Genomic DNA, 70,894 nt, shown 5'->3' on the forward strand with positions numbered 1-70,894 from the left:
GAGGCAGAAAAGTCCAGGGCCTTAATAGCCCCTTCTCTCCTAAGTGCTAGACCTGAGTTAAGACTGATACTGGAGACTGACCCCTGGCTCGGACTCTCTGGGTGAGAACTGGTTTGGTGCCAGGCTGTAGAACGCCTATCTGAAGTCTGAAGAAAACTTAAAGGACAGTGAAGGCCACTGTGGTGTCCCGGCTGAGGCCTGAGTAGGAGAGCTGAAGGTGGAAGTTCTAATCTCACTCTAGACGGTTGTGGCTGACATCTTGGACTGTCTTCATGGCCTTGGCCTCCGTGGTGTGGCCTGTGAACTTGGAGGGAGGACCTCTTGAGACAAGAGGTCTTTGCCCCTCACCTGACAGGTTTCTGAGATAACACAAGTAGGGTAGGTTATGTTCCCTGTCTTTTGAGCCTTTCTGGGCTTTGGCACACCCGACAGAGAGCTTGGCCAATGCAAAGGCCCTGAGTCAGGAAGCTCAGAGTCTCGGCCTGTAACACTCCAAGGGCATCCAAAGGCCCTAGACCAGTGAGCTCAGGCCTCAGGCTGCAGCAGGGAGGAGGAGCAGTCCCGGCACAGCCATGCCCCAGCTTCCCAAGCAAGGCCTATCTTGGTGGGCAGGCCACAGCAGCCGTGCTCCATGTGTTTCCAATTTGTACATAAATCCCAACTCCCATAAAACCCCCTGAAGTGCCACCCAGCCACATATGTGGATGCCTCTGCCTGGCAGTGTGGTGACGGGCATGGCAGGGTGTCAGCCGCAGCCCAGGGCAGTGACAGCCATGGGGAGGGGTCCTCCACCCTCTGAGGGAACCAAGCTTTGACTCCTGAGGAAGAGTCAGCCAGACCAGCGCTGCCTTTCATTATGACGGTGTCTCCGGGGCCATTGCAAACCACAGTCCACTGCCCACTCAGTGGCTCCCAGCTCTGCTTCCTGGGTTCTACGACGACGAAGACGACGACGAAGAGGCCAGACCCACAAACAGAAACCCTACCTTTTCTCTTTCTTTTTATTCTTTTCCTTTCAGCCTCCAAAGAAGGGGGGGTGTAGCCACAGGATCTTCTAAGGGGCTGTGACGTCACAGGCCAGGTGACAGTGGCCTAGCCAATGGACCTAGGCTGGGAGCTGGCTTCTTGCACCCTGTGATGTGAGGTTGGGTTGACACTGGGAAGGCCTGGTCCCTCAACCACAGAACCACAAGGCCAGGCCCTCACCGCCTCCAGGGCCCTCCGAGGAGCTGGTTGGCTCCTGGCGTCCCCACCCCCTGGCCACCCTGGGCCCCCGCCACAGCCTGGGCTCTGTGGAGGGTGAGCCTCGTTCATTCATTCATTCATCCGGGCTGCTGAGTCTGGTCTCGCCGCCGCAGCCCTGGGCTCCTCCGCCCTGGCTGCTCCGAGCCCCTTCCCACCATTTAATGATACTCTGCACATAGCGCTGTTGAGAATTTGTGGCTAGACATTCCTGTGGGACTGGGAGGCCAAATTCTTGGGTACAAACCGAAACTTTCTTTCCTTGGAGATTTTCTTCTCTCTCGCCCACAGATAACTCTCGCGTTCTTTCCCCCATTTTTTTCTTTCTTTCTTTTTCCTCTTTTTTTTTTCTTTTTTGTAGCAGCAGGGGGAGGAAAAAAAAAAAGAAACCAAACTTTAAAAAAAAAAAAAAAGGCAACACCTCCCCTCCCTTTTTTTTTTTTTTTTTTTTTTTTTTTTATTTCTGAAAGCAACTTGAAAAAAATATATAACAAAACAGCAGCCAACCAAGCGGGTCCGAACCCGACCCCCTGAGGCCGACGAGTCCTTGCCTCTGTCAGCGTGGGATATGGCCTCCAACAGCATCTTCGATTCCTTCCCCAACTACACGCCAACCTTCATACGAGGTGAGTGTTGACGGTGGGCCTCTGCTTGGCTTTTCCTGGTGGGGAGCTGTAGTGTTCTCAGACTGTGACCCTCTAATCCACTAGCTCTGGCCGCCTCAGGGGCTAGCCTCTGAGAACTTAAGTAGGGAGAGGGATTGGTGGCCTCCGTGGTCTCCTGGTATGAGCATCGTGGTGTGACTTTGGCTCTTGGTCGAGTGTGACAGTGGCGGTGGCTACCTATAGACCTCAGAGGGTTCTGGGATGGGGAGAGCAAAAGGCAAGAGAGCCGCCCTCCGGTTCCAGTCTCCCCCACAGGGCACCAGGGAGAATCTACCCAGACCAGGGCTCAAACAGACAGAGATCAGAGGTATCGGGGAGGCCCAGGACTGCGTGCCCCCAGCATTCTCTGTGCACTCCAGGACAGTGGAGACAAAGGGTGGAGAAAGGACTCACAGGCCTCTATGGGAATCTGCTCAACGCCGGCAGATACTGGGGGAGACCCTGTCTCTGGAAAGTCTGATGTATTGGCCACAGAGGAAGGTGTTTGGGGGTGGCTTTTGTTTCTATTCATGGCACGGACGGACCCAGAACTCTGGGATGTATCCCCCTGTAAGGATAGGGACAAGATGTCTGATGTGGAGCCTCTGAACCCCAGAGAGACCTGCCCTGCCTTTGGCCTTTGAGGTACGCTGGCTTCTCATACCTCAGCCACTCTCCTGACCCTCAGCCAGAGCCCACGGGGCTGTCACCTAAGATTAGGGGACCCCAGTCTCCAAGTTTCAGCCACACAGCTGTGCCAGCCTCAACAAATGACCCAATACAGATCACTCACGTCTCTCCTTCCGACGCGTTCCCTCTAGCTGTGGTGTTCTGTTGTCTGGGCTGTGCAGACGGCATTGCTTTGAGTCGTTCAGAAGACTAGCTCCTCTGGAGAATAGTCTAGAATTCTAGCATTGGGAGACAGTGCCTTTTTTTGAGTGGAAGTGGCCAGAGACGATACAGAGGTGGCCTACTGTGACCATGGCAGTGTTCAGCACTTGATTCTCGAGGGTTTGGGACACTTTCGGGTGTGTGTGGCAAGAACTTGTCTAAAAATCAGGTGCGTCTCTTTCCTGATGACCTGGGAAGCCTGGGGCAGGTTGTACGGTTAGATTATGATTGAGCCGAGAGAGCTGGGATGCTCCCTCCAAACCTGGCTGTGGCTGGTGATGAATGGTTGCCCCGGGTCCGGTAACTGCCAGCCATTGCTGTTCTACTACGTACACCCCCCTTGTAGTCTTCGGTATTGGTTAAAGGCAATCGCTCTGCAAGAAAGTAAGAGTTTATTAAAAAACAAAACAAAACAAAACAAAACAAAACCACTTGCTCTCCGTGAGCAAGATGGAGAAGTTGGACTTAAAACAAAGGAACCTTAGAAGTCAGGGCTGGCGCCGGCTGCCTTAGATAGGGGTCCTGACACAAAGGCCTAGAGGTTGGAGGCAGGAGGACAAAGAAAGGACCATAGCAGCTCTTGTCCAAGAAGAAAGAGGTCACAGCAGGTGGAAGGTATCTAGGAAGCTGGGGTCACCCCGAAGCCTGGAGACCCCAAAGAGATCTCTGCCCTTGTCTCGTATCTCCCTCCTTGCTCAGCTCCCTAATTCACAACCCCCTCAGCTCCAGCCTCAGGATCCCCTGTAGTCACACACCATCCTGGACTCTCAGAAAACCCAGAACTCCCCAAACTGCACTCTTAAAGACAAAATGTATTCAAAAGGATTGTGGAGGGCCCCGGAGCTTGGGGAACAGTTTCCAACATATTAAGGCCAGTTTGTGAACTGTGACCTCAGGCCTCTCTGGAGACACCCCAGTGACAGCAGCCCTCCCTGGGGATCGAAAATTCAGTGTACCTGGAGGTGGGGGGAATGCTGACGATGGATATAAAGGGTCATCTGCCATGACCCTCCCGAGAACTAACACAACCTGTGGTTTCCGGCAGTGACACCATCATGGTGGAAAAAAGAGGCTGAACTTTGTTTCAATGTTGCTAACAGAGGGAAAATTGTCATTGTTTCCAGCCAGGGTCATGGACCCCTCATGGATTTCTGCTCAGGTCATGAACTCCAGCGCCATTGCGTTCACACACACTGGCTCTCGGGATCCTCCACCTTGGGAGTGTTGCAGTAGGGAGCCCCGTCTCTGCTCTCTCACAGCCTCTCCACTCCCCCTGTCCTGCCTCCTCCAAACGCTGCCAATCCTCCTCGCTCCCTCGGCAAGGCTCTCAGCCCCTCTCCTAGAGAGCTTGACAAAGCCATGTTCCAGCTTCCCGTCTCAGACTGTGGAATCAAGGTGTGTTGGGTTTGGGTCTAAATTCACCCAAGCTAACTTGGACGGTACTGGCAGAAGACCCAGTCCTCTGCCAGTCACCAATGCCCATGCGCTGTGTGACTCCAAGCAAGACTCTTAATGTCTCTGAGTACCATTCTTTCATTATAAAAGAGGACATGTGACTTAGAGTTGGTGCTCTGAGGACAGGCTGACCCCAAGCCCTGTGTGTCCCTGTCCCCACCCAGGGTGGGTCCCTCGCATTGTCAGGGAACCCTGAGTCCCCCAGACCAGAAGAGAATAACTTCATGTCTGTTTTCTCTGGTGTCTATCTATCTCTCCATGCCCTCCCTGCCTCTGGGTATCAATGCTCAACTGGCATGTGGAGCCTCTGGAAGCAACAAGGGACAGACAACTGGGCTGTCTCACAGTCAGACAGAGCTTGCGTGGAACCTTCCAGAAGCTACCCAGGCCCCCCCTTCAGGCTTTCTCAATCCTAGAATCAGGTCCTTCACTGGGCCTAGGATACCCTATGCTTTTCCTTGGAGGAAAAAAACCCACCCTGTGACAGAGGCCAAGGAGAGAATGGAGGATCCAAGAGACCATCCTAGGCTCTATCAGGGGCCGGCAACCCTAGGCCTTTCATGGCACTAAGGCACCTCCAAGCTGCAGGTACCTGACATTGCTCCTACACAGGCAGAGCATGTCTGCCAAACACACAGGCGACAAGACGTGCCTTTGGGGTGGGGGTTGGGATCTGAGGAAGTGGGTAGCTCTGTTTGCTGTAGGTTTGGGGGCTCCCTACACAGAGATGGCTTCGGCTTGCCAATTCGGCCGTTCCACAGAAGCTCAGACTCCGGAGCTGGACTTTCCCATTGAAGCCTACATGAGGCCTCTCCTAGCTCACACAGGGAGGTCCTCTCGCCACCCCGTGCCTCGGTTTCCCCTTCTGCAGGAGATGGTGGCATCACCTATCTTCTGGGGTTACGGACGAGACCAGATGAGCAGAGGGCCCCGCTCAGAGGCTGGGGTCTATGGGCAGCTCAGACCCTGACTCTTAGACATCAGGGAGAAATGGGAACTGGATGCGCAGGCATGGGCATATCCGGGTGCTGACAACATGGGTCGGGTGTTGACAAGTCTAGCCTAAATTGCCTGACTTGGATGGCACCAAATAGGAGAAAGCAGGAGAGGTCTGTGTCCTTTCCGAAGCTTTAGCCTATACCCAGCAACAGGAAGGTTTGGGGGATTTAGCCCCCAATATCTCAAAGCCCAAGGAATCCCCCAGTGACAGCCCGCCCTGGTGGTTGCTCATCCTAAGCATTTGACCCTGTGGCCTCCTCCTCCACTGAGCCTGGCGGGAGATGAGTGACCGCCAGTCTTTCTCCACCCACCATGGCGCCGTGTCTACCAGGCCTCTTTGATGGCGGCTCTTGAGGCCTCCCTAAAAACCAGCTCCTCAAACCACCCTGTCTGTCTCACCCCAACCCCAGGCTGGAGAGAAGTTCCTAGTAGCCCCTCACTGCCCACAGGGTCTGGGTGTGTATGAGCTGGCCCCACACAGTGGGACTGTGTGTCCAGGCCTCATCCGCACCCACTACGGCCAACCGGCGGCCCCTGGCGGCCCAGCAGGTCAGATACTGGGCCCATTGATGGCAGGGCCTTGAGGTGACCACATCAAAGCTGAGTCTTGCTTGGTTACCTGAAGGGGAGGGACCTGAAAACATGACCTTCCAGAAGACTCTGAGACAAGGAAAGAGTAATGACTAAGAAGAAAGTCTAGCATCTGGCGGACCTGGCCTTCTGAGAGATGGGGAGACAACCCTGGACTTGGGGTTCAGCACAACATACAGAGCTCTGCTACTTAGCCCCGGCTCCTAGGAACCTGCCTTTAGCAGGCTCTCTTTTTAAATTTTTTTAAAATGTAAAAGTTTTTAAATTCATTAGTTTTTTTTTAAATCGATGGATGCATATATTATATTTGGAGCATTTTCGTCCACGTCTCCCTCCCTCTCTCTGCTTGCCCCTCCCCGTCCACTTGCCCCCTGGGTAGTTTCGCTTCTACCTTCTTGTCATATCTACATACATGATTTTAGGTACCTATATAAAATCTAGGACCCACAAATGAGGGAAAACATACTACTCATATTTCTTATATTTAATTTGCTCAATGTGATTGTGACTGCTCCATTTTCCTGCAGACCATGGGCCCACATTCTTCTTTAAGAATGAAAATATAGTACTCACATGCATAAAATAAATAAGACCTTAAAAAAACAAACACAAAAAAGCAGACAAAAAAGAATGAAAATATATATATATATATATATATATATAGTGCACACACACACACACACACACACACAAGCACACACACACACAAGCACACGTGTGCACATACACTTTCCTTTGTCTTCTATTGTAGCTCTGGGATTCCTTTGAGTGACCGCCCAGGAGTAGTATAACTGGATCCGTGAAAATTCTGTCTGTAGGGTTGTTTGTTTGTTTGTTGTTTGAGATGGGGTCTCATTCAGCAGTCATGGCTGACCTGGGACTCCCTATGTAGATAAGGTTGGCTTCAAACTAAAGAAATCCACCCTCCTCTGCCTCCAAAATCCCGGGAGCGAAGGTGTGCACCACCACACCCAGCTGTTTCCAGTTTCTTGAAAACCTTCTAATGGACTTGCACTGAGGCAAGATTAGCTTAGCAATACAGACGGGCTCCCCTTTGCCTCCCCAGCACTTGCTGTTGCTGGTTTTCTTGATGCCCGCCATTCTGACTGGGGCAAAATGCACGCAGTGTGGTTTTGAGTGTCTTTCGCCGGGGAAGCTGGTTTTTCATAAATCTATTGTCCGTTTGCATTTCATCTTTGGAGAGCCATCTGCTCACTTTGTGTTTGTATGTTCTAGATACTAACTTGTCAGAACGAGCAACACGTTCTGCCGTTCTATAAGCTGTTGCTTGGACGTTTCACCCCCTTTGCTGTACGGAGTCTTTTCATCTCACGGGGTCCTATTAGTCAATTGGCCTTCATTGCCTGAACCAGAATTCCACTCAGAAAGGAGGCAACCTATATCTGGAAGTGTTTGCCTCGCTTTTTCTTCCAACAGAGTCAGAGTCAAAGGTCTGACATTAAGAGCTTTGACCCAAGGCTACAGAGATAGCTCAGAGGTTAGAAGCACTGGCTGCTCTTCCAGACAGCACAGGTTTGAGTCCCAGTGTGCACACAGCAGCTCACGACCATCTAAAATTCCAGTTCCAGAGTGACTAGCGTCCTCTTCTGACATCCACAGGCACTGCATGCATGAGGTGCACATACATGCATGCAGACAAACCCTCACACATAAGATAAAAGTAAATAAACCCTCAAAAAATTTCTTTGACCCATTTGGAGTTCTTCCTATGAAGGGTGGGGCTAAACACCTCTCTTTGTTCTCCATCCTGGGGGAAGCCAATCTTCCTAGCATTGTCTGTTGAAGATGCTACTGTTAACACAGTATTACAGTATGCATTTTTGACATCTTTGTCAAAACTCACAGGGCTATAGCTGCATGGGTCACACTTGTCCCTCTGCTCTAACCGCTTGATGTACATGTCTGGTTTTGTGGCATCTGAAGACCTGTGCTTAGTGAGTCGTGTGTGTGTGTGTGTGTGTGTGTGTGTGTGTGTGTGTGTGTGTTAAACCTAGAGACCTAGGCATTCTAGGTAAGTGTGCTATTTCTAAGCTACGTTCCCAGCCCAGCCTTCACCTCCATCACCTACTCGCCAGGAGTCTCTCCAAAATGATCTTCAACAGACCAGGGCCTTGGAGCTCTGAGCCTCAGTTCCCAGAGTCAGTGTCGGGATTTCTTGAGTCATTTCCAGAGGAGGGAAGGAGGGAGGGAAAGAGGGAGGAAAGGCTTCAGAACCTGGATGTCCTGTCTGGGCTCCAACACAGGCCTTGAAGCAGCAGCTCCTGGGGAAGGGCCCTGGGCACTACTCATGCTGGAGCGGAGGAACAGGGCAGGATGAACCATCCTGCCTTCAGAAGTCAGGACAAGAACTGAGACTGACACCTCAGTAACAAGTCATTGCGGCTGAAGAGACCATACCTCCTTATTCCTTAGATGAGGAAAAGAGCTCCAAGGAGAGACTTGGGTTTGTGAAAGGTTCGGTTCGGCTCCAGGGGAACCAGTGTGAGGGAGTTGCCGGCCCCCTTTGTACAGGACTCATGGCTTGAAGCTACTTAGCAACTAATGCCTGGGGCATGTTAATTTGTTGGCTTCCTCGAGCCTCAGTTTTACCCCTTGTATAGAGGGGGTTGGAGCTGGGAATATGACTCAATTGGTAGGATGCTTGCTTCCTGAGCATGGGGTCTGGGTTCCATTCTCAGCACTGCATCAAGCCAAGCGTGCCTGTGAGTCTTAGCACTCGGGACACGGAGAACGGAGGATCGGGCATTGAAGGTCATCCTTCCCCTCTGACGGCAAGTTCAAAGTCAGCCTGAGCTATTTAAGACTGTCTTAAAAAATGAGAGAGAGAGACAGACAGACAGACAGACAGACAGACAGACAGACAGACCGTGAAAGGAGGAAAGAGAAGGGGAGAGAGGGAGAACGACAGAGACAGAGTCAGATAAAGAGAAACAGACAAAGACAGACAGACTGGTGGAATCAGACAGAATGGAAGAGACAGGGAGGCAGGCAGATAGGGAGGCAGGCAGACAGAGAAAGAGAGAGCGATAGGAACTAACAGGAATGTCAAAGAGGACATTTGACCCATTGTATAGAGGGGTTTGGGGCTGGGAATGTGGTTTAACCCCCAAAGCCCCGTGCACAGCACAGGCTTAGCGTGTATGCCACACAGGCTGGCCTCCTGTCTGAAGCCCCCAGGGTGCTCACGTTCTCCAGCGTATGGCTCCTACCTCCCCAGTGCTAGAGAGAGCTGGGCAGGCGACTCGGAAAGGCTGCAGGGCCCCTTGCACACAGAGCCTGGGGAGGAGGACACGGCACACGACTTAGCTGTATATATACTCAGCCATTCCCACATCTTTGCTCTGCATCCCGGAGAGAAGTGTCTGGCTTCTCTGTGCTTGTTCTCTCCTCTGTAAAATGGAGGGAACGGGCAGCACTCACTGGCCTAGGGATAGGATGACGTTAGTACAGAGCCCGACACGACCAAGCCCTTCATCGACGCCACAAACTATTACGGTTCCATACTCTTCTTCTTCCAATAAACGGGGGAGGCGAAGGCTCTGAGCTGATAGAAGGTAGGAGCCGTGACTTTCTCCTCAAGACCCAGTCTCAAGGCCACCCCTTTCAAGAGCCTCCTTTCCCAGGAATTGGGGTGCCTGTTGTCATCGTTCTCACTCTTGAAGCATCGAAAGAGAGTCTCAGGGAGTGGATGTGGGCTCCCGGGTGACATTCGGTATCCCTTGCTGTGGTGGGGGTGTGGGAGGTGTGGGTTGGGGCGGGGGGAGCTGAGGGGTGGTGACTGAGGGCGGGATAAGCGGGCACTGCTGTTCCGCGGGTTTCCATGCCCTCTTTACTTCCCCTCGGCTGGCTGGTTTTTCTCTGAACGCCAAGCCAGAGCTCTCCCAGCCTATGGGTGCTGGCGGCTCAGAGGGGTAGGTTCCTCTTTGGGGTTTTCTTTTAAGTCTGGGAAAGGCATTTTTGGCACAAGGCTCAGACTTGCGTGTGGGCGGAGAGGAGAGATGTGTATAAGTTACAATTTGCGAGGTTGCCACGGTCAGTACCACCCACCCAAACACCTCCCAGAGGGGGCTCCACGGGGGCCTTGACTCCTGCCAGGGTTCCAGTGGCATGAGACTGTAATTGGTGAACTCACCTTGTCTCCCACCTGAACGTCTGCCGGTCAACATCTGGCCCCTTTTTATCTGCCAAGAAGAGGGAGTGGCTAATGTGAGAGGCAGCAGATGTTGGGGGGATGGCTCGAAAACCCCAAAGGAAAGGGAAGAAGGTGAAGGGAGGGGGCAGAGGACAGGAGGGCTTCCTTTAACGCCCCAAACCCACCTCATGTAGGGTGCTGGTAGCTGCCCAAGAACTGCACCTTGAAGGATCTCCTCTAGGTCTCCTTCAGGTGCTAGCCCTGTTGGCCCAGCTCTGGAGGCCTTAGGGACCGGCTGAGAAGTAGCCTCCATCCAGATCCAAGACGTCTTAGGAAGAATTACAGGTCCTGAGAGTGCGGGGTGGAGCAGAGTTCCTCATGGGTTAGTGAGGCCCACAACATCTCCCTGGCCCTATTCTCTACGTGAAGCCAAGTCCCTTGGGCAGAGAAAAGGAAGCCACACAAGGCCATCTCCGCGCAAAAACTAAAGGAAATAAAATGTCAGCTGCAGCTCCCGCTACTGGAGGTGGGCAGAACCATAGGAGCCCAGAGGCTTTATGGGAAGTTCTCAACATGGAGCCTATGTTACTTATAGATGTAGGAAGAAAAACCTGCTTTGTCTTTCCAAAGAAAGAAAGCAGAAGAGAAACTTTGGCCTCCCAGGAGCCAGGGATGAAAGACACCCACTCTCTGTGCCTCTCCTCACGACTCGCTGCCTGCTTTTCCGCTATGGCTCTGGCCTGTTGGCTAGTGAAGGCAGGATCTCCCCTGACCTCCGTAGAGCCTTGCATAGATCAGATGCTCAGGCTGTGCGGCCTGGGCCCTGCAGCTCCCTGGAGATGTACTCTGCTTTTCCCCAATGTCCCTTTCTCCTCTTTTGGGGGTATTCGACCTTCCTAAGCTGTGACTTTCATATGGTTCTTCTTGCTGCCGTGACCCCCCCCCCGACCGTAAAATTATTTTGATACTACTTCCTAACTGATATTCTGCTACTGTGATGAATCATAATGTAAATGATCTGATACGCAACCCCAAGGGGGGGGGCGTCACCCACAGGTTGAGAACAGCTGGCCTACTGCACATAAGCACGCAGGAGTGAACACAGCAGGCAATTGTATTTGTCCCCCTGGGGTTAATACACACACACACACACACACACGCACGCACGCACGCACGCACGCACGCACACACACGCACGCACGCACAAGCACACACAAGCACACACACAAGCACACACAAGCACGTACCCACAAGGTTTACAGACGGGAGAAGCGAGGCCCAGAAGGGAGGCAGTTCTGAGAGCCTGCTACAACCCCACTTAGATCTCCCACTGCCGTGACTCAGCCTCCCAGGACCTCTGTAGAGGCTGATGAGCACATCGAGCCTCTATTGTAGTGGAGCGAGCATCATGAGTGACTTCCCACTGCCCCCAGACGTTGAGAGTTAGTGAGGCCTCCTCGCAGCAAAACCAAAGGAAAAAGTAAGGGAGGCGAGAGCTGCCCCTGCTGACCACTTCCTGTGGGCCCGGCACTATGGTGGTTCTGTGGGAGTCAGGTCCTATTTCTACTTAGCCACTCTGAGAATCCACACCATGCCACGGTTGGCCAAATCGAGGCTTAGCAAGAGGTCAGTGCCTAGTAAATGTCAAGGTCTGTGTGACACGAAAGTCACCTCCGACCTGGACCATGTCTCCTCTCCCTTGTGGCCCACATGCACTGCGGCCACAGAACGCCTCCTGGTCATTCCCAACCCTATTCATTATGAGACATTCGCAATGTTCCTGAGGAAGGGAGAGTCTGAACCAGATCCACAACAGGCAGATCTGGGAGGGTAACGGGGGCTGTTGGACTGTGCGGAGTAAACGGAATGAAAAGGTCACGTGGAGGAGTTCCTGGAGATGCAAGCTTGTGAGTCCTGTGGAGAAGACGCAAGAGAGGGACAAGGAAGGAGACAGCAGGCCATGAAAGTTGGACATGACTTCAAGGCAGGTGGAGCCTGGGCAGAGGGCAGGCTGCGCCGTGGTGGCTACCCCACATCCCGTGACACACAGGCAGCTCCCTGAAATAGGTCCGTGCAGATGTGCACAGTGAAGATACGTTCCCGAGTGTGTGTGAGTGCGTACGCGTGGTGAGACCACAGGGCTCCCAAGCTGCTCGCACCCCTATTTTTATCCCTTTTTAGACACACAGCCAGAGAGCCAAAGCTCACTGCCTCTCAGACACGTAGACTGTGCCAGGGGCGACCAAGTCTGTGGTCTGTCCAGGACAAGGGCAGAAACTCCAATCAGCCGAAATGAGACCTAGCTCAGGGACACCCAGGGACAGACAGTGATGTTTTCAGGACACGTGCAAAGTGAAGGTGCAGGACACATGTTCACGATTTATTACGTGTTTCAGGATTGAGATGTAGAAATGGCCCAGTAACTGAATACTTGCTACAGAAGCATAAGGATCCGAGTTTGGATCCCCAGAACCCACGGAAAGTCAGGCACACTTGTGCACATCTGGAAGGCCAAAGCCGCTACAGCTGGGAGGCAGAGAGAAGAAATCCTGGGGCTCACAGGCCCCCTAGCCTGGCCCACACAGCAGAACAAGATACCTGTGTCAAACTAGGTGGTCAAGGACCAATGCCCTAGGTTATCCTCTACACACACATTGTCACACACGCACTGCACACACCATGCCACAACAACACATACACACTACACACACACACCTCATACTGCACACACTTACACCCACACACCGCACACACTGCACACACTTACACACACACACCTCACACACTGCACACACTTACACACTACACACACACCTCACACACCACACACACTTACACACACACACTTTATACTACACACACACCTCACACACTTACACACACACACCTCATACTACACACACACCTCATACACACTATACACACATACCTCACACCGCACACACTTATACACTACACACACCTCATACTACACACACACACTTACACACTACACACACACACCTCACACACCGCACACTTACACACACACACCGCACACACTTAGACACTACACACACACCTCATATTACACACACACCTCACACTGCACACACTTACACACACATACACCTCACACACCATGCCATAAACAACACATACACACTATACACACACACACACACAAAACACACACACAAAAACACATACACACCACACACATACACACCTCATACTACACACACACTTACACACTACACACACACCTCATATTAAAACACACCCCTCACACCGCACACACTTACACACACACACCCCTCACACAACACACACACACACACAAGAGGGTGCAGGCGGATTTTCAGGACAGCCGTTCATGGTGGCACGGGTCTATAATCCCACACTCTGAAAGCACAGGCAGGAAGATCAAGATTTCAAAGCTAGCCTGAACTACCTAAAACCCTATCTGAAAACAACAGACACTGAGAACAGGAGAGATGGCTTAATGGTTAAGAGAGTTGGAGCTGGGGATTTAGCTCAGTGGTAGAGCGCTTACCTAGGAAGCACAAGGCCCTGGGTTCGGTCCCCAGCTCCGAAAAAAAAGAACCAAAAAAAAAAAAAAAAAAAAAGAGAGAGTATACTGCTCTTTCCACAGGACCTGAGTTCAAGTCCCACCACCCACCTCAGGTGATTCACGTTTTCCCAGAACGGCAATTCAGACAATTCAGCACCTCTGGCCTCTGCAGACACCTCTACTCACTTGCACACACACACACACACACACACACACACACACACACACACACATCATTTAAAACTATGTTTTAAATAAAAAACAGACAGCAACACAATTTCAGAGCAGACTCCAGAACACAAAGCCGGGGCTGGAGGCCCTCTTTTCGAGGGACCCTGGGCCTGAGAAACCTGGCTGCCTTCACTTCCCTGTGGCTGCCACAGCCTCCTGGTCTGCATGTGACTAGTGAAGGATCGGGCTGAGGAAACAGAGCCTGTTAGGTGAGCATGAGACCCTTAGCCCGGATTCCCAGACCCCACAGCTGGACCCTGACAACCTGTAATCCCAGCACCAGGGTAGAGGAGACAGGGGGATTCCTGGGACAGTCTAATCAACTGGCCAGCTCCAGATTCACTGGGAGAGCCTGTCTCAGAGACTAAGGTGGTTTATGACCATACCACCCTAGATGTACTCCATCTTGTATCATCCCAAAAGCTAAGCAGGGTCAGGTCAGTACTTGAATGGCAGAGACTAAGGCAGAAGGTGATTGAAGATGCAATGGTGACTTCTGGCCACCACTGGCATGCACACACACGTATGCAGATATACGTGTACATGCGCATACACACAGAGACACACACATACACACAGAGGTATGAGACTATGGTGAGAGAAGGCACCACAGATTTCAGAGTGAGTGACAGCATCTGAGCAAACAGTCCAGCCAACCCCTATCCCATAGCATTTCCAGTCACAAAACACCTACGAAATGTTTATCATTCATTCATTCATTCATTCATTCATTCATTCGTATGTTTGTCGTTGGGGTACTGAGAATTGAACCCAGGACCTCATACATGCTGGGCAGGCATGCTACCACTGAGCTACAGCCCCAGTCTCCTTTCTGCTTTTTATTTTAAAACAGGATCTTAATAAGTTGCCCAAGGCTGGCCTTGTGAACTCCATCTGTATGTATATATAGCCCAGGCTGGCCTTGTGAATTCAGTCTGTGTGTATATATAGCCCAAGGCTGGCCTTTTGAACTCCATCTGTATGTATATATAGCCCAGGCTGGCCTTGTGAATTCAGTCTGTGTGTATATATAGCCCAGGCTAGCCTCGTGAACCCTTCTGTATTTAGAGCCCAGGCTGGCCTTGAATTTTTTTAACCTTTTTGCCTCAGCCTCCCGAGTACCTGGGATGCCTGTGTTGTGAGGACAGCTTTATTTTAGAGGTTTACTTTTATTATTTATTTGAATTATGTGTAGGTGTGCGAGTCTCTTGAGTGTGTGCACAGACGTGTGAGTCTGGGTGTGAATGTGTGCACAGGTATGTGACGGAGTCTGCGTGTGTGAGCTGGAGTTCCAGGCAGCTGTGAGCTGCCTGTCATAGGTGCTGGGAACAGAATTTGGATGCCCTGGAGGAGCAGCACGAGTTCTTAACCACTGAGGCATCTCTCCAGCCCCCTATTAATTCTGTTTTAACTATTCTTCTAAAATGCATGCCCAACTGCTTCCTGCATTCTCTCAGACCATGGGCGTTCTCATTCACCATGTGTTTACAGTGGGCAGAGTCAGACCGTGGAGGAGGGATGGGAGGACCATAAATGATGTTTGTAAGTAGGGACCACTCTTCCCTTACCGTGAGCTGCTGTGCCGTGAAGCTCTAAATCCTGTCTTGTCTCCTAGAGACAAGGAAATGAACGTGAGGTGTCCCTGTGTGTTCTCAGCACAGGTATCGGGTCTTGTACACAGCGACAGAGGGCTCAAAGTCCAAAAGATGGCAGATGTTGTAGCACACAGGGTTGTGTCTCGGGACTTCTCAGAGCATTGGTTTGCTATCAAGCACGGTCTTTAGAAGGCTCACCCTGGCCAACCTTGGGGCACAGGCTGTTTGAGGGGAAGCCGTGATGTCTCCCCGTGACACCAGCACCAGCCAGGAATTGCAGGGAGCCCAGGAGAAAGTACAAAAGCAAAGTTCAGAAATCCACTCGGTGGTTCTGAAGTTGTTAGGGTCAAGCCTGGGTCCTGGCGGCTGTAACAAGCCAGGCTCGGCCACACACCCTCAATAGACCAGTTAAAGAGAAGAGTAATTTAAAAAAAGAAAGACTTACTTAGTGAGGTCATATTAAGAAGGGGAACAAACGGGGTTGGGGATTTAGCTCAGTGGTAGAGCGCTTGCCTAGGAAGCGCAAGGCCCTGGGTTCGGTCCCCAGCTCCGGAAAAAAAGAACCAAAAAAAAAAAAAAAAAAAAAGAAGGGGAACAAACAAAGAACCAATGTCCACCTTCAGGTCCTGACAGGAGGTTTCAGTTTAAATAGAGAACAAGGGGGCGTGGCTAAGTCAGGTCAAGGTGTGGGGTGTGGTCCCGCCCATCTCCTGCCCATCACCATCTGGCTTCCGGTCGAGTCCTCAGACTATGAAAGTCTGTTTCTCTTCGGTCTGGCCCCAGGCTTCAGCCTTTTCCTTCTCTTGGCCTTAGACTCCAGGGGACAATCCTGTTTCTGAGAGGGACATCGGGATCTCTTTAGAGCACGCTCATTCCTGCCAAGACAGCTGCAAATTGACTCTCTAGAAAATATGGTCGATGGTGGCTCGGCGGCTTTTAAATAGTCATAGGATTCAGGTCCTGAGTGATTTCTGTGCCTTTGCTCAGTGACCCCTATTAAGAGATGCTAGTATGGGGCAGGAGAGATGGCTCAGCGGTTAAGAGCTCCGACTGCTCTTCCAGAGGTCCTGAGTTCAATCCCCAGCAACCACATGGTGGCTCACAACCATCTGTAATGAGATCCGATGCCCTCTTCTGGTGTGTCTGAAGACAGCTACAGTGTACTTACATATAGTAAATAAATAAATCTTTTAAAAGAGAGAGAGAGAAATGCTAGTATAAAGCCCACTTAATAAAGAGGCTAAGACCCAAAGAGATTGTCCCACCCTGAGACCACCACCCAGCCTGGGTTCAAATCCAGGCAGCCGCCTGGGAGCATTCACACCTCACCACAACAGAAATCTGGGCTTCCCTACACGAAGGAATACTCTTTGGCTCTCACAGGCTCCCGTGAGCACTGGTCACGTGATTCCAAAAACTCTAGAGAGGAAGAAGAATGTTGGTGGGGCGGGGGCTGGAGGTGGGAGACCTTTTGTCACCTGAGGAATGGGTCTGAGGGCCCAGAGGACGAGGTCATGGACCTTGGCTGTGAACTCTCAGAAGGTGATGGACAAAAGTGGGAAACTGAGGCACCGAGAGAGGCCCTTCAGTCAGAGTGAGCTTGGTTGGACGCTACTCGAGGGGCCTGCAGACTCCTTCAGACCTCCGTGCAACCCCAGGTCCACACCACACCAGCCTGGGGTGTGGGTGGGGAAAGGAGAGGAGCGGAAGGACGTGGCGACATGGGGGGTTCTATGGTCAGTCCCCTGAACCAGCTCTGCACACCAGCCACGGACAGCCCAAGCTCGATGAGGCCCCAGTGGCCTTCCCAGCCTGTCCAGACCTGAGGGCACCTGGAGCTCAGGGACGTGGCCTAGAGTAGCAGGTCTGGTTGACAGGAGGTGCCACCCCTCCTGCTCTGCCTGAGTAGACAATGGGGCTGGTAATAAAGCCTTTTGCCCTTGACTTTGAGCTGTGGCACTGGAGGGAAACTTCTAAGAGGCCTGGTAAGCAAGAGTAGTGGGACGGTAGCTTCATCAGCGACTGGGGCTGGGGTTGAAGACGGTGGCACCAGGACAAGGAACCAAGCTAGGATCACGACCGGGGCCTGGTTTGTGTGCATCCGGGGTTTCGTGTCGGAGACGTGTCTGTCTTTCTCACAGCACATACCACACAGAGTGGGATCCGAGGGCAAGTCTACCAGAGGCCCGGGCAGCCTAGGTGAATTCACACTCATGTTCACCAATCCCTAGTTTCCTCTCAGCTCTGACGTCTGCCCCAGGGGCTGTACCCAACCATCTTTGACTCGATATTGATCACTGCACCCGGCGAGAACAGCACCCACCTCAAGGTTGTCAGTGGCAACAGAGACAAGGCTGAGCTCCACAGAGGCCTCGTAAGGGATGTGGAGCCTGGTGACTAACTTAGCCGCTATTGTACTATTGAGCCTAGCCCCGTTCCTGGGACGTCCCCACCCCACACACACACCATTCTCTCAGGGGATGAGATCTCGGGGCTTTGACTTTTTTGGTCATTTGTCTGTATTTCCCCGTTTCTCACTTGTGATTCGTGTCCCAGTGTGGGTAGGATGGCAGCTCAATTAAAGCTTTTTACTAACGCCATTGTTTAAACAGACAATAAATACGAGAGGCCAACCAAGGCAATTCCCCCAGTAAGCATCCCCCACATCCAGCTGCCCCAGGCTCACAGCACAGAGCTGGCAGCCCTCCGGTCTTCCACACAGTTCCAAGGTACACCCCTACCTTCTGTGGAACTGTCCCTCCCCAAACCCTTCCCATCTGTGCCCTCCTTTGTACTAGATCAACACAGCAGCCAGAGTCTGACCCCATAGCTACCTCGTGCCCTGTGTGATGAGTCCTAGGCCTTGGGTGTTGGGCCCTGTGCCCACTTTCTGTGTGATGCATATGCACACAGCCTCATAGAGGTAAGGTCACTGCAGTCACATCGGCAGCCAGGCCTGCCACAGTAGGCACAACCAACTAGGGATCCCAGAGAGGCTATGGAGAAGCTGTGGTGGGGGAGTGTGGGGGAGCAGGCTAGACCTGCTTCTCTTACCAGGAAACCTCTTAGAGACCCCTGGCTTCTGTCTAAACACATAAACACGGGTGTGATGCGCAGGGACAGGGTGGGGAGAAGGTATCTTGAGAGTCAAGAAGGCTACAGAGAAGCTGGCACCCTACTGGGCTTCGAGCTCCTCAGCACTCACACAGGGGGACACCATGGACCTCTGGCCGCCATAGCCTCCTGTGCCAGAGCTGGGAAGCCTCTCAGGAGTGTGGTGAAATCCACAGGTCTCTGGGGTGGTGAGGGGAAGACATGCAAATAGAAAGTGTCCCCAGGGTCCTGGGCAACCCCAGAGCTCATTTCTGGCCTCTTCTTCCTGTGAGGCAGCCTAAAAAAGAGTTTATATCACCAGGCAGGGCGAATGCTTTGTCTCGAGGTGAGGGGTGGGGGGCCTCCCGGCACAGCAGGGATGAGGCCTATGAGTACACAGGTCTGGAGAAGGGGACTCCAGGCTACCTCGCTTGCTGTCAGGCCAAAGCTTCCCAGCAAAGATAAGACTGTGGCCACTGACAGCTAGCTGCAGGTGTCACAGAGCATCAGCTCAGCTACCCAGACCACAAGGCCCCGGTCCCTCAGCTCTCTGTGACAGCACCAGCAGCCTGTGGTGGAAAATCAGCTCTACATGGGCCTCAGCAAATTCTCTGCGGGTTAGGCCCAGACATGGTGTTTCTGTGTTCTCTGCCGTGGGGCAGGAGGTAACCACTCCCCACCTCCAAGAACACAGTTCTCCAGGATCTTATGCTTGGCCAGCTTGTGGATTATTTAAAAAGTGAGCTTTGTCTAGCCTGAGGTCACAGTATCCTAAGCCTGGGGTGACCTAGGACTGTCCACCTGGGGCTGAGCATCTCAGAGACGGATGACAAGCTTTTGCCATGCCTCGGATGGAGCACTGGAGAATGGTGTTGGGTATTTTTCCACTTGAACAGAATCAGGAGTCTTTGGGTGTGAATGGGCTTTTCTTGGGAAGAACCGTCTTGTCCAGTAGGGACATTGAGGGGACACCTGAGAAACAGGTGGAGGGCTAGAGCGCAGGGCACCCATTCCTGGACCAGCCGTCTCAGTCCCAGAATTTATTCTAAGGGTGGTGGGGTCAGGGATGTGACTGATTCCATACAAGGGGTGTCCCTCACAATGATGGAAATTCAGGGACACCCTAGACAGCTGGGCTGTTGTCCCAGGGCAATAGGGTGGTGGCCCAATCTGGGGGCCCCAGTTCAGTAGCTCTAGCTGCTGCTATCATGGAAGGGACTGGGTGACAGTGTGTGGGGTCATTTCAAACAGCCTTATAGGAAGATGCAAAGGAGGGCGGGGATGTGGGGGGCAGGGAGGTGGGGGCAGGGAGGCAGTAAGGGAGGTGGGGAGGTGGAAGCATGAGGGAGGCAGTAAGAGCTACACAGGAGGAAGGGTAGCATCTGAAGGGCAGACGCTAGCAATGGTTCTGGGTGGCAGAGTTGGGGTGGTTTTAATTTTCTTCTCCATAATTCTATTATTTTCCAATTTTTCCTTAATGAATAGGTATTATTTTCATACCCAGAAAAATATGTGTTTTGTTTTAAGAGACAAGGGAGTGAAGGATTCCCTTCTCCCTCTTGTGGACTCTGAACTCTAAAACCGAGGCCCAGAGTGGGAAAGGCAGACTTCACTCGTTTGCCTGCTCTGCAAAGCTCCAGGAAGCCTCTGTTCCTTTCCAGAGAACTGGAAATGACCCATGTCTGTCCTCAGGGCATCACAATTCTGGAAAGGAAAGGGCCACCAGGAAGTCCTTATAGTTACCAGGACAGGGAGCCAAGGGAGTGTTGGAGGTTGTTTCACAAAGAGGGAAAATGACGATGGGGCTTTGGTGTATGAGTAGGAGTTTGGTAGTCATAAAATGAAGACCCCTTGGGCTAAAAGAGACTCTGCTGTGAGACGAGAGTAAGGAGGGAGACGGGGCTGGAGCAGCTCCTCTGAGAGCTTGGAGTTCCCCAGCTCTAACACTCTATGACTAAGTCTCCTGGGCCTTAGTTTTTGTCCCCTGGAAAATGGGTTAATGACATCACTGGATCCATTGCCCATGGATCATTAGAGAATGCCAGAGCTCCTGATGTAGAGATGGTTGGATTTTTGTTTTGTTTTCTGAGACAGGGACTTGCCACATAGCCCCGACTGGCCTACAATTCACCAGGCTGGCCTCAAACTTGCAACAATCCTCTTGCCTCGCTCTCCCAAGGGCCAGACTATTTGCTTTTATTTTCCTGGCCATGGTCTGGAGTGGTCAATGCACTAGAGCATCTGCCCACTCGCTCCACCCATTAGGCGAGCATGCGCTGAGCTACGCTCCGGGTGTATAAGCAGGATTCACCTCAGATGAGGAGGAAAGAATGAGGAGTCATGTAAAACACAGGACACCCAGGCTTCCTGGCTCCAGGTAAACAAGGGAAACAATGCTGCACTGGGGACAGACTTATGGTTATTCTATCTGCTCTGCATGGGAGACTCTAGTCAGAGCAAAGCTCTTGTCTCCCAGTAACACAGGACACAGGAGACCAGAGCTGCCTGCAGGGCACTGATGTCAGCAGAGGAGCCAGGACCCAGGGCAGTCCTTGCCATTCTCTGGAGTGGCCACGAACCCAGTGTGGCCAGAAATCCCTACAGGAATCCGATGAGGGCCAAGGATGGAGTTACACTTTGTTCTGATGCTGCCCTAGTAGATGGGTCCTGCTCCCGCTCCCCATCCCATGTCCCACATCCCTGGCTCCTGGCCTCCAGCCCTCTTCTCATCCAGTGCTGATGAGTCCAGTCTTCTCCCAATGCCAGACCCCTTGCTGTCCCCACAGCTCTCTGATTGTTCTCATCACTACCTCCACACCCACCTGTGTAGCCCAGGCTACTCCCCAAGCCTTAAACTTCATGGCATCCGCTAAGTCCCCTTTGCCCTATAAAATGACTTATCCCCAGATCTTGGGATTAGGATGTAGACATCATTATGATTCTCACTGCAAAGGGGCCTCAGAGAAGGAGGAGGGGCCAGGTAGAGTTGAATTGACTTGTGCAGACAGACAGATGGACAGGCAGGCCAGCAGAGGCCCTGAGGGAGAGAGTAGAAGAGACTGGAGGGCTAAAGACCTCAGTGGATGGACTGGGGTGGTGGAGGAACAGCATAGAAAGAGGTAAAAACAGAGCACAGGAGGGTACAAGACCCACAGAATCCCATCAAGGCCAGTCAGAAAGGGGCAGGCAATCAGTGGCACCCCCAAGCCACCTTGTGCTCCACTGTCCCCAACTCTGTCCCCAGCACAACCCCATGCTGATAAGTAGCTAGTGACAGCGGTCTGTCGCTCACGTGGTAGGGTCTGTCAGTGTCACCCTATTTAAGGGAACGCCATATTTAACAAGAGGCCGCACTCTCCCCAGGCCTCACACTGGGAAACCAGCAGCATTTACTGACAACAAGGGCCAGACTTCTTAGTGCTAGTCCCGGATCAGAGAGGATTCTGTGAAGCATGAGGGATCTGAGTTTGAGGTTTAAAAAGAACTGTGGTGGGCAGGGAAGCTCAGGGGGTAAAGGCGACTGCTGCCAAATCTGATGACCTCAGTTTGATCCCTGGGTCCTACATGGTGGAAGGAGAGAACAGACTCCCACAAGCTGTCCTCTGACCTCTGCACACATGCATGCACACACGCAAATAAATAGATGGAATACAATTTTGTTTTAATTAAAAGAACTGTTCTGTGTGCCTGAAGGAAAGTGTCCATTAAGACTAGTAGTAGGGACTCCCAGGTCCCTGTCACTTCAGCACCTCCTTTGTATACCTGTGTCTCCAACAAGATGAGCTGGACACAGGGGTATTCCGCCCAAAGTCCTCCCTCCAATGTGAACCAATTGTCAGTCTCACATCTAAAACCTGGCCCTGGGGCTCTTGGGTTCTTTTGTATGTTTTGAGGGAAGGTCTGGGGTAGTTGAGAATGACCTTGAACATCTGACCTTTCACTACCCCACCCCACCCCCGCCTCGACTGGGAACCAGTAGTTTATTGGGAGCTGCTGGGAAGTGCACCCAGGGCTTCCTCACCGACTGAACTTCTTCATCCGCAGCCCAGAACTAAGACAAAGAACCTCTGACACAGATCCCTTAACACAGGAGAGCAGTGTCCCTGCGTGTAAGTGGGGGTGAGTCCCAAACCTATGTGGCACACAGTGGGAATAGGACAGTAAGGGAACACAATGTCCCACAGCCTTTCTGTAGCCCCTACGTCCCCCTCTCCGGGTCTCCTGACCCTCTCCCGGGGTGTGGCACTGGCTGGCTGTGGGTCTCCAACCTCCAGACCCTCCTCCCCACTGCCAGCATGCCCTGATTCCTCGTCCTCCCCCACATGCTGGGTGGCAAGGCTTTGCCACAACCACATGAAAAGCCATTTCCCCGGGGTGTCCCCACACCTGGGAAAGCCGGCAGAGCGCCCAGCGCGGCCCCGCCCCGCGGCTGGAACACCGGGCGAGATCAATGCGGCCCGGCGGGGCGTCGCCACCTTGTTCCAATCAGGGCCGGGCGCCTTCCGCTGGGGACCGTGCCCAGCACCAGCCTTGGTCCTCCCAGGCGCAGCCTGTGACCCGCAGGAGCCGCAGCCACCGGACTCGGGCCACAAGTAGCTCAGGCAGCGCCACCTGAAACCCTCCTCTCATCTGCCTCAGTTTCCCGGGCTTCCGGGAGCCTGAATCCTCCTCTGGTTCTCAGGACAGACTAGATAAAAGACAGAGGACATCCACAGCCAGACAGGGAGGATGGCAGGAGCCAGTGGGGAAGGAAACTGGTGTCCTGTGGTGAGCTTGGCTACCAGCTGCTGGCTCTTTAAATCTTCCCCAACCCTCAGGGCTCAGCCCAAGTCACCTCCTCCAGGAGGCCCTCCCTGATTGCCCTAAGGCATTGGTGGCCATCCCTCAGCGCCAACCTTGGGTCACTCCACATCTGTCTTCACCATCTGTCTCAGCAGTGTCACAAGACACTATCTTTGCAGGTCTCTGTCTTCCCTGCCAGCTGCTATGTCCCTTGCTGTATCCCCAACCCCCATGGCACACTCCGGAAGTGGAAATTAGTACCTTCCATCTCGTCTCCTTTTCCCTTATTTCTACCTTTCAATGGGAGCACACAGCCCCTGAGTCCAAGACTGCAACCCTTGGGGACCAGGCTGGGATGAGAACTGGATACTTAAGTCTCTGAGTTTCTGAGAGAAACTCTGGGTCTGAGGATGTTAGGGGACATGTGAAAGTTCTGGGCATGCTACACTGTCACCAGTGAGGAACTTGCCCCAGCAACAAATGACAAAGGGCACCGCTGTCAGGAGACCGTGGCCAGGATGCTGGAGCAGGGTTTATAAGCCCACTCCAGCCCAGGGTTAGCTGCCCACATCCTCAGAGGCTCCCTCCCCAAGGACCATAGACACACTGAGAAGGGACAGCCAGTCACTAGGTACACATCACTGCTTAGATTGAGAATAGACCTCCCAAGCAGCCTCCCCTCTTCCCCAGCACTCGCCATTCACCCCTTCCGGCCTTCCATCCCTGGGATCCTCTGTGGAGCCAAGGCCACAGACTTGTCCTGCTTCTGGAGACTGGATTCAGCTGTGACACTCGCTGCTCCCTTGTGAATTTGGAACAAGTCATCACCTTTACCTCAGCTTCCTCCTGAGAGAAGGGAGTGAAGATAGAAATGCCTAATCCTCAAGGCTTCTAAGACAAGTACTCGATCTGGTCTGCAACCTGATGCATGTTGTCAGGAGGGAAGGTCCGAGGGTGGGGGTGGGGTTGGTGCACATAACCCGGTGTCAACAGCCAGAGTGCTCCTCCTATCCCAGCCCTACCCTCCCAAGCTGAATTCCTAGGCTGAACTCACTCACTGTCACCTGGGGAGTGAGGCATGGCAGGGCAGGGAGGATTCCTGTTAGGATTTGTGGAGATTGCCGGGGAGCATGCTCAGTGGACACTGGTTACCTGCTGGGTACCAGGAGATGCCTGTGGGCGAGCCCGCTGCCCTGAGCGAGCCTGCTGCCAGTGAGATGGCTTTAAGAACTATCAGGCAATTGGACCGAGAGCCAGGCAGTGAGTTAGATAAACTGGCAATGCAAGTGAAACAGTTATTTATACAAGAATAACAACATACCTGGGGCTGGGACAATGGCTCTGGAGCATGGCAATGTAGATGTGAGCTTTTATTTGCTTGTGCTTTGTTGGGAGTGATTTTTTGTTGTTTTTGTTTTGCTGTTGCTCTAGTTGTTTCTGAGACAAGTTCTCACCGTGTAGCCATGGTTGGCCTGGAACACTCTGTAGACCAGGCTGGCCTCCAACTCACAGAGATCCGCCTGCCTCTGGTTCCCGAGTGCGCACCTAAATGTAGTCTTGTTTTATCTGTGTCCCCCACGGGCGCTGAGGTTTGGAAGACAGAGAAGCTTTAAAGCCCTTTCTATGTATTTACTTATGAACAGGATCTCATGTAGCCCAGGCTGGCCCCAAACTCCATATGTAGCAGAGGGTGACCTTAAGCTCCTGATCTCCCTGCTTCGCCTCTCAAGAGCTGGAATTACAGACACACACCGTATACTTTGTTTTGTAAGAATGTGCTTTGAGACAGCACTCGATGACACAGCTCAGGCTGTTCTGGAGTTCACTATGAACACCAGGCTGGTCTTGAACTCACAGAGATTCTCCTGCCTCAGCGTCCTGAGTGCTGGGATTAGAAGCAGTCTCCATCAAACCATGCTTCTGCTCTCACAATCCCATGCAGCCATGCTGGTGCAATGGCTCAGGTGGGAAGGAGCTTGTGGCTAAGCCTTCGAGACCTGAGCTTGATCTCGAATTCAGCGTAGCCAGATGCATAACAGATGTGTGCTGTATACATGTAATATATATTGCTTGCTTTTATAATACTTATTGTAAGGTTTTAAGTAAAGAAGAGCATTAAAAAAGATTTTTGTTGAACAAGGAAAGAGCAGTGATTTAAAAAAAAAATATAGTCAGACCTCTGGGCCCACAGGGGACTTAGCTGCTTAGGTGGCTGAAGTGATGATCAGAACCCATGGCCCCTCCTACCCTGAAAGAGCCTCTCTCCAGACAGACACCTCCTTACAGGATGGGGACCACCATCCAGTCTCTGCATATACCGGGCTCTTTCTAAGTTCATTTTTAGTATATTTATTTACCTGTGGGCATACACATGTGTCAGCACATGTCTCGGGGCCTTTCCTGGCTGAGCCATTGCACCAACATGGCTGCATGGGGTTGTGAGAGCAGAAGCAAGGGAGAAGTAAAGACCAACCCTGGGGGACCTGAGGGAGTGAGGGAGGCCAAGGAGAGGGTGCGGAGGTGACTTGTCCTCTCCATGGAAAGGGTGAGCAATTGGCCTCAGGGAATTCCAAGGCCACACAGCCTGAGGCAGAGATGGGCCTCCCAGGCCTGAACTCAGCAGGATCATAACGCAGCCTCGGACTTTCTCTCTCATTTATTCAATAAACCTTTCCCATCAGCTGACTGCCCTGGCCCCCTGGACCTGGCTTAAGCTCCTGCCCTATCTGACAGCTGAACTTACTGTCTAGTGTCCCTGCTCTCCCAGAATGGGGCTCTCTAACTCCATTCTCTTTCTAGAACATTCTCAGCACTTCCTCCCCTTGTGCAGAGCCGGACATTCACTGTCTCAGGTTCCACCTCAGCATCCTGTGGTCACTGCCACAGAGGCTTCTTCTGAAAGGGAGTCAGGCATGGTGGCCCACACCTGAGGTCTCTGGACCCAGGAGGTAGATGCAGGAGGATCAGGAGTTAACTTCAGCAACACAGGGAGTTCAAGGCCAGTTTGGGATATATGAGGTCCTGTCTTGATGATGGTGATGATGGTAGTGATGGTGATGATGGTGATGATGGTGGTGGTGGTAATGATGGTGATGATGGTGGTGGTGGTGATGGTGATGATGGTGGTGGTGATGATGGTGATGATGGTGGTGGTGGTGATGATGGTGATGGTGGTGGTGGTGGTGGTGGTGGTTGTGGTGGTGATGGTGGTGGTGGTGATGATGATGATGGTGCTGGTGGTGGTGGTGATGATGATGGTGGTGATGATGATGGTGCTGGTGGTGGTGGTGGTGATGATGATGATGATAGCAGCCAAGGCTAAGAAGACAATTTAGTCAATAAAGTGTTTACTGTGCAAACATGAAGACTTGGGTTCGATTCCCTCAGAACCCACGTTTCAAACAGCAGGTGTGGTAACACATGTATCTACAGTCTCAGTGTTGAGGAGGTAGAGACAGGAGGATGCCTGAGACTGCCTGGCCAACCAATTTAGCACTACCGTAAGCTCCAAGCCAATGAAATATCCTATCTTAAAAAAAAATACGTAAAGTGGAAAGAAATAGAAGAAGACATTAACCTCCGACCTCCACAGGCGTGCACACACATGTCCATGCAAACCTATCTGCACATGCGCGCTTACACACACATAGCAAATACACAGAAGTAAACGGAACCTATTCATTTAAAGAGGAGTTCTTACCCAGGGTGGCCCTTCTCCAGAACGAAGTCCCCCATTGCCTTAATAGCTTGTCATGTGACATGGCCTCAATAGCCTTCCCCACAACAAAGTCCCCGGGGATATCACAGGGCCTTAACAGGACAAGTTCAGCAATTCCCTTTCTCCAAGACATCAGCTAGAGGAGCTGTGGTCTCTGAACTCCTGGGTGCCAGAGCCCCACACCCCATCTTGAGCACAGGAACCTTTCCCTCTTTCAGGTGCAGGAGACAAAGCTGAGGGAAAAACCTGTCACTCTAAGCAGGAGCCCAGTGTCCAGCCCCGGCTAACGTTCTGCCTTCTAGGACTGGAGGTGCCTGGAGGGTCCCGTTACCCATGAGTCACCTTTCTCTGAACCGGGCAGGTGGGCTGTCACTGTGGAGGATGTGGGAGGCTCGGGTGCAGGGCTAGGATCTCCTCCCACCTGCCAAACAAGTCCACTCCCCCATGACGGAGACTCCAAGAACCCTGGAATGGGGCCCTTGTTCTGGAAGAACAAGATAGAAATGGAGTCTTCATCCACGCATGACGCCCTAATGAATCGATTGAGCCGAGGTCACTTACTCCTGCCACTCCATAAATAGGATGTCCAAGGTCAAGGCACTGCAGAGTTGTGGGGCCCAGAGCCACAGTTCCATGATGTCACCTGTCCTTGGGTTCTCCAGAACAGCAGAAGGGCCGTTTCCTTTACAGCTCTCCATGTAAAACCTTCCCAGAGACCTTTGCCTTAATACCGAAGGCCACAGTTGGGAGGAAGTCTGCAAGGAATTAGGGCCATGCATGGGGACCATGGTGGGGACCGTTCACCGGTCAGGAAGTGTGACTGTCACTTCCACTTGGGGTTCCCGACATACCAGGGCCACTATGGACATGGGGTGAAAGCTGCTTGCTAGCTCTCAGTTTCTCTAGCCATGGAAAATGACCGCATCTACTGTAGGCCGATACATTCTAAGTGTCTTAGGGATGAGGCAGGAGCCAAGCCACTGTGTCCCTGAAAGAGAGCCCAAGACCCAGAGAAGGAGAAGACCGATGGCCTTTGACTCTGTTCTACATCCCAGGGTCAGGCCAATGACCTACTCCGAGGTTTATAAATGGCACAGTTTCAGGACTACCCCACAGCCCAGCCCTGAGGACACGGGCCAGGTCCTCGCTAACCAGGCTGTTCCTGGGGCTTATGTTGTGCTTTCTACTACTTGGTAATAAGGGAGGAGCCTGACCTTGTGCTTACTCGCCTGGCCCAGCAAATAAGGAACATTGCAGAAGGCAGAGTGGCTAGGGGCACCAGGGGAGAGTGACAGCCCACCGTTGGAGACAGGGGATCCTTGAAGCAAGCTAGCTAGCCAGAGAAGCTATGTGGTGAGCTCTGGCTTCAGCTGACAGACCTTGCCTCAGTAAATAAGGTGGAGAATAAGCAAGGAAGATTCTTGGTGTCAACCTTGGGCCTTTGTGTGCCTATACACAAAGAAATATACACAAACATACACATAGGCACAGGCACACTCAAGTGCACACACACACACAGGTACAGGCACACTGAAGTGTGCACACAAACATATAGGCACAGGCACACTCAGGTGCGCGCACACACATACACACACACAAACACACACCACCTTTTTGAGTCTGGGAGAACTGAGTTCAAATCTTGACTTCTTTGGCATGAGACGCCGTGAGCCCGTGCTCATTCCACAGTAGTTTTGAAGTTCATCTAAGCTACTATAAGCAACATGAACAACACCCTTCCACCCGACAGGCCCAGCCATAGCATGGGGTAGGTACCTGACCCGTGGGGACTCTGTGGCCAGGAATGTGGCCATATGATTTGGGGGGCCCTAAGAAAAATATAATATATATCCTTGTTCAACAAGGAACTAAAACTTTCAAAGTCGTTGCGGCAGAGCGTGCATTCAACATAACACACGCCCTTCCAAGGAGTAGGGCCCTGTGACATGGTACAGGTCACACCCTAGGGTGCTGGCACTACCTCAGAGACAGTCAGGGAGCTTAGACCCAGCCCAGGTGGAAGGGCTGATGCTCTTTTCCTTAGCAGCTAAAGGCCTTACGCTGGGGCCAACCCTGTTCCCTGAGCTGCCTGTGGCTAAGAGGGTGACCACTGGGCCCTGCCACTGTCGGTGGTCATGGAGGAGGCATAAAAGGCTGACTGTTCTCCACCTCAGAACGCCTGTTTTTATCTCACGCCATGCATACAGTACACAGCTGCTTTCTTCCCGCAGAGGGCTGCACTTTTTTTTCTTTTCCAAGGGCGACGCTGGCCGCCATGTGGCTTTTATTGCTTGCAGGAATGTCTGCAGCGTTCCTCTGCACCACATAAATGGAGCCGTCATCTTCAGCCTTGTGAGGGAGACCAAGGCTGCTCTCCTTCAAGCCATCGGGCCCCTGAGATTAATTAAAGTTTCACAAGGACTGACAGGCATTAAGACCTTTTTGGAGAGGTGGAAAATCCCTAATAGGACCCTGTGGCCCAGGCACTGCTGGGTGGGCTTTGGGGACAGGGGGACCTACAGCCTACAGGGACAGACAAGATCCAGGGACCCAGCCAGCAGGCAGTGGCAGCAGGAGGTGGCCAGACACTACTCTGGCCTAGGCTGTGATCTCAACAGACCCTTCCCTCCCTAGGTTTGGGTTCTGCTATTTGACAATGTCAGAGTCTTGGGTCTGATGTCTTAGGGGCTTCATGAGTGACACTAGAATTCTGAAGCCAACCCAGGACTCTTCTGCCAGGATTCTAATTCTGTCCCACTGCTGTCATTTCTCAAATCTGATTCTTCTCCCTGAGACAGAGTGGCCAGGAACGTGGGCTCTGGGGTCAGGCTGTTTGGATGAAATCCCAGCACTGTGGTTTCCCAGCTGTGCAACTTTGTACAAGTCTCTTAACCTCTCTGGGCTTCTGTTTTTCTCTTGTAAAATGGACATGATGACCAAGACCCCAGAAAAAAAATGCTTCCGGGTGGCGTAAACAGCATGGGATATATAATGTGACAGAGGTGACTGTCACTTAGAGGTGCTCTTCCTGTCCCTGCCCCCTGCAGCAGTTGCCCCATGCTGTGTGGGCATGGTAGGTGTGGAGCTGAGGGAAAGGGACACATTTTTGTCAAGGGCTTTCTTGGGCTCCAGGGGCACAGTGGGACTCCCCGCTGTGATACAGCTAGTGCCAAGAGGAGCCACTGGGGAGTGGCGGAGGCTGTTAAGGTGCTGAGTCCCTGCAGAGGAAGCTCATTCTTCTGGGAGCCCAGGTCATCCTGGGAATAAAATGTCTGCCTCTTAGATGGGTGGGCCCCCCGCTGAGCAGGTCAGCAGGTGGTTCAAGAACAAGGGTTCTCTAAGCCTACCCACACAGCAGCCATGGGAGGCAGAGACTGCATTGCCTGGCTGAACCAACTCCCTCCAGATGTAGAGGCTACAGCAGGGCTTCCTTTCCATCCCTAAGACCCAATGGGTTCCCTCAAGCCTGCCTCCTCAGAGCTAATCTGCATCCTGATAGGACAGATAGGAGGGAATGGGGGTCCTCTATCCCCTAAAAGGCGTCCGGACTCAGAGTGCAGGAATGGCTTGTAGGTGTTGATCACAGGTGTCCCCTTGGCTGGAGAGCCAGCTAACCCAGGATATGTCCTTCCCTGTCGTCCCTGTTGTGTGCCGAGGTTGCACCCTCCCTCCCTCAGGCTCTGAAGGCAGCCCACCTGGCCCCTACTTAGGACCCGGAAGCACAGCACTAGGCAGGGGCAAGCTCAGCCCAGTCTGCACCCCCCCCCTTTCCTCAGCTTTTCAAGAGGCACTTCCTGTGTCCTCCAGGTTTGAAGGCTCTGCTGATGTCCCATTTCATCACACCGAATGGGTTAAGCAGCTACAGAGGACTGCAGTGTATCTCAAAGGCCAGTGGCCTGTCTGACTCTTAGTCTGGTCTCTGGTCTTCTAGCTGGACCCATTTTAGGACCAGCACTCCCTCCCCGCCCACCAGCAATGACAGAGCCAGGAAAGGTGTCCCATCTCCCAGCTCTCCCTCCCTCCCCTCCCTTCCTACCTCTAAGTCCGGTTCTAGTTCTGTAATTGGAAAACCCACCCACCCATTCCTCCTCTCAAGTCAGGAGAGGTGACCCAGAGTTGGAACCTCTGAGGTGGAATCTCTACCTCTTGGGAGATCGCTCCTCAGTTAAGTTACAGTACCGTGATCTGTCGCTGGTTCTGACTGGTTCAGTATGTGTGCACTGACAAGGTACATTGTATTTCGATATTTATACCATGCATGTGGCTGACTACACACATCTGAAAACTGGATGCGGAGTTTGGCTTGCTAACAGCCTTTTCTAGCTTTCTCTTTCTCAGCCTAGGGTCTCACTGCCCCTCTCCTCCTAGCAGGAACCCCTGATCCCCCTTCCCCAAGAAAAAGTGTTAGAAAGGTGTCCTTGTGGATAGGAAAGTTCCCTGAGAGTTTTAGTGACTGCTTGAAGGCAGGGTCCACACTGGGTCCCAGGTCCAGAATGGAGAAGTTCAGTTTCTAGAAGGAACAGACACCTCTGGGGGAGAGAAAGGGACTATGATGTCCATGGTGAAGGTCACTTACTTAGGTCAGGGCTGCATGTGGGAGGGCGGTGGTGAGAGTCTGGGAGCCTGGAAGGCAAGAAGTCCCTTGAAGGTTGCCTCCAATACTGGCTCTATAGAAAAGCGGGCACCAGAAGGTCTTTGGCAGCAGTGGACCTCAGGCCAGCCTAGGAGGAAGGAGGAACAAGATGGCCATAGTCACGGCCTAGGCTCCGAGTCCTGGCAAGCTCTGTGGAAGCTACAACCAGATGGATGGTTTAGAGTTGAGGGTGTGACACTTGCCAAAGACACTTGGCATGATAGGGCATCCTTCTGTAGGCCTGTGCCAAGTGCTTTCCACAAGAGCCCAGATACAGCTCTTGTCCCTGTACAGATGAAAGGAAGGCTCGGGGATATCTGATGCAGGGTCCCTGGACTGGAGGGATTGGGGGAAGCAGACTTAACAGAGTCAGAAACAGCTGTGCCAAGACCTACCCTTCCCAGACTCTAGACTTCCAAGGTATCAGACCCACTTGGTCCTTTTCCTCAGAGACAGAGGCAACACTGCACAGCCAAGAAGCCATTAGAGTCTTCTCCTAGCTGGAAGTTCCTCCCAGGATAAGAACCTGCTGGAGATGACCCGGGCTGGTCCAATTTACCCTGCAACGAACATGTAGGTGAGAGAGAAGCTTTGATCTCTGCTTCCTGTCCCTGTAGGGGACACGGTGAGGCGCTCTTAGATGGGGGCATTTGCGAGAAGGCAGACTGTTGTCCGTAGGTGGAACATATTGCACCGTGGGGAAGGGAGAGGAGAAGGGCGATGGGTCCTGGTTAGTGGCAGTCCTTCTCCTGGTCTGAAAAGTTGACAATGCATAGATAGTTCTAGGTGTGTCGGTCCAGAGAAGAAGGAAGCTAGCTCGATTCTAGACAGGCATAAGGATGAAAGTCTGCTCCTTCTGTCCTACCCTCAGAATGGGTCTCGGAACAGAACTAAGGAAACTGTGCCGATGCAGTTCTGTTGAAGAGAGAGTTCTGCAGGTCGCAGGCCCTTCGGTGCCTGAGACTCCAGAGAAAGCCATTTCTTCCTGAGAACCCGGGCAGGCAGCCCTCGGCACCATCCATCTATCTGATATGTGACCACAGGTATAAAGGAGCCAGGCGCGCACTCTCCAGAAGTAGTTCTTCCCCCGACGATGCCTGGTCGGTCCCTTGGAAAACCCGGGCTGCACGCTCTGCTTCTGACCGGGCAACAGAGCAGCCAGCAGGGCGCCAGCGCCAACTAGTGGATGGTTCTCGTCATTGCTTCAGCCCGGGCGACCCTGCACCCTCGACCTCAGGCTGCGTGCTCAGAGGTCGAGGGTGCACTTCCCCAACTCTTGGTTCTGGTGCCCACACTGGACCGGCGTCTTCCGAGGGTTGTAGCTGAGTCCTGGTCCAGGGTCAGCTGTCGGGTCTTCCCTGTAACCCCAGTTTCGGGAGACCCGGTTATTAATTTGTTGTAAGGTCAGAAATAGATATCTGGCGGAGGGATTAGTTAAACCGGGCAGATGCAAACTGGAATCACTTAAGAAATCGAATTTACACATCACAGAGGCGGCCAGTCACGGCCCGCAGGCGCTCGAGGGCAGAATAGATACCCCGTCGCAGGTGTGGGTCCTACCTGGTGGTTAGCAATGCTCCCTCTCCGGGAGAACCCCTGAGTGCCCTTGCATCAGGGCCAGGCTCCCTGGATCTCTTCTGGTTCTGAGACTGTTTCCATAGCGGCGCAAGGCCTAGTGATGGGCAACTCCGAATCTTAGGTTCTCAAAAATATCCAGCAAGGACCTTCACTGTCCTTGCTTCCTTGGTGACCTGAGGCCCTGGCATAAGGCTCAGAGAGGAGCAGAAGACAATTCTGGCGCTCCTTAGATTCAGGACAGAGCTGGTACCCCGCCATCATGCACGCAGGGCCTGATTTCGTTTTTTGACAAAATGGAGTGTGCTGGGCTGAGGTCAGAGCCAGGCTGAGGTCTCGACGCTTTCCCAGTCGGGTCCCAGATTGTGTCGCTTCTGGGTCTTGAAATTGGTCGTTGTAGACAGGTCCACCGCCACTGCCAACGAAAATGCAGTCGAATTTCCAAAGCACCGAGGGAAACATGTGCGTTCGTTGCAGCTGTCCAGGGAGGAGCGCGCGGAGTGAGGGCGGCCCTCAGTGACTGTGGGCCCTTTAGCTGTATGTACACCCATGCCAGGCTTAGGAGACGGGACAGGGAAGATTTGCTGTCATTTCCCCCCCAGGAGGGGCTGGGCCACCAGGCAGAATAACAATGGAGACCCCAGGGTCGAATTCCCACAGGGCACTTGACAGCGCTGTGGACTCAGCGGACTAAGGCTGAGAAGATGATGGCTCGGCCCTGGGAGGACCCCTTTCTATCCACGGGGAGAAAGCGGTCCGGCTGCTCGCTAAGTCATCGACAGTTTTCTTTCTGTCACAGACCCGCATCCACTTCCACTACACCGGACGGTATACTGCGTGCGTGTGTGGTGGGGTGACATGACTCCAAAATGCACACCGTTGTAGGCCCTGTTGTGTTTTTCAAAGAGCCACGCGCTGCCTCGACAGAGAACAGCTCCACTAGGCCTGCGCGATCCTGAAACCAGTTTTGAGTGGGCAGGAACAGGGTGGTTGTCCCCATCCCACTGCTGGTCCGTGTGACAACCCCCATTCTGTCTGCCTCGAAGGTTGACACAGAGGCCACAGAGGCGAGGGCCAAGGCCCCGCAGAGCTGTGGAATCCTTCGTGGGGTGGAAACTCTAGGGTCAAAATCGTTTGTGGAGTGGAGGGAGTGAGGAACCAGTCTTTGGGTGTCACCGCGGTGACCAGCTGAGGGTGCAGGTTCCGGGCTGCGGTGACTTAGAGTTGAAGCAGCCAGGCTGCGACTCGAGGGAGGGGAACCGAGGCGCACCCAGGAGGCTGGAAACCGATTTTTGCCCAGGTCGCAGCGGCTGCTCCTGACTCCAGGGGACCGCGGCTTCCGCGCGGCTCCCGGGACCCGGGTGTCTAGACCCTCCAGGGAGGAGCCTGGCCCCTGCTTGGCTCGCGCGGGCCCGAGCCACCCGGTCCTCCACGGCGAACCCCGAGCTTGGGGGCTGCGATTGGCTGCGCCCCGCGTCGCTCGCACGGCCCCGCCCCGAGGCCCCGGGTACTAACCCCGCGCGGGCGGCCGCGGCGCCGCCACTTGATTCTCTAGGATCCAGGCTGGGGCCGCGGCCGCTGAGTCGGTGGGGCGGCCGCGCGCGCGGGATGCGGGACTAGCGGGCGCGCGGCCGACCGTCGGGGCGTCCCCCTTCCCGGCGACGCCCCTCCCCCGCGCTGGCCGGGCCCCGAGCCGCCGCCTTCCCGCCTCCCGCTTCCCGCGGCTGCGGCCGCCCGCGCCCTGACGGCCGCGGCATGCGTATTCCCGTAGACCCGAGCACCAGCCGCCGCTTCACTCCCCCCTCCACGGCCTTCCCCTGCGGCGGCGGCGGCGGCGGCAAGATGGGCGAGAACAGCGGCGCGCTGAGCGCGCAGGCGGCCGCGGGCCCCGGCGGCCGCACCCGGCCCGAAGTGCGCTCGATGGTGGACGTGCTGGCCGACCACGCGGGAGAGCTCGTGCGCACCGACAGCCCCAACTTCCTCTGCTCCGTGCTGCCCTCGCACTGGCGCTGCAACAAGACGCTGCCGGTCGCCTTCAAGGTGAGTGCAGGGGCCGAGCCGGGAGGACACGAGAGAACCTGGGCGCCCCCAATGCAGGAGCCCAGACAAGGGAGGACTTGGGGAGACCTAGCTGCTAGGACAAGGAAGGGGATGTCACCCAGCTGGCAAGACACCGGCGTGGTGTACCCGGGCGCCCCTACTGCAGGATCCCACTCCCGGAAGGACCCCCCGCTGAACTCCAGGCGACCCCGCAAGACTCAGAGAATACGGGAGGTACTGGGGTGGGAGGAAAGGGGATCACTCGGCTAGCAGAACACAGGAGTGCCTGGTCACCCACGCTGCAGGAGCCCAGGCCCGGCAGAACATGAAAGGAACCTGGGTGTCCCCGCTGCCTGAGCCCGGGTCCAGAGAGAAATATGGTGACATCAGTCAGGAGAGATACCAGAAGGGCGTCCAGGAGAACTGGGCGTGGGGGGTACTCCCGCCGCTCCCACTACAGGAGCCAGTACCCGGAACCCCGCGCTGAGAACGGTGCACCGCGGCCTCGCTGCCCGCAGGACACGGAGATTTGGGGCGCTCCTTCTCGGTTGCACTGACAGCTTGACGGGGCTATATCCCGCTCCACCTGGCCTTCGCAGGGCCCTGCACAGTGCATGGAAACCGGCGGGCTGGGACTTCCAGATTCTTTGGCACAGCCTAACCCGTAACCGGGATGAGGACCGCCAGAGCTGGGCGAGGACCCGGGAGGTGTAGGGTGCAGAGGGCGAGGAGGGCCTGGCCTACCCAGCGGCAGGCGCCGAGCCTCCTGCTCTGCTGCAGAAACACTTCCTTCCCACACTCTCAACGTCGCCGGCTGAAATTTTGCACAGGGCGGCCGTAGGCCGGTCTTAAAGGGCTGCCTCCGACCTTCTGCATCCCTAATGATAGGCAGAGCCTTGGGGAGCGCCTCCATCCTGTTTGCCCGGAGTCCTTCAGAGAATTTATTTTTTCAACTATACCAGGGATAGGCAACTGTTTCGTTTTCTTCTTTCTTTCTTTTTCTTTTCTTTTTGTTAAGGGGGGCAGCCAGATGAAACGAAAACGCCTTGGTTTTCCCCTAAACCTCTCGCAGCTGCCGTGAGAAAGGACAGAGTAGGAAGGACAGCGACTGGGGAGGTAGTGATGCCCGAAGCGGCTGGAAACGCCGGCTGCTGGCAGCTGAGGTCCTCCTTGCTCCCATTAAGACTTCAAATTGGAAAAGGGGGGAAAAAAAGACTAGTGACTCTTTGAGGTCTCCCGGGTGACATCTTAAAATACCAGCGGGGGAAATCTCCCGGGGAGGAGGGGAGGAGGGGGGAGGAGACCCGTGTGACTGTAATCGTCAGATCGGAGGTTTTACTGTCACTTGGAGCTTAAAAGGAATCTTTGAAATTAAAAGAAGACAGGATGTTGACAGGAAATCTGGCCTTTTTAATCAGACCCCAAACATTTTCTCCTTGAAATCTTTACCATCTGGATCTCCAGTCCCTGCACACGGCAGCCACGTTTAAATGGCTGTGACTCTGTTTAAAGTCTGGTTCAAAAAGCATCTGCCTCTTGATGCGCCTTGGGTGGGAAGGAGGGGGGAGAGATGACATTTAAGGGACATCTCCGCCCACCCATCCAACAGTTCCCAGCAGGTACAAGCTCAGTTATCGAAACCACCCGGCCTCTGGCCCCAGGTTTTCTAGATCAACTTGCAAAGCAGCAGTTTGGTTTGCATTTTGCATTTTCTCTGCAGAACGAATCCAGGCTCCGCTGAGGCCATCTAACTGGGCCTTGGTCACACTGCAGGACCATATTTCGTACCCCAAAGGGCCAATGCTTTAACTGATTGCAAGGGTTAGCCCCGTTATTACGGTTGCCGATTCTTTGGCGGAGAGCAGTGTAGCCTCCTTGCCGCCCCACCCTTACCTGTGACCTTGCTGATTGACAGCTCTGTCTTAGACTTAATTTAATAAAAACGGGTGCCTTCTTGGGGCTCTCATCAGTCACTGGATCCAAGATTTGGGTATGGGGGTTAGAAAGTTCATCATTTTGGGTTTGGTTGTGTTGGGAACGGATCTACACACCATTAAGCCTCTACCACCCCCGACTCAGAACTCCTCAGCGAGCCTGGGACTCAGGCAGGCAGCTGCGTGAGCCCCTCCTTTTAGCCTTCCTAAGCAGTCCTCTTTCCTCAGGTGGTGGCACTGGGGGATGTTCCTGATGGAACGGTGGTGACCGTGATGGCGGGCAATGACGAGAATTACTCCGCCGAGCTGCGCAACGCTTCCGCTGTCATGAAGAACCAAGTGGCCCGGTTCAACGACCTCCGCTTCGTGGGCCGCAGCGGGCGAGGTGAGCAGGAAGAACTCTGGGATAGGAATTGGGGGAACCTCTAGGTCTCAGGAAGAGCCCCGGAAACAGATCTGCAGGCCCGGTGCTGTCTGACAGCAAGTCTCCCTCCGGTAGGCAGCACACCGCCCTTTTATGTGGATAGGTCTGTGATCTCCTATAGTATAGGGGAGTTTTCTCCCAGGTTCTAGGGTTTAGCAACTTCTGTAGCCTCTGGTGCTCTTCTTTCCCCATTAGCATCTGTGATCTCACAAAAGATGCTGAGGGAAGTTCCAGTGTGCGCAGCTCAAGAAGGGTGTAGACGTCTTTCAGTTGGGGCTGAGGCGTCCCAGCCACTCTTCCCAGGGGATAGGAGCCCTCTGTGATCTCCCAGGGACGCAGTCTCCCCAGAGCTCAGGTTCTTTCAAAAAGAGAATTCCGAGTGGGGTGATGGATGTTGGAAAGAGAAGTTTGAAGGCTGCACGGTCTCAGCCCCAGGCTCACGCTGGCTGACCTGCCCCGGTCTGATCCACCCCGTAGTAGCAAGAAAGCGGGACCAGACGCCGCTGTGGCTGCCGCCAGGGGCTGTTGAGTGGGAGGTTGCTGGGACCCGAAACCCGTCATCACGTAACTTTGGGGTGGAGGCGCCCTCCCTGTTCCCATGCCCTGGGGATAGGGGGGATCTGCGGCTTTAAGCCTAGCCGGCTACCCGAGAAGTGGCTGAGCAGTCTCCTTCCTGAGCTCTGGGAGCCCTCCGGGTTAGGAAGTGAGCAGGCTCCTGGCTGCTATGGCTGGGGCGAGATGGTACTTTTCAACACCAATAAACAAGACCTTCTCAAGGTTGGAGTTCCCTGGGAGCTGCCAGCCTGCTCCCACCGGGCATCTGGGCACCATTTTGTGCACTGCAGCCGTTCAGTATATACATACAAATGTCAAACATATTTTTTACTTTTCGGCATTAATTAGAACCAGGGTGTTATTTGCATGTAATAACTGTTTACTTGTTACTTTTTATGAAACTGAAATAGTTTACATTCCTTCGAACATTTCCTGTTCCTGTTGGCTCCCTTCCCCGCGCACAGATTTCTTTCAAACGTAGCCCTTAACTGGTTGCAGGTTGATGGGTGGAAAATGTTTGCTTTTATGAATTAAGCTTTCCTTGCTGCTCCTAATTAGTCTCCAAGCCCCCTTTGTCATCCCCAGTCCCTGAGCCCTTTGCAACTTAATCGAAGGCCTGGCCCTGAGTGGCACGTCTTGGGTATAGGGTCCAGGTGACAGGGATTCATTAGCGCATAGTCCCTAGGGAAGTTGGTAGAAAGTGAAGTGGGATCCCTGAACCCCACAAGGTACTAGACACTCAGAGCTCCCTTCTCTCTCCATGCTGTTCCCTCTCCTGGGAGGTGGGGGGGAGGGAAGAAAAGATGGCTGATCCTCTAACTTACTGTGGCCTCTCCGCTGTTGGAAAGCACTTTTGCTTTATTTATTTTGAGGCAGTCTCACAAATGGTGTAGTATAGGCTGGCCTGGGAGTTGTTATGTCGCGATTAACCCCAGATTGTCAGTGCTGCCTCAGCCCCCCCAAGTGCTAGGGTGGCAGGTGTGTGCTACCATACCCAGCCCACAGATGATCTCTTAGTGAATTGTAACCCCAGATCCAAGGCCCCTCAAAGAGGGTTTCTAAGGTATCACTGAAGGTATCACTAAGAGGCTCTTGGATCTTTTGGTCCTGGAGGGGAGGAGGAAGCCCCATGACATCCCCATGCCCAGAGAACTCTGGACAAAGCTCTTGGCTTCTGGTTTTCCCGTCTGAACTAGGGCGGCTGACCTTGGCTTGAGTACCAAGCCAGCTAAGGATTTGCTGGATGGCGTTAGGAAACTGACTTAACCTCTCTGTGCCTCCATTTCCTTATCTGTGAAATGGGGGGGGGGGTGATAATAGCACATTTAATGAGATGGGGGGTTAAAGACACTAGTACAAGTGTATGGGTTCTCAGAGACTGAGGTCCAGGTACATGAGAGAGATTTTGTACTTTCAATGGTTGGCACTGGAAGAACCTTTGAGGTCTCTTTGAGCGCTGATACTCACTGAGTCTCTGATTGCAGTGTGGTTTGGCCGGGGGTGGGGGAAACCCAAAAGGTGTGCGCTGTTGAGTGGGAGAAGTGGAGGTGCTAGTGTGAGGAGGGTGGTGAGGAGGTCCAGAGGGCATGGTGCCACACCTCTGCCATGCCTGTCCCACCAATTGGGAAATCCCTGCCTCCGACTGACACCAAGAGCCACTTTAGGTTGGGCTAGAGGACCCAAGAATTTTGGCTTTTTTTTTTTTTAATCCTGATTTCTGTCTGAATCCCAGAACCCTTTCCAAAAAGGAAAGGCATGCATTAGCACCCGGCATGCACCAGTACCCCGGTACTCTCACACTACTGCAGGTGTGAACAGAAAGGAGTGTTAGCCAGCCAGCGACTAGGCCAGCCGCTGCACCGCCCCCTGCCCTCAATGTCTCCTAATCTGCACCTCAGCTTCCTTCAGGGGCCACGGTCACCTTCTACCAGCAATCGCCAATCTCCGTCATTGCGTAGTAGCTCCAAAGAAAAGCCATTCATTGCAGATGCGGATCCGAATATGTAAATGACCCAGTGAGACTCCGCCTCCTCCACGCAAGCAGTGGGACAGCACTCGCTTCACAGAACCCCCTCAACACGGGATGACAGGACTCAAAGTGAGAATGTGACCTAGTGTCCTGTGTGTGGCCTGTGCCAGGATTTGCTGGAGATGGGGAAATTCTCTAGAGTAGTGAGGAGGGTTTTTTAGGGGGCGGGGTGTTCTGTTTGGCTGTTTTTCAGAGCTGGGTTTCAAAGCCTGGTCCAGACTCAGGCTGGATGAACGCTCTCTCACTGAGCCACATCCTCATCCCTCCAGACAGAAGCAAAACAAGACCCCCATCCTCTGAAAAATTCAGTAGTTATCAAAAGAACCCACAATTTTGCTTCCGTTTAGGTAAAATTGAGTTAGGTTTATGGCTTAGGAAGTTTTGTTGTTGTTGTTTGTGGTGGTAGTTTTTTTGTTTTAAGTACATTTTTCCCTTCTAGGAAAAATTCTTTGTAGCCCTATGTAGTGTTAGGTGTGTGTGTGTGTGTGTGTGTGTTTGTCACACACACACACACACACACACACACACACACACACACACACACTCATCTGTCCACATGTGCATTAACTCTAGTGAGCACACATCCACCCAAGGGCTGCTGCTCTCCTGCCTCTTCACCACGGCAAATCCCCAGTTTGTCTTCTAGGCACGGAGGAGTCTCAGCGCACCTTGTCATTAACTGGCTAAGAAGCAGCAGAGGTGCGTGAAGAGAAGCTTGGGGTGAGAGCTGTAGGTGCAGCCTGTTGGGACCACTAGACAAGGGATTAACGGGTTTTACTGAAGCTGGGGTGGGGGTTACGGAGCTGAGGCGAGGCCCCAGGAACCCCGCCCTGTGGGCGGGGCTTATCCCAATCATACTTCCTGCCCCTCTTGAGGCTGCTGATTGGTCAGGGCTGCAGTGTATACCACACACCTGAACCGGACAGCCTTCCTACACTCACCCACAACCCCCACCAGCTAGGCTAGCCTACACAGTTCCATGGTCGCAACTCCTGGCCTTGTGACCTGGCCCCATAGCATGGTTGGGGCTCCTGCCCAGCCAGCCACGTCCTTCATCTTCCTCTCAGCTTCCTGTACCAGAGAGACGCTCACACTGGGCATCACTAAGAGGAGGACTGGGAACTGGGGGCAGCGTGGTTCACTATCTTTCTTAAGGTTTCTTGCTCTTAGCCCCAAACCTAATGTCCTGACTCCCTTTCTGCTCTGTGGGTGGTTGAGATCTGCTGGTGAGCTCAGGAGTGGCGTGTGGTTTGTTTCCTGGGGCAGGGTGGCAGGTGTATAGTTGTGTGTGTGATTGTGGGTCCTGCTTAGATACTGTGTGAACTGGACAACCACAGCCCCTCTGTGAGCCTCAGTCTTTGCATCTGGAAAATTGGTGCATTTAAAATATTTAATTCAGTCTCTATCATACATAGGGTGGCATCCTGGGGACTGGGAGTAGGATGGGAGAGATAGGGTAACACTCTGGTTCCTGTGTGCTTGTGCTTGGTGAGAGAGAGAGAGAGAGAGAGAGAGAGAGAGAGAGAGAGAGAGACAGAGACAGAGACAGAGACACAGAGAGAGACAGAGACAGAGAGAGAGACAGAGACAGAGAGAGACAGAGACAGAGACAGAGAGACAGAGAGAGACAGAGAGAGACAGAGACAGAGACAGAGACAGAGAGAGAGCAATCAGGCAGATTCTGAAGTGAACTTTGTGAATTTTGCAAAGAAACTTTATACAGGTCCTGGGGCAGGAGGCACATGGAGCTGTGGAGGGGAACAGCTACATTTAGCCATGGAGGAGAGGATCATGGTATGTTGGTTTTCTGTGGAACAGATAGCATAGTAAGCTCTGGCAGTGGTACTGGTGATGATCATAACATTGACTGTATGAGGAACATCGAGAGTATTCAGAGAAATCAAGGAGGACTGCACGTGATCTGTAAATGTCTGTGTCGCTTGTTGGTGACAAGGTCACAAGCTTTTCTCATTATACTTCTGTGGCTTGTGGCTTGCACTCTGGCTTGAGAGAGGCTCTTCCAGTTAGGGGTTGGGGACAAGACAATTGCAAATTTTCCTGTCCCAGATCCCTAGCCTGAGCTATGCCTAAGAAGGGTCAACCACAGAGGCCAAATTGAAAATCTCCACTCTGTTTAAGGGTTTTTGACCCTGGGGATGGAACCCAGGGTCTCAAGTATTCTTTTTTTTTTTCTTTTTTCTTTTTTTCAGAGCTGGGGACCGAACCCAGGGCCTTGCGCTTGCTAGGCAAGCGCTCTACCACTGAGCTAAATCCCCAACCCCTCAAGTATTCTTGACAAACCTTCTACCACTGAAGTCACACACCCCTGGCCTCTGAAACGTCACCTTTTAAATAAAGCAGCTAGGGAAAGTCCTTATTGAAAAGGCAACTCTCCAGTACAGACTTAGCCCTCAATCTGGAGCCCTGGCAGCTAAGGATCCAGGTATCAGCCTACCCACCCCCTTCATTGTGGCCCCAGAAGCAATGAGGTCAGACAGCCACTTCAACTTCCCCTTGGTGCCTCATTGGTTAGGAGGAGGAGTCTAGGAGAGAAATGACCTCAAAATGAGAAGGCAGAGAGAAGAGTGTCCCCAAGGGGAGCAGAAAGGAGTCTGAGGCCACCTGCCCTGTGTCCCCAGACTGTCTGCACTTCTCTTTCCAGAAATCAAGCAAATGGTCTCTGACCTACGGGTGGGGCTAAGCTGACTTTCCTAATTCAAACCTCCAAAGATAAATGCCTTTGTATCCTGGGCTCTGCTGGCTGCCTCAGAGACCTCCTCCCAGTGAGGGGGTCTATTTCCCAGGGTGTGCTGCATGCTCCCAGAAGCCCTTGAGTTTGGAGGCTCAGCTGGCTGACTGGCTGCCTTAGCCATGCTTAGGCGGCTCCTGTTTCCGGGGCTAGAATTTTCCCTTGAGCAAAGAGAACAATGAGATTGTCTGTGTCTTCTTGTACAGCAGGACTATGAAAACTGGTCCTCTCCTAAGGACACCATTACCATGACCTGCCTCCAGTAGCTCCAGGGTGTCTCTGGGGGCCACTCCAAAGGGGCACAAATGCCTGGACTTGGGCTGCCCAGGGGGGTTCCCAAGCCTCTAACTGGGGTTGAGATTCAATCCCCAGAAGCAAAGCTGGAGGAGGGGACCACAGGCTCGGATGTCTGTGGAGTCCTATCCTGTCCCCACCCACCCAGTCTCCTCTTAAATGGTAATGATGCTGGCCTAGATCTTGGGGAAGCAGGCAGAGACACGAAGCCCTGGCCACAGCCAGCGTACAGAGTGATAGAATGACTAAGATGTGGAAAAATCAGGCTTGCCCTTTGATGTCCCTTCACCCTGAGGTGGCCTTGTGCACCATTCAGAGCCTTCATGGTAGAGTATGTTGAAAGTACACCTTCATCTATTTCCTGCCTTGGGAGACCTCTAACATGGACTGTAGAAGCTACCAATGAGAAAGAGAACGAGAGGGGGAGAGAGAGACAGAAAGAGAGACAGAGACAGAGAGACAGACAGACAGACAGACAGACACACACACACAGAGGGATGAGGAGAGAAAGGGAAAGAGAGAGAAAGAGAACGGAGTGTGAGAAAGGGCTGAGGTTAGAAATCAGACTGTGAGGGTTGGGGATTTAGCTCAGTGGTAGAGCGCTTGCCTAGCAAGTGCAAGGCCCTGGGTTCGGTCCCCAGCTCTAAAAAAAAGAAAAGAAAAAAAAAAAAAAGAAATCAGACTGTGGTAGCTGCCACTCACACAGCCCATAGCTGTGAACAAGCTTCAGTCGGAGCAGTTGTCAAAGGCCCTCAAGCCCCAAGGGGGAAGTCTCAGGAACGGAGGTGGTGATGTGTGATGGATTCTGGTGATGGATAGTGACCGAAGACAAAGTTTCAGTCTCACTAATACAAGAAAGGCAAACAAAATCAAGAGAAATTGAAGATCTTCCGTTGTGATAGACAGAAGCCAGTGGTATTTGGATGATGTGTGTGGCCTCACGTCACTCATGATGAGGTCTGTGTCCCAAGAGAGTCAAGATTGGCCCCCCACAAACTCATCCCGGGTCTCTGACACACTCCCTCAACACCTCTTGCAATTCACTGGGAGGAAGTCTACAGAGAAGAGATGTAGACAAGAGATTTTGACACATGGAAGGTCATATTCTAAATGGTAAAGAGAAAAAAAAAAAAACCAAAAAAGTATTAGTTTAAAAGATTTTCCCCCTCTGAGGAATTTTGAATGGAGACATTGAAGCCAAACGTCTATCTAAAAATAGAACAGGGTTCTGGAAATAACAATCCTGTCTACCACTCCCCTGTTGGCCCTCTCACAGCTCCAGCTGCATACAACAGCAAGAACTTAAGGTGACATAAGGGGGTGGACCAATCAAAGCTGAGACTTCTGTCAGGGGAATACTTCACAGCCATTAAAAATTGGAGTTTCCAGAGAACTTGTAATGCCACAAGGAAAGAAAACAAGACAGGGGGCTGGAGAGACAGCTCAGTGGTTAGAGCGCTGGCTCCTCTTGCAGGGGACGACCTGGGTTTGATTCCCAACACATACACAGTGGCTCACAGCAGTCTGTAACTACAGTTCCAGGGGATCTCACGTCCTGTTCTGGTCTTTTGTGGGTGCCAGATCACACACACGGCACACATACATACAAGCAGGCAAAATTCTCTTATACATAAATAAAATAAATCAACAAATGAACAAGACAGGTGCTAGTACTTGGGAGGCAGAGGCAGGTGGATCTCTGTGAGTTCCAAGTCCAGCCGGGTTTATACATTGAGTTCCAAGACAGGTAGGGATACATTGAGAGATCCTGTCTCGAAAAAGCAAACAAAAGGAAAGAAGAAAGGCTATGGATGTTATCACCATCGCAACTGTGTAAAACTGTTCCGCCCCAAAGAGTGGAAAAGAAAGGACAAATGGTGATGTCCGTCTCGGCCAGTGGAACTGGGGGTGGGATTTCTTCTTTTAAAATATGTTTTGTTTGCTCAATTTTTTTTCTATAAAGATCACTGAGTACTCCCAGGGAAAAGCACACACCCATCTGAGATCTTTACCTCAAAATCACGAGTCCCTAAATAGAAAGAATATCGCAAAAATATAGTCCTAGAATGGAGGGAGGAAGTCAAGAGGGCCCTGTGTAGTAGGACAGCTAGGGCCACACCTTTTGTAGCCTTGAATTCCAAGCCCAGCATCTTGAACTATACTCTCCCTGCCTTCTCTCCATGATCAGAAGGGACTAAAGCTGGGGTCTGGTGGCAGAGAGGGAGGCCCAGGGACTGTGCATGAGCCTTTCACTCATCCAACTCCTGCCTTGATTTCTGCAGGGAAGAGCTTCACGCTCACAATCACCGTGTTCACCAACCCTACCCAAGTGGCCACCTACCACCGAGCCATCAAGGTTACTGTGGATGGACCCCGGGAACCCCGACGTAAGTGTTACTGAGCCCTAGTCAGGGCAAAGGGTCCAGGGGAGAAGGGGACCAGGGGGCTGGACCTGTAGCTCTGTGTCCCCCTCCAAGAACTCCAAGGATCTCTGTGCTAAACTTAAGCCCTCTGGGCTCAGCCCCAGGCTCTGCAGGGTCAGCAAGGAGACCAAGATGACCCAGCCTCTCTAGGGACAGCAGGAAAGAGGAAGGACACCGTGACGGGCAGCATTTGAGATGGGGCTTAGGCCACTTTGCTCTGCACCCCAGCTGCTTCTGCCTCTGTAAGGAAACAGCTACCCAGAGTGCCATGAAGCCACACCCACTTCTGAAAGGCCTGGCTCTTGAGAGCCCAGGCACACTGGCTACAGGATCCAGGCAGATCCAGAATGCAGTGGGTGTGTACTAAGTATCAACTAGTATCAACTGCACACCACAATTCCGGGTCCATCAGAGCCCATCTGTGTCTGCGGCAGGGGGCGGAATTTGCACAGGGAGGTGATGGCTCAGTGCTTATGGGGACTTTGATCTGTGGCAGTAGGGATGTGCTCCTGCTTCAGGCTGCCAGGGCTTGGGGCAGGAGGGCAGGACCTGGGACCTCTGCTTGGTGCTCAGGAAACTCAAAGGAGTGTGGCTCATCAGGGCTACATTAGGGAGAGCCATTCCAGCTGGGAGTCAGGCTTCAGCCCTCGCCTAGTGTTCCAGCAGGTAGCTCTTGGGAAGGGTCCAGAGATGGACAATGGACTTGAGGAAGTCACTTTTCCTCAGAGTCACCGTCTCCCATCCCCTGAACTGCTGGTCTTGGGCTGGTCCCTTTCAGCCTCATGTTTCTTGTCTGAAAAATGGGTTTGCACAAGCAATTACCTAGGCTGCTGCTATGCAGAGGCAATGGATACATTGTACAAAGCAACTTATGGAGGTGACTGAAGGCAGTAGCCTCAGCCAGGACCTCAGCAACCGTAGGAGACGGGCACTGAATGCCTTCTCTGTGAAGGAGGTTGATCGGACTTGATCCTGGCCCACAGTGGGTCTGGGAGTCAGAGGGTGGGGAGGGGACAGGATAGAGAGGTTCCAAGTGGCCAGGCAGTGCCTGCAGGTTCCAAGGGTATCCTGTGTACACCTGTTAGCCCTGTGCTTCCTGAGGCTTGTGGGTGAGGATGTGGGTCAGCCTGCCCAGGGAGCCACTGGTGAGTCCTCTGACCACCTTCTCTTGGTTCCCCAACCCATCATACCTTAGAGGGCCCTTTAAGGAATAAGCTGGCTGGGAGAGGGGACAAAACAGGAAGAAAAGGTGGCTAGGGTCAGAGGCTGAGATTGCTGTGTGACTTAAGACACTTTGTATCCCTCTCTGGGCTTTCTTAATAGCCTTTTTTGGGGGGGGGAACAGAGCAGAGGAGAGGGGCTGTTCTCCCAATTACTCCAGGTTATCCCATCCTTGGGATATGCTAACTTCTGGCCCAGAAATCAGGTCTCCAGTTCCTGTTCTCTAGATCCAATGTGCTTAGCATTCCTTTTTGTTGGACTCAGTTTCCCTATATAAAGGGGAAGACCCTACACACACAGCGGCAGCACTGAGGAACCCTGTGTCCACAGCCTCATGCAGTGTTTCCATGAACTGACCCTCAGTCACATCCCATACCCTGGGGGTGTAGAGCCACTGCCTGAGGTTGCCATAGCAGCTCCAGGTTCCAGCGGGTCTCCCAGAGGTTCAAGCCGAGGGTGTGGTCTGGGAGATCATAAGGTTCCTGACTTATCACTATCCTATAGGAAGTGTCACACCCCTCAGAGGCCTGACCAGCCTCCTGGCTCTCTGGTTTCTGCAGTTTCCCCTCACTCTGCTTGCCAACCCCTGTGAGGTCAGAGCCTTTGTGGGTGGGTAGGGCTGGTCCTGAGCCTGAATGGCAGTCCTGCATCCCTGAGGCCCAGCTGTGGCTTCTGTGGCCAGGTAGGTCCCCTCTAGTTCCCTGCAGAGTGTGCCCAGCCTGCAGCCGGGTGGCCAGCTGGGGCTGAGGCTGGCTCAGTGGCTTCCTGCCTGTGTGGCCTCTGTCTCTGATGGATTCCTCCCAGTCACTGGGGACTGGTTCAGATGCAGGGGCAGGCTGCTGAGCAGGATCCAGCACTGGGATGGGAGGTGGGGTGGGAGCTGGCCACACTGGCAGCAGGGGAACAACTAATCCCATCCTCCAGGCTCAGCAGGTGCTGCTACCAAAAGTGTGGGACCCAGCTTCCATGCCCTTCTGGAGGCTGAGGATACAGCCTGGAAGCTTCTCTTCTAAATGTGCACATATGCAATTTCCACAAATAGTTTCCCAGGCACAAGCTATACCTGCCACCTGCTGGTTCTCACTCTCCTGGGCCTCACATTCCACAGGAGGAAGGGGGAAACAAGTTTTAAAGTGTTCGTGACCCTGCCAAATCTGGTGGTGACCTCTTCCTCTTTTGCACCCTCTTCCCCACTCCAGCTGCTGGCTTCTGCCAGGAACAGTCCTGCCTCAGGGCCTTCGCACAGCTGCTCCCACACCAGAGTTACGCCTCTGTGCTAGTCTGCATGTTCCACCACACCAGTGTTCTCTTTTGCATGTCTGCCTCTTGCTCCTGGCCCTGAAGATGCCCGCAGGAGCATGTAGTTGATATTCCTTAAATATGTCGGGAGTGAGCTAAGTACATCACACGTTCCCTTCAGCAAAGCTGAGAGGAAGCCATAGTAGGCAAAGTGGGCAGGATGGGAGGACTTCCTGGTTGAGGTTCAGTCCTAAAGGAAGTAGTCCAATAGTTGTGTGGCCTCTTGGGACCTAGTATGGGCAGGCAAAATGGCCCAGTGCCATACCTGGACCTTGGAGACAACTAAAGGGTGGTGTCATCCTGGACTCCAGGTGTGGGCAAGCTGAGAGCAGGATGCTTGGGCCCAGAGAGACGGCCACTCCTGGTCACTCCGTCCCCCAGAGCCTGGGAGCACCCAAGTAAGTCCTGGCAGATCCGAAAGAACCCGCCCGGCAGAAGGGAAAGGGTTAACCTCAGACCTCCCAGCTCCCCTAATCAGGCCCAGGCCTGGAAGCCCCAGTTGCGGCCCTGGGCGGGAGCCTGCTACCTCCCTGCCACTGGCCCTCTGCCAGCCAGCTTCCTTGCCCAGCCACCACTGGTTTTCATCTGCTCACAGGGGGCCAATTCACAGCAGACCACCCCAGGCCCGGCACCCGCCTGCCATCGGAGCGGCTGATCCGAGTCCGGTGTAAATCTCCCCACAGGCCGCAGAGCAAGCTCGAGCGGCGGGCGGCGGCAGGCGCACAGTGGCTGCTGTGTGTGGGTTGCAGGCTGTAGGGAGGCTGCTGGGAAGCTCTGGACCAGCCCAGAACCCGATGGCTGGGACTCACCTTGTTCTCAGGGCCCTACCGGACTTTACCCCCCCCCCCTCTCTCTCTGCATCCTACCTCCTGCCTCTTTGAGGCCAGACTTGGAACTGGCCCCCTGCCAGCCGGAGCCCAGTTCTCCTCGGTTGGAGGCACTCGCTCCAGGTTTTAGCCTCACCTCGTGACCTTTCCATCTCTGAGACTTCGGGTGGGCGTGGGGGTGCTGGGAGGGGAAAGGGAGCCTTTCAAAGGGTTGTGGCCTTAAAGTCACAAGTATGGTCCGCCAGGCACTGTGATTCCAGCCGCCTGCCCCACCTGCTGCCGGCAGGGACTAACCCTGGCAGATGCTTGGCTCAGGAGACACCAGGGCTCTGGCAGGTGGAGAAACCAATGTTAGCCTGGTTGGGAGCCATAGGGAACCCCAACTAGACTACTTCTGTATCCCTGGGAAATCTCCAGTCTAGAGCTTTCGGTGTTTGTCACCTGTCTGTAGGGTCCACTAATGGCTTAGCTCTGCTCAATGGGAGTTGTTGACCCAAGAGTGGGAGGCAGGTCAGAGCAGGGTTGACACCTCCCATGAAGGTAGGTCCCACTGGGCTGTGTACCTCTTAAACCTGACTCCACCCTTACGGTGAAGGGGAGGCTCTAAGTGTCCCCATTTTATAGAAGGAACAGGGGAAGCCCTGTGGGAATCCACAACTCTCCCAAAGCTACCACTGAATGATGGCTGTCTGCAATGGGCCTGGGGTCACTGGCCCTGGAGTGAGCTGGCTGGGATCTGCCCTCCTGTGGGCAGGGACCCAGACACTCACTGTGATCAGAGACTCCCTGCTTGAAGCAGTTCAAACAAAGTCCTACAGGTCAAGGGCCATTCCCCAGACATCCCTCTCCCCATGAGGACTCTATTTTACCAGATCATCTACCCCTGGGGGCAGGGCGGGGATTAGGATGGCAACCCCTTGACAGATAGGGAAACTGAGGCAAGGTTCGGAGGAAAGCAAGGTGGGCTGAAGTAGTTGTGTGGTTGGGACTCAACCCTGAGTTTCAAAGCAAGGCAGAACCCTTCAGGCGTCCACTGAGACCCTGTGTCCTAGTTAGGGTTCCTCTTGCTTTGATGAAACACCATGACCACAAGCAACCTGGGGAGGAAAGGGCTCGTCTTGGAGCTCTCGGGTCATAACTCCATCACTGAGGGAAGTCAGGGCAGGAACCTGCAGGCAGGAGCTGAAGAGCAGAGGCCATGGAGGAGCCTACTGACTGGCCTGCTCCTCAGTGGCAGAGTCATGTGACCTGGGAGTAACAACTCTTTCCCTCCCAAGTTACTTTTGCTCCCAGTGTTTTATCAGAGCAATAAAAAGTGACTAAGACACCCAATCCTTTTCCTCTGAGTGCAGAGAGCACTCCGGGCTGGGCCCCAACACTGTGGTGCTCATGCCTTGAGCCTCACAGGACCCTTCCTGAGATGGGCTCTGGGGAGAGCCTTGCCCAGTTGTCTCATATAAAGCCATCAGCCATCAGTGGCTCTTCCCAGGCTCAGTGTTCCCACCTGTACAATGGGGGTATGTCGGCGCTCCCTCATGGGAAGGCTATGAGGGTCAGCAGGGGTGTGCCTCCTGCCTGCTATGGAGAGAGCTCGCTGTGTCCAGCAGATTCCAATTTCCTCTGTTTCCTACTGCATTCAGGGAGGTTCACAGGGCTCTTGGGGTAGGTCCACAGGCCAGGAGACTTTCTGGCCAAGGCTGTCCCACACTAAGGACAGAGGTTGTAAAGGAGTTTTCCACTAGGGACTGGAGCCCCGTATGACCAATGCTAACTTCTTGTGGTTTTAAGTCAGTAACTCTCCAAGGCAGGGGACATAAGTGAGCAGGTTGTGGGGGTGGTGGGAGGATGACCACTGGAGTATGAAGCACCAAAGGGCGAGACCCAAGTGGTTGAGGGAGCCAGACAGCTCCACGCTCTTTTGCGGTGGGAAAAGGAATGAAAGGCGTTTTCTGTGGCCCACCTCCTCCCCGGGCACAGGTCAGGCACTTCCGTTCAGTTCTGCTCCCAGCATGAGAGCCTCAGCCTCGTGGCTCTGAGACTCTCTGGCGCCCTGGCCATGTGGGGTCAGCAGACTCCCCTCTGCCTCTCCCCAGCAATGGCTTCAGTACTGCACAGCCCCAGGAAGCAGTCCTGTGGTGTCCTCTCTCTCAGGGAGTCAGCCCTTCACCATGGGGGAGCACTGGGTAAGCCACTGTGGGGGTGTCTCCACTGGCTTTGAAGGCTCAGGGTCAGCTCTGACCAGTGGGAACTCCAAGGGGAGAGAGTACAGAAGGAACCCTGGGCCTGGAGGAACACTTCCTGTGGTCAGTGTGTTAAGGATGCCGCTATAGCTCAGGGTAGACCGGAGTGAAGTAAGTGAGCTCCAGATCACACCTGTTGGGGCCCATCCTTGAGCACACACTCACCCCAAGCCTGCTCTGCTCTCCTGATGGCCAAAGGAACAGCTGCAAACACAGTGTACTGTGACTCAGAACCAGGGGACTTCGCTCATCAGTGACAGCAGGCCTGAGGTTTCACACGCCAGCATTCCTGTAGCCTCATTGGCTGCCTTAGAGCGTGTGGTTGACTGAGACACCCAACTCCTTGCACTAAGCTGCCTTTTGGTCAGCCCTCAGCCTCCATCTATCCGGTGGGCTTCCTGCCTGTTGAGATGTCCTGGAATTCATCACCCCTCACATCTCTAGTAGCCTCAGAGCTGGGCTCCGCCACTTCTACTGAACCAGAGACATGCCATGACACGATATGATATCATCATGACACCAGCCAGGCATCCTCAGTGAGCCACAAGCCCCTCCTTCTGCCCAGTCCCCAGCCATCTTGCCTGTCTCATCACAGACTTGGGGGTGGGGTGGGGCAGGACTCAGGCCACACCTTCCCCATCATTTCCTAGAGTCTTGGGGTGGTGACAGCTGCTGCCAAGCAGACCGCTGGACTTGACTGGTACCTCATGAAAGGACAGCAGGGTTCCTCCGCTATTGGCCACCTGCAACTGTGCCTTTCAGGAACCCCTGCTCGGTTTCTGAGGCTGTCCTGTGCCCATCTGGACCTCTGACAGGCAGGTATGGGAGCTCTGAGGTCCATAGGTCCCAAAACCATGAGGTCCCATTTTCAAAGTCATGAATTAGGCTCTTCCCATGGCTTCCTCGGATCCCTCATCCCAGCGGTCTGTGGTCAGTGATCAAGTCCTGCATTTCCAGCCCTGGGGCCATTTATTCATCCTCAGGAAGAACAGGGAAAGACTCGGTTGTACTGCCCACCTTTCTGTCCATCTAAGAGGAATCCACGTCACCCCGGACCCAAAGACTCAGGCAAACTTCTCACACCGAACACCCTCGTACACTTTCCCTGCCATTCTTGACATGCTGTGTGACCTCAGACAAGCCTCTGCATGTCTCTGAGCCACAGTCCCTGTTGTCACAGAGAAAGCCTTGAGGCAGAAGGGGCTAGTGTTTGGGAATTGGGCAGAGATGCCAAACAGGAGGTTTGAGCTTGGGTGGACCGAAAAGGGGACACTCAGAATCGCTGACTATTGAGGACAGGAATGAGAGGCAGCTACACCTGTAGGGGCTGTGACAAGCAGGCTCGGGGGACATCTAGTAATGTTTCTCTTTGTGTCACCCTCATGAGCCAGGGTGGCAGTGAGGGCATTTCTGAGAGGCTGGTCCTTGTTCTCACCTCAGAGGCCGGGACACTGAGCTTCCAGGAGTGTCACTCCAGGAGAAAGTGACACAATCAGACACCCTGTTTAGAAAGTTCCATGAGTGCCATCTTCCTCTGTGGTTTCCATTCACATGAACCCAAAGAGAGGCTGGGAAGAGAACCGTGAGAGCTACTGGTTATGGGCCCTCACTGGCCAGGGCTCATTTTTGTTTTATAAACCTGGTGTGTTGTTTGAGAAACGAGAGATAGGTGACTGGGAGTGCCTGTGGCCTGGGACTCCAGGTGGCCCTCAGCCCTCAGCAGGTGCACAGCCTGCCTGGGATGCCTTCCCAGACTGTGGCTGTGCAGAAGGTGGTGAGGGCTGGCGGTCTCCTAAATGTGACACTCCACCAGGTACACTGTGCCCTCGCAGGAACCAGAAGCCCACACACCCCTCTACCCTCCCCGAGGCCCCAAGGGGAGACAAGCCGGAGGGTGGCTAGGTTGGTCAGGGCCAGGTGACCAACATTCTGGTCCACAGCCTCATGCCCTCACAGGGATGCATGAAATATGAGGTGCATGGAGTGTAGGGTGCTGAGGGATAAAGGGTGATATCACCCCTGGTGGCTTCTCCTGATTCCTTGGCAACGTGCCCACCTGAACCATTCTGCTAGGCCTGTTGCCTAGGTACTCTTACCTGTCATACCATGTTGGGGAGGTTTAGGTAAATCAGAGCTGAACATCATGGCGTGCTCGTTCAGTCAGAGCCCCGGGTGTGATGTTAAGCATGACCATTCTGAGGAGAGATCAGTCAGCCCGATCTCAGTTCTGTTCAGAAAATCAGAGAGTTCCACAGAGACCTAAGATAGACTCCAGAAAGAACTTCCCAGCAGGGCAAGGCATTGTAGTGACTGATGGACTCCCCATGCTTCACAGGGCACCGGCAGAAGATAGAGGACCAGACCAAAGCCTTCCCCGACCGCTTCGGAGACCTGCGCATGCGTGTAACACCAAGCACACCCAGCCCCCGTGGCTCTCTCAGCACCACGAGCCACTTCAGCAGCCAGGCCCAGACCCCAATCCAAGGTATGGAGGAGCAGAGACCCACAGGGAACAGGCAGGGGGGTGGATAAGGATCTAGGATCCAGGCCAACTCCCTGGGGAAGATGGCTCCCCCACTGTTTATTGGTGGACAGCTGGGGCAGTCTGCAGTCTACACTCCCAGGTCTCCTGAGGGCTTCTCTGTACCAAGCCTTTGCCCACTCCCTCAGCAAATGTTCCCTGACTCATGCACGGTGCCTGACCCTGGGATGAGTGTGAACAGATGTGGCCATCCCTCCCTCTGAAGTTCATTAGTCCACAGGGACATGAGGGTAATCCTGCGGTGTCCATAGAGCCGTGGCAACTGTGTCCCCACTCTATACACAGCCCTGCTACCTCGGCTTTCTCACAATGCATGAGGAAAAATGGGGTGAGGCTATCTCTTCCCAGGGCTGGGTTGGTAGTCACACCGGGAATTATGATAAAGGATGCCTAACTCAGTCTCTCCATGCAGAGTCACAGGAACAGAGAGCACTGGGGTCGGGCTCTGCCCGGGTTGCTCAGATGAGGCAGCTGGGCTGCAAGCAAGTGTGCCGTTGGCCCACATGGGGCAGGTGCCTCACCAGCCCCGTGGCTGGCATCATACTTCTGTGAGAAGCCGGAGACAGGAGGCTAAATGCAGCTGGCTCGGGCCAGTCAGGGGCAGATGCCAAACCACAGAGGCCAGAGGGCTAGCTGCTGCCCTGTGTGGTACCTGTCCCTTCAGATCACCAGTGCTGGCTCAGAGCCACTGTGGCCCTGATTGAATTGAAGCTGAAGAGGACCAGGGCCTTCTGGTGGCTGAGTCCAGTGTCTCCCTAGTGGAGACATATAGAGGCCTGAGAGGGGCCTAAACATTAGGGTCAGATTGGGCTATTTGCTGGTATCTCTGTTCCCTACCTTCTGCCCTTCTCTACACCGGTCATTCCATGGGGGCAGGAGGAAGGCATTGCTGAGAATATTACTATTCTCGTGCTCTGTGTGTGACACAGTATCAGGGGCATAGCGCCATCCCTCAGTGTGCCAGGAGGCTAGCTCAAGCCCTAGCCTCAGCATGCCTGAACCCAGGGCCTTTGAGTTGGAGATTTGGCTTTTGAGCCCTGGGCCCTTTAGAAAACTGCTCTGCGTCTACCTCATACCTAACTCCAGGAGCTTGCCTTTACCTCACCCCGCCACAGGCCAGCATCTACAGAGACTGGCCTAAAAGGGATGGGGTCTAGCCCGGGACCCCCCAGAGGCCGTCAGTGCTCAAGAGTGCTTCCTGTCCATCGGTTCTCAGGAGAGAAGAATGTCAAGTGAGAGAGCCTGGTCTTTGGACTGTGTGCTCCCAGGAGCCAGAATCAGCTTCCCCACAGCCCTGGGCCTCACCTAACTAATATGGCCAGGACAGCATGCCTTCTCTTACTGAATCCAGAGATGGAATTCTTCAGACCCACAGTGGCTCCAACTGGCCCTTTGGTGTTTAGGAGAGAGTCCTGGATACCCTAGGGAAGAAACATATCCTTGGCCATCTTGTCAACCTGACCAGTTCGAGCTCTGCCTTATGCTGGCTGTGTTCGAGCTCTGCTGCTGGGCCTGGCTCTGTTCTCCACATCTTAGGCAGGTCGCCTAACTTCTCTGAGCCTGTGTTTCGTCATCCACAAAGTGAAGAGGCTTCTATCACAGAGTGGCTTTGGCAGGCTCATGAGTGAAGAGACATTCTCTGGCCCTCTCTCCTGGTGGGATTCCCCTCAGGATGCCCCACCACTTCCCTCAGTGCCCGTTAACAGCCTTGACCCCTAGCTTTGGACACTGCGGGCAATGCCAAGACTGGGTACCCACCCCCTTCTGCAGACACCCACAATGGGGGCTTCTCACAGCTCAAAGGGCTCATTCAGCTGTAGGCAGCAGTTGGGGCAATTTGGAGAAAATAAACATTTCCCTGAGCTGCTAGCTTGGCTGCTTGACAGTGGCCTCAGCAGCTCAGATTTCCTGGGGTTTCGAGGCTGAGTGTGGGCACAGGAGTCTGAGGAAGATGCTGAGAGTCCAGGGGGGCACCTGGGGCAGGTAGTTCTCCATCACTCTGGAGGAGAAGCTGGAGCAGTGAGGACAGAGGCAGGAGGGAGCAGTAAGAGCTCCACGTGTCTGAGCCTCTCCACTGCAGGACCGGAGTCCCACTGTCCCATCACAAGTCTTGTTTGGTCTGCTTTGAGAGCAGGGTCCCCTGCCAGCAGACATCAGTATGCAACATCCTCTCACTTTGCAGCAGTCTCTCCTCAGGAGATGGGTATCAGGCGCCTCTCCCTCCCAGGCCCCAAGACACACTGACCAGCCAAGGAGTCCCCAGGTTTTATTTCAGAAAGCTCCAGTGGCCTGCCCCTTGTTTGTTCTCCTCACCTGGAGGCAAGGGCAGCCCTTCATGGTGACCCGCAGCCAGGCCCAGAGGCACTGATGCATACCCCAGAGACCCAAGGGATACCAGACACCTGAGGGCACCTGACACCCTGGGCAGAGCCCAGAGACAGGAGGCCTGAGCTCTGACTCCTCAGGCACATCTTGATCATGGCCAGAGGGCTCACCCAGAGTAGCAACCACCATGCTAGCCCAGGGCTAGGGTCTCCCCTGGCCTTTCATCTGTGATGAAGGAGACAGAAGAGCTGAGGTTTGACAGGCCAATGCTCTGGGCCACCACTCTATCCCCTGCCACTGGTGCCAGGGTACCAGGAGGGTCCCAGGTCAGGGTTTCATGTTATCAGGGTCCCAAAGCAGCCACTTGTGGGGACCCAGAGCAAGAGATGTGGCAGCGGCGGCAGTGAGACAAAGGGAACACCACAGGCTGCTGGGCCTGGCTCTGTTCTCCACATTTTAAGTTTATTAAATGTGATCTAGATCCTTGGGAAATTGGTGCAGAGAGGTTAAGTGACTTGACAAGGGGCACATGGGAGTGAGAGTCAAAGCCAGGGTGATCGAATGGCTCCAGAAGCCACAGTGAGATCCAGCTGCCTCCACAAAGAGGCCAGTGCTGGGGCCCAGGACAGTGTGCTGTGTGACCCTCATGCCTCTCCCTCGCTTGGGTCCCTGTTTTCCCACCAATGAATTTAGGTTTGTTTCCAAAGCCCGTGTGAATGCTGGGATTCCCATGATCCCAAAAGTAGGTGTGTAGATTGGCAACCCGTATCTTGGAGTTCCCTGAGAATTCCACACCCCTGGTTTTGCTGTGTGGTTGGGACCCCCAGGTGCCTCCAGCTAGTATTTAATTTTTCAACAGAGACAGATGAAGCTGTCATGAGTGTAGTTGTGTGACCAACATGAATGCAGGGCAGCCTTGAGGGACATAGGCTCAGGAAGTGGGGGTGAGGTCAAGCAGATCCCCCCTCAGCTAAGACCCCAACCTACACACACACACACACACACACACACACACACACACACACACACACACACACACACGGACTCTATTCACACCTTTGATCTTGCCAGCTCTTCAGAAGGAGGTGGGAGGCCTGTCTAGTGTCTGTTCTAGCAGGCTGGGAAAGACACACAGGAGGGAGGGAGGACTGTCCCCTCTGCTCTGGCCAAGAGTTCCACTCATACCGGATCTGCAGGGAGAGTCCCCTGCACAGGGCACAGCCCTGCACAGCCCAGCCCGAGGAAGAGATACCCAGGAAGGTCACCACCCCACAGTACGAGAGAGCCCGCAGTGGGCCTGGCCTATGCACCTGACCCCTTTGCTGTCTGTCCCTAGGCTCCTCAGACCTGAACCCCTTCTCGGACCCCCGCCAGTTTGATCGCTCCTTCCCTACGCTGCAAAGCCTCACAGAGAGCCGCTTCCCGGACCCAAGGATGCACTACCCGGGAGCCATGTCTGCCGCCTTCCCCTACAGTGCCACACCATCGGGAACCAGCCTGGGCGGCCTGAGCGTGGCCGGCATGCCGGCCAGCAGCCGCTTCCACCACACCTACCTCCCTCCGCCCTACCCGGGGGCCCCGCAGAGTCAGAGCGGGCCCTTTCAGGCCAACCCTGCGCCCTACCACCTCTTCTATGGCACCTCCTCCGGCTCCTACCAGTTCTCCATGGCAGCTGCCGGAGGTGGCGAGCGCTCGCCCACCCGCATGCTGACCTCCTGCCCCACCGGCGCTTCGGTGTCAGCAGGCAATCTCATGAACCCCAGCCTGGGCCAGGCTGATGGCGTGGAAGCCGACGGCAGTCACAGCAACTCGCCCACGGCCCTGAGCACACCGGGCCGCATGGACGAGGCCGTGTGGCGGCCCTACTGAGCACCCTAGGGACTCTCGGGTCAGCAGAATCTGTCCCTCCAGCCCGAGGCTACAAGAAAAAAAAACAAACTTTGGCTTGGTCCCAGGGGCCAGAGCTGGCTATGGCTCCTAGAGCTCTGTCCAGCCACAAGTTTTGAACAGAGGAAGTGGGGAGCTCCCACAGGACACTGCGCCGGCCCAAATCAATGTCCTCTCTCCCTGTGCATCCCAAACCCACCTCTGTTGTCTTCAGCCATGCCCAGGATTAATTCCGGAATCGGAGGCTACCCCTGCCCATGAGGCAAGAGAAACTCAGGCTCAAAGATGTCTGGACTTCCTCTCACCCTGCACCCTGGGGACCAACCCTCTCTCTGCATCCATACTTGTCAACTGGAAACTCCAACCCCTGAGATGGTTTCTTGTGTGACTCGTGGAGGAGCCACGACACACACACAAGAGTCCCCAGCTGGACTTCCCCATAACTCCAGGCAAGAAGCCCCTGATCAGGTCTAGCTTACCTGAAAACACCAGGCCCCAGAGCAGACTCATCTCCAGTGGCAGGTCCCTAAAAACAAGGATGGCCTCAACACTGTCCAGCACACTCCAGCCTGAGTTGCCTACTGGCAGAAAGTCTTAAACCTTGGGGATCTATAGGGTGGTTAGCCCTGCTCAGTAGGTCCAGCCAAGGCTGCTCTGGGCCTGGCCTCCCAGCTCCCACTCCCACTCCCAACTTGTTTGTACCTAGAGGCAAACAACCTTGAAAAAAAAGAAAGGTGACTCCTTCAAGCATCTAAAACCTCTGGCAGGTGGCCGTCCCTGTGTATGAAAGCCCAACCCCTTGCTAGTGTGATGTCATTAGGATCCTGCCACCTCCATACCACACATTCCTCACAGAGGGGGACCAGATACTCCAGGCGGCCATATGGAGTCTCTGGCGAGGTGTGCAGCAGCAGAGCGGTGTCCAAGCAGAGGTCAGATGTCATCTTAGATCTGTGGGAGATGGTGCGTGGGATAGGTTAAAAAGTTGTTACCAGAGCTGGCCCACGGCTGTTTTTTTTTTTTCAAACTCAGTGAGGCACGTACTCTGTGGCCATTGAAATGTCCTTTACAAGGCTCCTTAGTGAGGGTCTCTGGCAGGTGCTTGGCTTGCCCCATTGCCTGGGCCTGACGGCCACGAATGCACTCTAGCAGGCCAGGGGGTCCCGGGGGTCCCCACAATCCTGAGCAAATGCCTCTGGTTGCAGTTTCTCTTGTCCCATTCTTACTGGAGGAAAAGAAAATTCTATCTCTTGGAAGTAGCTGGGGTAACCTTTTAGCTCCCTGCACCCAGAGGGGCCTTCTCACCTCTTCTCAGGAAGCAGCTAAGACCCATTGTCCTCCTACTCGCTTCGCTACTGGTCCATGGTGCAGACTGTCCCAAATCACCAAGAAAGGTACTTTCAGGATCCCAGCACCTAGCACTGTGTAAGCCATCCCAGACAACTACCCTTCCTGATACCCCAAAATGTGTGCGGAGATAGAAAAGTCGCCCTGCCCCCAAAACTCCTTTCTCATCCCTGATTAACAGTGAAGGCCGAGTCTGTCGTGGATCCTACAGTAGGCTCAGGCAGCCTAGAGGGGTTTAAAAACCGGTGGTTCCTATTTGCAAGGCTACTTTAAAGTGCTACTTGAAAAGCACTGGCTACAAAGAAAGAAAGCACAAGAACCTGAAAGGCTGATACGATGTTGCTCTAAGTGTGTGGGTGGGTACCGATCCTTAAGGTATCCTGCCTGCTGTGGGCAGGTCTTCCTGAAGTGGTCTCCAAACTGAGGGACAGGGGAGGGCCTGCTTTGCACTATAGGCTGCTTGTGTGTTTGTTTGTTTGTTGTTTTTAGCACAACGTGCTTGTACAGACCAACTGCCCGTCTTGGGTACTATTTAACTGTAAGAGAAAAGCTGTATTTGTTACAATAATATAACAGATCTGTGGAGGACCGATGCCTGGCTTCTAGAGTTATGGAGGAGGGTGAGACCCCCTACTCTTGGGCAGGAAATGGGGGGGGACTGGATATGGTTGGACTGGCTGTGTGGGGGAGATATCCCAATGCTGGGAAGTCCACAATCCAACTCCTTCAAGGCAGTTAGAGAGACCCTGGCTGGGCTAGAACCCCAGAACATCAGATGGGCCTTCAAGATTACACTAACCCTCTCTTCCTCAGTTGGCTATGCCCATCACACAGAGGCAAAAGCATGGTCCTATCTGTCCCCTGGATGCAGATTTGGGGAGGGACAGGTTGAAGGAGCAGCCAGCCAACAGGTTCTCAGTGGGGTCCTCTCTGGGAAGCCCTAGTGAGGGGGTGTGGGGATAAGGATCCCTCTGGGAGCCCCTGTGAGATAGCAGCAGCTCTCGCCCCCACTGGGGTCTGCTTGCTGGAATACTAGCAGCAGAGAAGATGGGACTGGGAAGCGGTCGGTCGTTTGGAGATGAGGTAGTTCTGACTAACAAAGGAGCTGTCATGGGTTCGGTGGCTCCCTGGAGCTGGGAATTGCTGAGCTGAGACCATAGCCTGAACAGTGAGGCTGTGAATAATAGTGTGGGGACCTAGCTTGATAATCTACCTCCACCCAGAACCCCACCCCTAGCCTGTGTCCCTGACCAGATGGGACATACAGATTTTCCTAAGATACATAGAGCTCTGTGGCGCCCACTTCAACGTTCCAAGACCTTGCCCTGTTGTAGTTATCAGCCTAAGATCAACCCCCAACACGAAGTTCCTATGTTCCCAGTCCAGTCCCTGGACCCTTTCCTACCCGGCAGTGCCACAGGATTCCAGCCACAGCTAATGCATGTCCTGTCCAGGGGTACACCCTAGGTGGGTCACCCAGCAGGACCTCTTCCTGGGTTAGAACCGGAAACTGTCTTCACAACCCACGTGCTTCTATTTGGTTTATCTGAGGTTGGACATGTAGGTGGCCCCTAAAATTGAAGACCAAAACCCCTGACTTTATTTACCTCCTGTCACCTGCATCCCACTTGTCAAAAGGAAACAGACCAAGAGATGTCTCCCTTTAGCTGGAGGCAGAGTCCTAGCTGGGGGAAGCCATGCAGTTGCCACTGAGGCCTGTGGGTGGCGGAAGGACTGGCTTCCAGGCAGCAGAGAGAAAAGAACAGTCCCCTTACCCCACCAAATCTCCTCGTCTTAAACCTCCCTGCTTTGTTGTTAGGAAGAACTCCCCAGTCTCAAGAGAGCCGCTCTTGCCCCGCCCCAGTTTCCCCAACCAGCAGTGGCCCCGGTGGTAGCAGCTTCCTGTCTCTGCCCTGCACAGCCACCCTCCTGGTCACATGTACCAGATGTTAGCACAGTCACACACAGACCCTGAGCTCCCAGGCCCCACCAGAAGACAGGAACCTGGAAAGATCTGAGTTCTGGGGAGGAAGCTTCAGAAGCCCCAGGCATGATCCTGCATGGTCCATAATCAATGGGTCCCACATTGCTCGCCCAGGGAGGGTGCCAGCCTAAAAGCCTTGAGGTCTTCAGTGTCTCTTGTGAGAATCAAGGAATCCACTATCTTGATGATTTGTGACTGGTTTAGTGGCAGACTGAGAAGCAGCTCCCAGAAAGGCCCCCACCCTGTGACAAAGCCTTTGACTCTTGTCCTGAGAAGTTCATGTCCTGCCAGAGCCAAGGGAAGAAAAATCTGGAGGAGCTGATGCTATGAGACATAAGGACAAGAAGACGGGACCTGACACAGACCCAGACCTGCCTCCCTTCTCAACCAGCACCCCTCCCTGTCCCAGACTGCACTCCCACAAACAGCCAGACCCCTAGCATGGCCTCAGGAAGAAACAGTTCTCCCCTGCACACCACACCCCAGCACGGAGCACTTGAGTGGCTCCGTTCAGCTCCGTTCAGCTCGGGGTCATAAATGAAATGAGTGTAAGAGCCCTCACTGGCAGAGGCCCAGACCTCCCTCAACTCCTGCCCATGGGACCCTTGCAGAGTGCGGGGTGAGGGCCCATGTCCCCCCAATATCCGCTGCTACACCTGTGTGGTCCAGGCCAGGAGAGTCTGGGAAGTCGGATTCCAAGCTTCCTATTTTTAGTTTGCAAGTAAGAGTGGGTTGTTTGTTTTATATATTTATATCTACCACAGAGTGCCTGCCTGAGCCGGCCAGGGCTGTAAAGGAGTGGGCGGTCCCAATGCTGTCAATGCCCCTTCCTTGCTGTGCCCTGGTCCTGGAATCTAAGACTCCTTGGTGCTCTAATGAGTGACTGCCATTGACCACATAACCCTGCTCTTCCCCTGGGGACAGGGGGGTCGGTATCCTCACAGCTTTGGCCTCAACTTATTCTGTCACTCCCCGAGTCCTGCCAGCAGATGAGCAAGTCACAGCAAAACAAAGTCTCAAGACAGACAGACAGACAGGACAGCAGGAGTGAGGGCTTGGAGGAGGCGGGGTCTCACCCCCTCAGACAAGATGGTGAAATGAGTAGATCACAGGACAGAGAGGATGGTCTCCTTCCTCGGAGAGACTGGTGTGTAAAGGTATTGGGGGTCCGCTTCAGTGGAGCTGAAGAGGATGGTGGTGAAGGGGAGCTGGCCTTAGTCATGGGACCCTGGGAAGCCAAGAGAGTGGGAGCCACAGAAAGAAACTTGCTAGCAGGTCTCACATTGGTCTGAGCACAGGTAGAAACCACGAGTTGAGACACAAAAAAAGCTAGACAATGTCAAAAGACACCTCTCTCACCGATGTCATGAGAAGGACTCCATGCCCTCACCATCGTCCAGTTTGGGCATGTTCCCATTGTGCCGTCCTGGTTGAGTTGGAACTTGCTATGTTGACCAAGCTGGCCTCGAATTCACAGAGGTCCACATGCCTCTGCCTCCAAGTGCTTGGATCAAAAGCATGCACCACCAAGCCTGGCCAGGGCGAATGGGGTTTATGGAGCTATTGAAACAGGGTTTTAGGGGTAGACATTGTTACCGCTCAATTAGCTCTTTGGGGATTTCCTTAGCCCCATCTCAATTACCTCGTCATAGGTCTCTGATCACAGCCTCATGTACCTCGGTCTGATCCAGCCGTACCATACGCTCCCCTCTGCAGACTGAGGATGCGGAGGTTATGAGAGGAAAAGCCCAAGTTCCCATGTTTATGAATTACATTTGAAATCCTTTTCTATATTTAGTTAGTATCTCATGTAACCCAGGCTGGCACTGAATTCCTGATCCCCCTGCCTCCACCTCCCAAATTCTGAGATTACAGGTTTGAACTACACCTGCCAAGTGGTACTTTCTAAAGTGACATTAAATAACCCTTAATCGTGGAAGGGAAAAAACAGAGCGAAGTCGATTCCTAAAAGGAACCTTAACTGATAATTTCGCTCCCTCCAAAGGTGACCACTGTGAGTATTTGGACTTTCTCCTCACACTTAAACCTTTGTCTTTTATTAAATGTATTAATACTCTTAGAAACAAACGTCTTTCTAGTCATTCACGTTGCCCATCGTTTATCAATGTAGTTTTAAAGCCAGATAAATCGTCAGACATAGTGGCTCGAGCCCTCAGCACTCGGAAGGCAGAGGCAGGTGGATGTCCATGAGTCTGTAGCCAGCCTGGCCACATAGTGAGTTCCGCTTCCCATAGATCAAGTCCTCAAAGTCAAAAAGGGAGTCCCTCGAGAGGGTTAACGCAAGCCCCGAGGGGAAACAAGGCCATTCTCATTCTCCTGGGCTGTGCCTTCCATGACATAATTTTACTATAAAAACCATCATCAGAGAAGAAAGAGGAAGTAGAAATGAGAAAAAAAATGTCCTTTCTTAAAAGCAGAAGCGGGAAGAACTCAAGGCTGGGGATGAGGCTCCACAGAGGAGCATTTCTCTCAGCACGCCCCAGGCCTTGGTCCCACCCCAGCTCCCATCCACAATCCCCCTCCACGTCTCCTACCCCCAACTCCCACTCACTGACCAGGCGTGGGTGCAGCACCTGGGAGGCAGAAGCAGGAAGATCCGGAGAACAAAGTCATCATCTTCAGCTATAGTGAGTTCGAGGCCAGCCTGAGCTACATGAAATCCTGTCTCAAAAAAGAAAAGGAGAGAAAAGAGAAAGAAATAGGTAGATAGAGAAATATAATTAAATAGACAATAGATAGGTAAGTGGATGGATGGATGGATGGATAGCTAATAAATAGATGACAGACAGACAGAGCAGATAGGCTGTTTATAGCCCTTTCACTGTAGAAAACAATTTGTTTTTCTGGTTGTGTATGCATGTGTGCATGTGTGGGGAAGTGTGCACAAGTATGCAGGCATGTGTGTATGCACATATGTCTGTGTGCCTGTGTGCATGGAGGCACATATGTGTTTGCCCATTAGTGTGCATGTGTGTATTCATGTACACGTATGTATACACGTATGTGCCTGTGTATATGAGGTGCCAGCTGAACCATCCACCTTGCTGTGCCTTCAGTGCTGTCTTGCACACTGCGCTGTGTCACTGTGTCCTAGGAACCTCGGAATGCGTCCTGACTTGGAAACAGGGTCATGACTGATGCCTTTGGTCAAGGTGAGGCCATGCTGAGCTAGAGTGGCAAGAGTCACCATCAGTGCGGCCATTTGCAGTGCTGGAGACCAAACCCAGGACTCCACGCACACTAGACAAGCACCCTACAGACACGCACTGGAGCTGACCCTCAGATACGGAAGATTCCATCTTTAAAAACAACCTCAGTTTTCTTTGCTTGCCTGTGTTTTTAAGTTTTTGTTTGTTTAGGGTTTGGGGGGTTTTTTAACTAAAGAAGGAACTTGAGAGATGGCTCGGTGGTCAGGTGCACCCCAAAGAAAGGAACCTTTGGCTTCCACCAGTCCAGTCAGATAGCTCGCACCTGTAACTTCAGCGCCAGGGGATCTGTCGCCCCCTTCTGGCCTGCATGAACACTGCACACACGCGGTGCACAGACATTCATGCGCGCAAACACTAAACATTAAATTAAAACAGCTATAATTTTTAAAGGATATCAGTTTTTTCTAACTACAGATTCAATGCAGTCCCAGTCAAGATGCGAGTACATTACTGCAGACGTCGCAAACCGACTCTACTGTTTACACGGCGGTGCAAAAACAACAAACACACAACAACACCAGCAAAACAGCCAGTGTAGTAGTGACAGGAAAGGGCAAAGTTGGGGCACACACATACATTACTTAAAGAAACTCTTAATCAGTGGGGCCATTGCCCAGAGCAGGCGAGTGCAAAGAAGGAAAGACCTGTAATGGCTAACAACTGGGGAATGGGATATGATTTTGAAGGTTCAGATTTCCATGGGGAGCAATGAAAATATCATACAATTAGTGGTGATGGTTGAATGAGCTTTTAATTAATTAATAAATGTTACTAACTAATTCACATCAAACCCAGGACCACGAGCATGCCAGACAAGTGCTCTACCACTGAGCCACATGCCCAGCCACTAATTAGTGCACAGGTTAATTAGGGGCTGGAGATGTAGCTTCATTGGTACAGTGCTTGTCCAGCCTGCCCAAGAGCTGGGTTTGCTCTCCAGCAGTGCATAACTAGGTACGATGGGACACAACTGTAACCCTAGCCCTTAAGAGGTACAGGCAGGAGAATCAGGAGTATGAAGTCAGCTGATCTACATAGATAAAGGTCATTAGAGCAACATAAGACCCTGTTCTCCCACTAGATAGATAGATAGATAGATAGATAGATAGATAGATAGATAATAGAGAGATAGAGAGATAGATGATAGATAGATGATAAATAGATAGATGATAGATAGGTAAATAGATGATAGATAGATAGATGATAGATAGATGATAGATAGATAGATAGATAGATAGATAGATAATAGAGAGATAGAGAGATAGATGATAGATGATAAATAGATAGATGATAGATAGATAGATAGATAGATAGATAGATAGATAGATAGATAGATAGACTCATAATAAAATAAAGGCCTGGAGAAATGATTCAGTGATTAAGAATACTTGATTCTGGGTTTCGTTTCCAGCACTGATTTTGGACAGCTAACAGCTTCCTGTAACTTTGAATCTAATGCCTCTGGCTCCTGAGGACACCAGTCATATGCTCACATGATCATATCCTCACAGGAAGAGACAGTGTGCGTGCACACACGCACACACACACACACACACACACACACACACACACACACACGTGCACCCCAAAAGAGAAAATCAAATTATACTAAAGTCAGAGGTTAGGATCCAGTGAGGATGACAGACCCGTTCTCCCCACATGCTGACTGTCCCTGTGTCATAGGGCTGTCAACAGAACCATGAGCTAACTCATCCTCCACTCTCAGAAAACGGGCTTCCTTAGAATCTCCAAGAGTGTGTGCTAAGTGTGTGCTAAGGCATGGGCCATCTCTGGGGAGCTCCTGACTCAGCCAGTGCAGCCTGGGAATTTGCACTTCTGGTAAGTTCCCCAGTGGTGCTGATGCTTGCATAAATTCCTTTGCAGACAGTGATCTAGGTCCTGATCCTGGACTGAGGACTTAATGTCCTATGAGCAGAACACACTGCCCTGAGCCCTATAGCTAAAAACTCCTGTATGCTATTGTCTTGGTTTTCCAGTTAGGGAAACTGAGACTCAGAGAAGACAGTGGCCTCTGGTAGTTTGGAGAAGGGCAGACATAGCATGACATGAGTTCATGCCCTCTGGCTCTGGTTTGCAGACTTGTCTGAGAATCGGGGGAGGAAGAAGACCAGATCTCTGCCCTCACCCCATTCTCCAACTCTCCACCCCTTCAACTCAGCCTGGCTCAGAATATGCTTCCCTCCTTCATGCTGCTCTCCCTTGGCTCTCTCCGGAGTAGATTCCCCATCCCACCTCCACATGCTCATTCTCCCAGTCTGATCTTGATAACCATGACAACTTGACACAACCTAGAATCTTCTGGGAAAAGCTTCAGTGAGGGACTGTCTATATTATCTTGTCTTATCTTGGGGGATTGTGGGCATGTTTGTCTGGAATTATCTCAGTTGATTGAGGTAGAAAAACCCAGCCCACTGTGGGTGGCACCATTCCCTACTGCAGGGCATCCTGACCTGTGTAAGAGTGAAGAAGTCAGACTGAGCACCAGCAATCAAGTGAACACACACGCATTCATTACTCTTAGCTCTTGACTAGATGAGATGTCCCCAGCTGTTTAACATTCCTGACTTGACTTCCGCATAACCATGGACTCTACTCTGGAACTGGAAACTGAAATAAACCCTAAGCTGCTTTTTGTCAGGGTGTTTTATCACAGCCATAGAAATGAAACTAGGGGGGCTGGGGATTTAGCTCAGTGGTAGAGCGCTTACCTAGGAAGCGCAAGGCCCTGGGTTCGGTCCCCAGCTCCGAAAAAAAAAAAGAACCAAAAAAAAAAAAAAGAAAGAAAAAGAAATGAAACTAGGGTATCATCCAACCTGGGAACCTGGCCTGTGTCACAGCAGGTAGAATCAAGATAGGCTTAGTCAGAATCAAGCTACAGAAGACACGGTTCTGGGCTCCCTGAAAGGGTCATCTACAAACAGTTATAGCTGGCATGGTGGCACATACCTGTAATTACAGCACTAGGAAGGCAGAGGCGAGAGGATCATGAGTTCAAGGCCTACCTGAGTAACATGAACAGACCCTGTCTGAAGCACTAAAATAACTAAAGATTCTGACAGAGTCAGGTGAAGCCTGTTCAAGGCCATGTAATATCAGTGGCTTCCAGCACTAGCAGTCACTAGTACAGAAAGCGGCCCATCCTGGGTCATCTTTGCACATGGAAGGAGCCTTGTTCTCGACTTTTCGTTCAGCGCATCAAACATTGCTTGACTCTATCTGAGATGTATTTGGCTTTGGGGACAGAATTTGGGATTTAAACCCAGTTGTAGGAGCTCCTAGCTGGCGAAGGCACCTTTGACCTGGAGCAAATATTGCAAAGGTCTCAAGGCTGCAATCCAGGACCCCTGTGCAGTTCCCAGAAGGCAGCTGCCCAATGTGGGGAAGAGCATGATTCATCCCTATCTTCTTGCTACGAACCAAGGCAGCAGCACAGACTGGCCCATCTCCGTTGGTGGAGGGGAGGAGAGACCAGGAAAGCTGATGGCCGGGAGGACCGGGACCTGACTTCTTTGTGAGAATCAAGTCTTCAAAATGTGCCAGTCCTCAAAGGCTCCCCTCCCTGTTTGATAAACACAGTGGTCCCGGTGGGAAGACGCTGTGTTTGGGCATCTCTGAGTGGCTGGGTTTGTCCTGTTTTAACATTTCTGGAATTGGGTGTGTCTCCACCGCAGCTGCTGGCAGGGCTCTCTGATGCCGAATGTCGCGTTTGCAGGGGACTCTGTGGCTTGGGAGCGCCCTCAGAGACAATGGGGGAGTGTTCTTTCAAGTCCTAAAACCCAACCGTTATGGCCACAGGGTGGAGGAGGTGGCAAAGCCTGCGGGCTCAGCAGCATTCCTCGCTGGGGGAGTCGCAGACACTGGCTACACAATGGCACAACTCCTGCCAGCGGCTCTTGGCCATCTGAGAACACTGAGAAAAAGGGCCGCTTCCAAGTTTAGCTTGGTGACTCACACCTACAATCCCAGCACTTGGGAGGAAGAGAACAGAGAATCAGGTGTTCAAGGCCAACCTGGGCTACGTGAGACTGTCACAAAAAAATAAAATAAAATAAAACAACCAAGCACACGAAGACTAAAACAAGAAAATAGCACAAACAGAGGCTTCCTAGGTAGAGATGGGCTGTGGGGCTTCATCTGTCTGCTGTGAGCCAACTTGACATAGTAGGAGTTACATACGCTCTGTGAGGAGTGAACAGGTAAGCCAGATACCAGAAGCCGTGAATTGTGATGTTTGACCATTTCCATGGTATAAATACACAGGCATGCATGACAAACCCGTGTCTATGTAGACATAAAGACACAGGCAGACAGGTGCACACATACACATACACAGAGACAGGTACACATACACACACACATACAGGTGCACACACACACCCTGTATCTATGTAGATACAAAGACACAGACAGAAGACAGGTGCACACACACACACACACACACACACACACACACATACACGATGCTTATAGACCTAAAAGCACTCTGAAGAACAGAATAAAAAGTTCTAAGTGCTAACGTACTATAATTTTATTGTCAGCTTTTTATTCTCGAGGGCGTGTAAAATAGAGATGTGTCTACTTTGAATGATGTCATAGACTCGCTAAGATAGAATCGCAAATCCCTTTAAGGCTTCTTGGTGCTCTCACGAGCTGGTAGAACACTGGGCCAGGAGTTAAAACTAAGAGACGGGGTTCTAGGTGCGTGGTGTTGTGTGACTTAAAACAAATCAGTCATTTTGGTTTCCCTACTTCCAAAACTGGAATGATATTAGTCTCTACCCTACACGGCTATGGCACAGATGTCGAGAAACACTCCCTGCAGGATTGTTGACCAAGTGCCTTAGCAAGGCAGCTGTTAGTAGGGTCGTCACGACCCTAGGTCTCCCTTCAAAGGACCAGACAAATGAAAAAGTGGCCCCCACCAGTGCAAAAGGGGCCTAAAGACCATGTGACATAGATACAGAAGGAACAACCAGACAGTAACTGGACGTGCCACCCACAGCCGAGGTAGAGACACCCTGAGAACAGTGTGGCAGACTTGTGCTCACTTCCACATGTGGGAACATCTGCCCTGTGGTCAGACGTGCCATCCTGGCCTGGCGTCTTGCTCACTCAGAATGGAGAAGTGGCTATGGGAATGACTCCTGTCTGCAAGGGGGCTGACGTAGACCCTGAGACATAGGAACCAGGCTCCCACAGCTGAGATGGCTCATGGGACCTTACCCCGCTGCCCCGCTGGGCGGGAGTGAGACCACATGGCTGAGCCTTCCAGGCAGACTCCTGCCGAAGAGTCCCTCTTCACTAGCCATGCTGCCTCTGCACTGTCTGGACAGTGTGCATGGTAACATCTGCTTCTGGGTTCTCAGAGAATTCCAGAAGATGAGTAGAAGATGAGTAGGCTCGGTGCACATACTGTGCGCGCCTCTGTTGGTGCAAGTGTGGGGGGACAAGGTCAAGTTCCTGAAGTGTATCCATACCCAGCACATCGAGTGCTATAGACAGGGAAATTGCTCAGCAGAGAGGAGCCTGGTGGTGCAATACAGCACAGGGTACTGTCACGGAGAGCATGGCATCTCCTTGATGGGTAAAGGTTAGTGGAGTGAGTAGGAGGGCAGGCATTGCTGCCTGGGGACAGCCTTCTGCTTCAAAGGCAAGCCAGACTGGCTTGAGGTTGGGACTGAAGAGAGGTCCATGCTTGCCCGGGCTCTGCTGGCCTGGTCTGTACTAATGGACTCTGGCTGCTGCCTTTGGAGTTAAGGAGAATGAGCCTCCCAAGCTTAAGTAGAAATCACCAGGGCAGGGCTAGACTCCAGCCCTGGTCATGTTCCTTCTGCGCCATGGATGGGGGTGGGGGTGGGGCTGCATTTTCCTGCCTTGCTCTTAGCTGCCTTCCCGGGTGGGGGGGGGTGGGGAGGGGGTTCTGCCAAGGCAAGGAGCTAAGGGAGGGCATGAAGAGAGAAGCTGAAGTGTCCTGCTTCTCTCCTGCCCCCGCAGGTCCCCAGGAGCAATGGCATCTCCTATGCGTCCCAGCTCCCATGCAACATGCCTCTGGTGGCCCCAGTGGCCAAGACTCTGAGCTCTGCCAACCTCATCAATTCTCCTGGTCCTTCCTTCCATCCTCGGGATGGGAGCCATTTCCCACGTGTTTCATCTCCAGGGCCACTCACTGTCTCACTGGTCTAAGCTGTGTAACTAACATGGTATATTAGGTCCCTTTGTCTGTCCAGAGACAAGAGTGCTTCTGGGTGGCCTGTGGTGCACACACCTTTAATCCCATCACTTGAGAGGCAGAGTCAGGTGGATCTCTGAGTTCAAGGCCAGCCTGGTCTACAGAGTGCGTTCCAAGACAGCTGGGGCTACAGGGAGAA

At 53.0% G+C, this 70,894-nt stretch overlaps 1 protein-coding gene across 3 annotated transcripts; it reads left to right on the forward strand.

The window, feature by feature from the left end:
• The first annotated feature begins 1,312 nt into the window (after window positions 1-1,312).
• On the forward strand, window positions 1,313-59,883 carry Runx3 (RUNX family transcription factor 3). Of its 3 annotated transcripts, NM_001411778.2 has the most exon segments (6): window positions 1,313-1,868; window positions 34,927-35,195; window positions 37,358-37,514; window positions 45,463-45,567; window positions 53,526-53,675; window positions 57,394-59,883. In NM_001411778.2, coding segments are annotated over 6 exon segments (1,272 nt in total). In that variant the 5' UTR covers window positions 1,313-1,810; the 3' UTR covers window positions 57,927-59,883.
• The last annotated feature ends 11,011 nt before the right edge of the window (window positions 59,884-70,894 follow it).

The sequence above is a fragment of the Rattus norvegicus genome, chromosome 5, assembly GCF_021556685.1.
Source record: "Rattus norvegicus strain SHRSP/BbbUtx chromosome 5, alternate assembly SHRSP_T2T, whole genome shotgun sequence".
Classification (NCBI taxonomy): domain Eukaryota; kingdom Metazoa; phylum Chordata; class Mammalia; order Rodentia; family Muridae; genus Rattus; species Rattus norvegicus.

What these genes read in the sequence shown, in the direction of transcription:
- Runx3 (NM_130425.2), top strand. Translation starts at nt 34,911, where the DNA reads ATGCGTATTCCCGTAGACCCGAGCACCAGCCGCCGCTTCACTCCCCCC. An exon ending in CGTGGGCCGCAGCGGGCGAG is followed by an intron (nt 37,515 to 45,462) that starts GTGAGCAGGAAG and finishes TGATTTCTGCAG; the next exon opens with GGAAGAGCTTCACGCTCACA. An exon ending in TGGACCCCGGGAACCCCGAC is followed by an intron (nt 45,568 to 53,525) that starts GTAAGTGTTACT and finishes CATGCTTCACAG; the next exon opens with GGCACCGGCAGAAGATAGAG.